Source organism: Ostrea edulis, chromosome 3 (genome assembly GCF_947568905.1).
Source record: "Ostrea edulis chromosome 3, xbOstEdul1.1, whole genome shotgun sequence".
NCBI classification, from domain to species: Eukaryota; Metazoa; Mollusca; class Bivalvia; order Ostreida; family Ostreidae; genus Ostrea; species Ostrea edulis.
This window is the reverse complement of record NC_079166.1, coordinates 33,331,725-33,392,672: the sequence shown is the minus strand read 5'-3', so window position 1 is coordinate 33,392,672 and position 60,948 is coordinate 33,331,725. Positions and strand designations below refer to the sequence as shown.

The 60,948-nt window shown below is 35.4% G+C and overlaps 1 protein-coding gene and 1 long non-coding RNA gene across 2 annotated transcripts; both read left to right on the top strand.

Annotated features, from left to right (window-relative positions):
- The first annotated feature begins 20,945 nt into the window (after nt 1–20,945).
- Nucleotides 20,946–33,419, top strand: LOC125676536 (serine protease inhibitor dipetalogastin-like). The gene is made up of 11 exons (XM_048914390.2): nt 20,946–21,012; nt 21,241–21,318; nt 22,399–22,512; nt 22,700–22,797; nt 23,892–23,989; nt 24,916–25,077; nt 26,662–26,784; nt 28,679–28,792; nt 29,029–29,154; nt 29,424–29,552; nt 33,278–33,419. Exons 1-11 carry the CDS (start codon nt 20,946–20,948, stop codon nt 33,417–33,419), a joined length of 1,251 nt encoding a protein of 416 aa, XP_048770347.2.
- Nucleotides 33,420–46,888: 13,469 nt separating this feature from the next.
- LOC130053373 (uncharacterized) lies at nt 46,889–47,501 on the top strand. Its single transcript, XR_008801934.1, has 2 exons — nt 46,889–47,125; nt 47,335–47,501. It is a non-coding gene; the product is annotated as an uncharacterized LOC130053373 (long non-coding RNA).
- Nucleotides 47,502–60,948: the final 13,447 nt, after the last annotated feature.

Here is a 60,948-nt window from a genome sequence, read left to right as displayed (position 1 = left end):
TCAAAAAACAACAAACATCGCTTGTCAACGACTTGTGCGAGCCGTGTGGTGCTAAGAAGTGTGTTTTATGTCAATACGTCATTAAAACTAACCATTTTTTTTAGGACTATAACGGTAAAAATATCATATTAAGAATTCAATTAAAAATCCAGTAATGTAGTTTATGAAGTTTCTTTTTAAAACATGCAACAAAAATGTATATGTGGGGGAAACTGGTGTAACTTTATATCAAAGGCATGTTGTGAATTTGCCATTGATCAGAAGAGAAACGGATGACCCTGTAGCTATTTATCTGCACAGAATATCACAGTATAGATGGCTATTCTATTGTAGGTGTTGGAAAACTTTACAAAGATGATATTTATCTTCGTATTAGGGAAAACTTACGGAAGATAAATATTGAATACTTATGTATCCTTCGTAATAAAGAAAAGGGAACATTTTTGTCTTTAATAATGAATGTGTTGTATCAAAGGTGAAGATAACGAACAGTGATAAATCTCATAACTCGTATAAGGAATACTGAACAGAACGTTGGGCAAAAACCAACTTTGATACTGGACACACCAGAGGTGGGATCAGGTGCCTAGGAGGAGTAAGCATCCCCTGTCGACCGGATACACGGAGTAACCCGTAGTCAAAATCAGATCGCCAAGAACGGCCTAACAATCGGTATGAAACACGTCAGACAGCATTTGACTAAATGATAGGTTATATTGGCAAACTAGATCATTATATCGACCATACAATTTGCGAACAGCTGACTTTAAACGAGACTGTTAAACTTTTGTAGCATCAACTTGTTCGTCAGTAGCCTGCCTAGATTTAAAGATTGATCATACGCAGGACAATCCCTTGCGTATCGAATCACTGATCCCCCCCCCCCCCACACACACACACACAATTCATATAAAGTATGTGAGAGCTTGTATTACCCTTTCCTAATATTAAAAAGAATATTCAATTCATTTTATGTTCATGCTATGATACATGTAAGCAATCAAATATCCGAAATGTTATTTACTAACGTGCCCCGCTCAATTCTCTTGAAATGATTCTCTTAGATGAAAAAAAAAAAACCCTCTTTTTATTAGAAATATTGTAAAGGTGACAAGACACATATACCTATATTGTCCTGCAGATAAAATACGCAATTCTCCAAACAGCGTTTGAGGAATTATTGATGTGAAGATCAAATTAAATTTTAAGATGTGTGGTTGGTACTTATCATTAGTAAGTGCAAGGTTAAACATGATCTTGATTCATTTGAGAAATATAGAATGAGAAACGGTTTATCACATCTCATTCATTCTACTTGCAGAAATATCATACCATGTGTTAGCCAAACAAAATACCACATCATATAAAACACACCCTTCTTTTTTTAACCAACCCAGAACCACAATTACGACAAGATCAATAAATAAACCAAACATTATATTTTTCTCTCACAGAATTCATCATTTCAACAGTAAATAACAAATAATCTAATCGCCGTGTCCCTCTCGTGCCTTGCGTGCGGTTGACTTCTTTGGCAGACTTTTTTGATATTGCATTAATAACTATCGATATGTCATATATCAGATCACAAATACTACTTTTCGAGACTTTCGGACATGCGTATGGAGGTCAAATGGATAACAGACCACTGTAGTAGGTTAAAATGGAGACGGACTACGTCTGGCGGGCCCAGCTGTCGATATAAAGACGTCGTTGGCAGGCAGGGGGCACCTCGTGAAATACTTAGTTCAATTTGAAGCATTTAAAATTTGACTACTCTAATCCTATCCACTGAATTTCTTTTGCTCACAAAGAGAAATTAACACTGTAACCCCATACTCACAAAACGCGTAAATGCTCCATCATGCACAGGATGCTAACCTAAAAGGATTTGTTAATGATAGAAATATACTATTGATACTGTTATCAAAACGTCCTACACCGACAACACTTATTTTCTTCATTATACATTCTGCTATAGTGCAGAGTTAACCGATATTTCCCAACACGCTCATCAACACGTGCACAAACAGAATCAAAAGCATCAACTCTATCGACATTAACACATTCAAAAACAAGACCAGAAACATGAAACTTATCGACACGCACACCAACACATGCACAAACAGGACCAACAGCATCAACTTTATCGACATACACATTATTCTCTCGGAGCAACACATATACAAAGTTTTGTAACTGTCAAGCAAAGGTTTCTTTGGATAAAGTTGACATTCTTTATGTAGAACCAGTGAACTAAGTGTCTGTCAGGGAAAGTGTTCTCAACATATTGAGCAGACAATATCTTATTGATATACCCTGTTTCACCTTTGATCTTGTGACCTCAAAATCAATAAGGATCCTCTACGTCTTTACAGAAGTCAGTGTGCCATGTTTTATTTCTGTCAAGCAAATAGTGATCAAGATATTGAGTGGCCAATATTTTATAATGTCCAGTTTGACCATTGGCTTTCAATCTTGTGATCTCAAGGTTGATATGGGTCATCTACATATTGGGTAGAACCAGTATACCAAGTTTGAAGTCTGTCGAGCAAAGCATTTTCAAGATTTTGATAATACAATATCTTACTATGTCCAGTTTGACCTTTGACCTTGTGACTTGAAAACCAATAGAAATCATCTACTCTTTAGGGACAACCACTGTACCAAGTTTGGTAACTGTCAAGCAAAGGATTCTTTATATATTGAGCGGACAGGACTTGGTCTACTGACCAACGGTGCAAAATAATATACAATTTACTCCCTCTTTTCAAACGGGGACATAAAAATTCCTGGCAATAGAAGTTGATTGATTGATTGCAGGGCCGTAAATTACATGGAGGCGGAGGAGGCAGCTGCCTCCTCCAACTTTTGAGCCAAAAAAATTAAAATTTAAAGTTCATTAGAATTTATGTTGTTTCCAATAACTAAGAACATGATACCTCCCTTAAAAAGCATTCCAAATCTTTCTTTTAGAATGAGTTAGTCAAGTAACATCTTAGAAGGCCCTAGAATCAAGGATTTTGCACGAAACGTGTTCAGTGTGCACAAAATGTGCTCAGCGTCTGGGGGCCTGGGCGGCCCCCAGACCCCCGCCTAATTTCCTGCCTCCTCCAAATTGAAGGTTAATTTACGGCCCTGGATTGATTGAATATTGTTTAACATCCCTCTCGAGAATCTTTCATTCATATGGAGACGTCACCATTGCCGGTGAAGGGCTGCAAAATATAGGCCTATGTTCGGCGCTTACGGCCTTTGAGCAGGGAGGGACCTTTATCGTGCCACACCTGATGTGACACGGAACCTCGGTTTTTGCGGTCTCATCCGAAGGACCGCCCCATTTAGTCGCCTCTTACGACAAGCAACAGGTACTGAGGACTTATTCTAACCCGGATCCCAATCGCTTGGTAAATTGGTAAATTGTTATTCCGGGGAATATGATAAATATCAAAAAGTAATAAACCACACAGTGGCTAAGATTATATATCATGACAAAACACAGTGACATAAAATTTATTGGGTAGTTTAAGAAAATTACTGGAACCAAAGGATCCGATTCCTAATTCAGCCTTATATTTATTTCAATTTCTCCCTTTCAGTTTGCTCTCTACAGATATTCTCAAAATGAATGAACTGTTTGACTTCCTACAATCTCCTGGTCTGAGTGATATGCAAATTAATTATTACTATGCGAGAACAACAAATTTATTCCCATCAAAACTACAACATTTTTATTACCCGTTGACATGTTATGCCTATGCATTTCTTTGCGACCCGTCGCTAGACTGTTAATGACTTTTTTTGTCCTGACAATGGAAAATATAACTACCGGCTATTTATATTTGCAATACATATGACGAGTTCACCTCTAAACACAGATAGGTTTTGTGTTCTATGGAAGTGGTCAGTTCCCAGTTCATTTGGTAAAGCCAGCTAGCTGTTTGGGACAGAGTGGCTGGTCAAGTTTTATTCCGAAGAGTGAGCAGAAGAAGATATTTTAGAATACAATCAATGGTTGATTGTTTATTTCGGGGGATATGAATTGGATCAAATTAATATCATATTGTTTCGTTATAATAGGTAAGGTATTCAAAATTTCATTCATTCTAGAAGAAATCTAGGTATACGCATTTGATATTAACTTATAAAGTTATGATTAATGAAAAAATTATAGTAGTAAAAGACCATGTCAATTTACTAAAATGTTTCAAATGTGAAATATTATATATGTTTAAAATCGTACTGTAATATTTCGACATCACTTGCATATCTTCTCTGTCATTTATTATACAATGAACATTTAATTAATGAGATACGAAATTAATGACAAACTATTCTGTGTTGGTTTGAATTAGTTCGGGTAGTTTATGCTTCAGAAATCTTGGTGTGGTTTTCTAAGGAACAGTCGAAAAAATATCATCACAAACAGAATATACATGTATTGTGCCTTGAGAAAAGTAGATATCCAAAGGAATTCATTGAAGTTGATAAAGAATGTTTTAAATTCTTGATAATCATCATGCTTTTATTGAAAGGTGGATCTCGCTGAACACAATTAAGTACATGAAGAAAATTTAATATCGTTTGTAAATAATCCATCTCCATCACTGTAACACTTGTTCTTTCAGAAACAGACACCTTATTGAATAATGTGAAATGTTGTGATAACTTACTATTTCTACTAATGGCTATTAAATATTGATTTTCTGCTATAAAATCATGTTATGATCAATTCAAATATTTGCAATGGAATGTCTACAAATCTTTCTCGCATAACATTAACACAAAAAAAACCATGTATGATTTTATCTGGAGGCTTAGTGTCAAAGCGAACAGAATGTTAATCACCGGCACACTATACCATGTGTCTGGTTGCATCAAACACACTATAGGCTTTTGTATTTTAAGTTGTGTTTTTGACCTTGTGTTTTTTGTTTGTTTTTTTTTTGTTTTTTTTTTTGTTTGTTGTTTTTTTTTGGGGGGGGGGGGGTGGCTTAACTTGGTTGGACAATGCGATTTAAACGGTAATTTTGAAATGTGACTTCTTTTAATTAACATATTTCTAGTGAGATATCAGAGATTGAAAAGAAAGATCAGTTTCCTAATTCCGTTGTTTTAAAAAAAATAACTGCTGAGCAAACTAGATTTGATGGTTAAAAATTTTATTGTCTGCATTTTGCGCTTTCCAAACTGACATTTTTGCAACCCCTAAATTAGAAAATAAATCATCAAAAGGAAAGATTAAAATCCTTGAAGAAAAGCAAATCTCTCAAAAAATTAAAATTTTCAAAGGAAGAAAAATCATATCTAAAGATTTTGTTAGATCCTCCCAGGGGCCAGAGAAAAATAATATTCCACCAAGGTTGGTTTTTTTTTAAGGTTTCTCATTTATCAGGTGAGAATCACCTTTGGCAAATGTGGATCTACAGTTTGTAGATGATGGTCATGTGACATCTTATATTTCCTTCAGAAATTAATACCTAGTGGGAGTTTCAAGTTTGACAAATTGGATTGACAAAATTAATTGAGAATGCAATAAAAATGATTTCAGTATAATGCTCTTGGAAGTAATACCGTATTATGAATGAAAATCCTTTTAACTCTAGTAACAGGGTCCTTGAATGTTCAAATGTTGACAACGACAATGCTTTAGAATGTATGCAGATGGAATGAAAAAACATGGTGTAGAAAGGAAACCGATTTTCAAATCAATGCAATATATTTTAGTTCGTGAAATAGAAATGTCAGCCCTATTTCGAGTTTTGTGACATAAGTACTTAATTGACGAAATAAAACTCTTGCATGAGTTCATCCATTTTTCTTTCAGGTATCGGAGTACAAGCACTTCCGGGATCTGCGCCAGAAAATGGTTCGAAAACTCCAATAAGAATTACAGACGGCAACAAGAAGATTAACGTAGGAACAAAAACTGACGAAAAAAATGGAGTGGGTTCAGGATCTCCTGTTGGCATGAAAATTCCAGCAGGTAGCGGGAAATGGTCTTTTAAGAACGGAAAATCCCTGCCTTCAGCACCTGGGAAAGTTTCTACCAATGTAATGAGATCTAGACTTGCTAAATTAATGAAGTCAATTGGACTACTAAAGGGTGGCACTTCTTCATCTAGAAGTGACGTCAAAGATAGTCGAAATAATAAATCTACTACATTTACTAAAACAACAAGAACACGGACTAGCTCTAGCACATCATCTTCTGCCTCAAAGCTGGACGAAAAAAATAAACCAATTGGACCAGGAAAGAAATTGTCTGTGTATACTGGTAAAACAGGATTGAAAAATGGCTTGAAATATACAAAAATAACTAAAATAACGGAAATACACGGAAGATCCAAAGGATCGAAAATGTCTGCAGCGTCGTCTTACGATGAGAAAAAATCACCAAAAGGACCTGGAGTCAAAGTTGCAACCTATAGATTTGCTTCTGTATCGTCTGGACCCGACGAGAAAGATGGAGCTAAATTCTCTAAGACTAGTTTCTCGAAATCATCACAATCGTCATACAGAAAGAATGCAAATGGAGCTGTCTCTGGACAACGTCCAACTAAAGGCTTTTCTGGACCAGACGAGAAAGACGGGAAATTAACATTAAAATCTCGGTCTTTTTCTTCCAATGGCAAACGTAAAATTTCCTCTGATAAACACCTATCTTCAAAGATCAATATCAATAATTTCAATGGCCAGTCCACTGCAAGCCTTGTAAAGAAAGGGGTTTCTAAATTATCTGGACCAGATGAAAAAGATGGAAAGAAAACGGCCTCAAAAACTACATTTGTTTCCAGAAGCAACTACCGTAAAACTAAAACCTTTTCCGGACCAGATGAGAAAGATGGGAAGAAAACATTATCCAAATCTATGTTGGGATCTCTGAAATCATCAGCTGGTATAAAAGCGAAGTCTCCTCTCTCACTTTCATCATCTTCATCATTGACAAGAACAAAAGTTACAAAACTCTCTGGACCTGATGAAAAAGACGGAAAGAAAACTTCAAGTTCCACCACGAAAAGCAATTCAAATACTGGCCCTAGATCTAAAGCAAATGCCTTTAAAGCTTTAAAAGCAAAATTACAGCAGTTTAAAGATAAACAGTTACAGACGTATAAGTATAGTAACCTAAAAAGTAACACATTCAAGAAAAAGAGTTCGTCAAATGGTGTGTCAAAACGAAAGCAAGTGGCTACAAAAACTGTAGTTGTACCACAAGGAAGTCCTTTGATTGGCAAGGATATGCCAAAAATAAGCAATGTTCAAATGCGCCAGATGCTTCAGAACATCAGAGGAATAAACAGTGCCAAAAAGTCGTCCACTACTTCTACATCTTCAGCAAATACCGTGAAAAGCAAGACGAGTGGCGGAACGTTGCTTCCTATTAAAAAATCTAAAATTAAATACAAAGGCCCCAATCTCAGTAAAATGAATACACAACAACGCCAATCCTTTTTAAAAGCACTAGGACTGATAAAAAACAAGAATACTATAACGTCATCAAATTCCCTCAGCTCTAGTCAAAAATCCACAATTTCTAATTCATCTAAAGGAAAGTTCTCACTCAGTAGCGAGCGTTCGTCAAAGAATTCAGCTAGTGCAACAAAACCCACAGAAAAAGATACACCAGAAACCCCTGAAAATAATTCAAAGGCCTCAAGTAAAAGCACAAAAAAGACAAAACCACATTACACTGTGCAATATTCAAAATTGGATCTTGAAGGTAATCCTCAAGAGCAATTGAGTGAAAAGGAGGTCAAGCTTACAGAACCATCTCATGTTTCAGCACTACCTGCTGAAGTACAAAAACAAGGGAAACCTAAATCTACTTCAACCACGAAAACATATTACTCATCCTACACACAAGAAAATGCTAAACAAGGATATGATTCATCAAAATCCACAGCTTCATCTTACACGAAACCTTCTCAAACGACGTCACAGCGAATGAGTGTTAATAAGTCATATAATGGAAATATGGGAAGTCAAACCTCGTCTGGTATATCTCCCCTCCAGAAAATCGCATTTGGTTCTTCTGGATCTGATACCAGAAATGGCATTAGTAAGACCAGAAAAGGCAGGACATATGACTCAGGACCGGGGAATGATATTCAAAAAGGTAATAATGCCAACCGTTATAACATCGGTTCAAGAAACTATATTTCAAAGGGTAGTATACCTAGAAGATTTGACTCGGGACCAGGAAACGATGTAGGGAAGGGCAACACTGTTGGGACATTTGATTCCGGACCAGAAAATGATGTCGGAAGAGGAAACACGTATACATCACAATTGAAACCAAAATCAAGGGTACCTTTAATGGGAAAACGTTATGAAGTTGACTCCATAGACTCTAGAAACACAGGAGTAAAGTACACTTCTCAAACATCTAGCAGTTCCAGACGATATGATTCAGGTCCTGGAAATGACGTAGGAAGGGGCAATAGATATGACGCTGGACCCGGAAATGATGTTGGACGAGGTAATAAAGCTAGAAGTTACGACTCTGGACCAGGAAATGATGTAGGGAAAGGCAACAATGCTAAAAAATTTGATTCCGGATCAGGGAATGACGTCGGAAAAGCAAACACGTTTAAATCACAGTTAAAATCAAACTCAGGGGTAACATCAGTAGGCAAACGTTACGAAGTTGACTCCATAGACTCTAGAAGCAAAGGACTAAAATCTTCTGTTGGAAAAACTATCAGTTTCAAACGATATGACTCAGGTCCAGGAAATGACGTAGGAAGACGTAATAGATATGACGCTGGACCCGGAAATGATGTTGGTCGAGGTAATAAAGCTAGAAGCTACGACTCTGGACCAGGAAATGACGTCGGAAGAGGAAACACATTTACATCTCAATTGAAATCAACCTCAAAAGTAACTCTAGTTGGTAAACGTTATGAAGTGGACTCCGTTGACTCTAGAAGCAAAGGACTAAAATCTTCCACTCGAAAATCTAGTAGTTCAACACGATATGATTCAGGTCCAGGAAATGACGTAGGAAGAGGCAATAGATATGACGCTGGACCCGGAAATGATGTTGGACGAGGTAATCAAGGAAGACGTTACGATTCTGGACCAGGAAACGATGTAGGAAAAGGCAACAAAGCCAGAAGATTTGATTCCGGTCCAGGAAATGACGTCGGAAAAGCAAACATGTTAAGATCAAAGTTGATGTCAAACGCAAAGGTAACATCAGTAGGCAAACGTTATGAAGTGGACTCCGTAGACTCTAGAAGCAAAGGACTAAAATCTTCCGCTCGAAAATCTAGTAGTTCAACACGATATGACTCAGGTCCAGGAAATGACGTAGGAAGAGGCAATAGATTTGACTCTGGACCCGGAAATGATGTTGGACGAGGTACCAAAGCTAGAACTTATGACTCTGGGCCAGGAAATGACGTCGGAAGAGGAAACAAATTTACATCTCAATTGAAGTCAACTTCAAAGGTAACCCTAGTAGGAAAACGCTATGAAGTGGACTCCGTAGACCCTAGAAGTAAAGGACTAAAATTTTCCGCTCGAAAATCTAGTAGTACAACACGATATGATTCAGGTCCAGGAAATGACGTAGGAAGAGGCAATAGATATGACACTGGACCTGGAAATGATGTTGGACGAGGTAACAACGGAAGGACCTACGACTCTGGACCCGGGAATGATGTAGGGAAAGGCAATAGTGCCAAGACATTTGATTCAGGACCAGGAAATGACGTCGGAAGAGGAAATTCGAAGGTAACTCTTGTAGGCCGACGTTATGAAGTGGACTCCGTAGATTCTAGAAACAAAGGTTTAAAATCTTCTGTTCGAAAATCTAGCAGTTCCAAACGTTTTGATTCAGGTCCAGGAAATGACGTAGGAAGAGGCAATAGATATGACACTGGACCTGGAAATGATGTTGGACGACGTAACAATGGAAGGACCTACGACTCTGGACCCGGGAATGATGTAGGGAAAGGCAATAGTGCCAAGACATTTGATTCAGGACCAGGAAATGACGTCGGAAGAGGAAATTCGAAGGTAACTCTTGTAGGCCGACGTTATGAAGTGGACTCCGTAGATTCTAGAAACAAAGGTTTAAAATCTACTGTTCGAAAATCTAGCAGTTCCAAACGTTTTGATTCAGGTCCAGGAAATGACGTAGGAAGAGGCAATAGATTTGACGCTGGACCTGGAAATGATGTTGGACGAGGTAACAACGGAAGGACCTACGACTCTGGACCCGGGAATGATGTAGGGAAAGGCAATAGTGCCAAGACATTTGATTCAGGACCAGGAAATGACGTCGGAAGAGGAAATTCGAAGGTAACTCTTGTAGGCCGACGTTATGAAGTGGACTCCGTAGATTCTAGAAACAAAGGTTTAAAATCTTCTGTTCGAAAATCTAGCAGTTCCAAACGGTTTGATTCAGGACCGGGAAATGACGTCGGAAGAGGAAATTCGAAGATAACTCTTGTAGGCCGACGTTATGAAGTGGACTCCATAGATTCTAGAAACAAAGGTTTAAAATCTTCTGTTCGAAAATCTAGCAGTTCAAAACGATATGATTCAGGTCCAGGAAATGACGTAGGAAGAGGCAATAAATTTGACTCCGGACCAGGAAATGACGTTGGAAGAGGAAACACATTTACATCGCAAATGAAGTCAACCTCAAAGGTAGCTCTAGTTGGAAAACGCTATGAAGTGGACTCCGTGGACTCTAGAAGTAAAGGACTAAAACCTTCCGCTCGAAAATCTAGTAGTACAACACGATATGATTCAGGTCCAGGAAATGACGTAGGAAGAGGCAATAAATTTGACTCTGGACCTGGAAATGATGTCGGACGAGGTAATAAAGCAAGGAGCTACGACTCTGGACCAGGAAATGATGTCGGAAGAGGAAACGCATTTACATCGCAAATGAAGTCAACCTCAAAGGTAGCTCTAGTTGGAAAACGCTATGAAGTGGACTCCGTGGACTCTAGAAGCAAAGGACTAAAATCTTCCACTCGAAAATCTAGCAGTTCAAAACGATATGATTCAGGTCCAGGAAATGACGTAGGAAGAGGCAATAAATTTGACTCCGGACCAGGAAATGACGTTGGAAGAGGAAACACATTTACATCGCAAATGAAGTCAACCTCAAAGGTAGCTCTAGTAGGAAAACGCTATGAAGTGGACTCCGTGGACTCTAAAAGCAAAGGACTAAAACCTTCCGCTCGAAAATCTAGTAGTTCAACACGATATGATTCAGGTCCAGGAAATGACGTAGGAAGGGGCAATAGATATGACGCTGGACCCGGAAATGATGTAGGAAAAGGTAAAAATGCTAAAACATTTGATTCAGGACCAGGAAATGACGTCGGAAAAGCAAACTCGTTTAAATCAAAATTGAAATCAAACGCAAAGGTAACATCAGTAGGCAAACGTTATGAAGTGGACTCTGTAGACTCTAGAAGCAAAGGACTAAAATCTTCCACTCGAAAATCTAGTAGTTCAAAACGATATGATTCAGGTCCAGGAAATGACGTAGGAAGAGGCAATAGATATGACGCTGGACCCGGAAATGATGTAGGAAAAGGCAGCAGTGCTAAGAGATTTGACTCGGGGCCAGGAAATGATGTTGGAAAAGGCAATAATTTAAATACCAATTCATTACCCAGGAATGAAGGCGTTCCTCTCCAGAGCTCTGGAAATAAAAGTGGGACAGGAAAGGTGAACTCTCTACGTTCTACTTCAAGTCAAGGGAATTCTGCACTAGGCAAAAATGGCAGACAAAGCAGTTTGCGAACTTCGAATGCTAAATCGTCCACATCTGGTGCAGTAAATGTACTTGGAACTAGTATTGCTAGCGCAATAAATAGTGTGTCTACAGCACAAGATGTAAAATCTTCCCAAATCACAGGTGTTGGTGCGAGAAACTGTAAACAGGGAAGATTCTGTGGCTCAAATGGTGTAGTTTATAGCAACGAGTGTGACATCCAACCGTAAGTATATCACGCACACTAATGACTGTACTTGAAACGGTTTTATTTTCAATATACCCAAGGTAAATGGAAAATATTGATGTTCAGTTGTTAGAGTTCACATAGCGTTCCATTGTTAATAAAGTATTAAACAGTAAGAAGGTAATGACGTTTTCTAAAATATACACGAACAGTTAATGCTATTGAATTACAATTTCATTAATTGCAAAATTTGAAACCATCATCTCGGACTTCCATAATACACTATATCATACATGTAGTTGTCAAATACAATTTATACAGTAACAAGACTTACACTGTTAATAGAAATGCTTCAAAGAGGGTTGAGATGTAAACTACCCATGCGATGCATCGAGTGCATAATTCACTGCACGTAGTATAAATCAAGATTTTTGTCATATAATAGACACAAAGAGCACATCCGAAGCTCAAACATGTTAAAAGGAAATACACGTTATGGTACATCATAAAAGCGTCAATCATGCTCGCGCGCTTGATGGAATATAGTGTTAAAGTCGCGTTCCCTGTAGTCACGAAGCGATTATCCGACAAATGTTATTGGCAAATGCCTTATTACAGACAATTGTCATTATGATGTCTTCTTAAAGTAAACCGGTAGGGAAAAAAACTTCTCGAAACACAGCAACACACTAGATAATCTCAGTTGTTTAATTTCGGCAGCTGCAGTTTCCTTTTATAGCAGAAAATAAAACACCACAAATTATGTTCGTAAATAATCAAGATCGAGTCTAGAAATTCATTTCAGCAAATGTAGAATACTAGATATAAATTTACAACTTGTTTCATAAGAGTAATTATAGGATATTTCATTCATTCTTATGATGGACACACAACTGAATTTTTTTTTCGACCAATCATTTGTTTAATCTTCCATTTATTTTTTCTGTTCTAATTTTAGATGCATCCGATGCATTTGTGACAACAAATAGATAAAAAATAAATCATTTCCCTTGATACTTAACACGATTATTCTAAACCGAATTTTACGAAAGTGTCCGTGATGACAGGAAGCGGTTTATTGGTGAAGAAGGATTGGAACTTCTCAAAGACATCGTGTAGCATTGTCTGTCAATTTACCCATAAAATGTCAATAATTATGACTTATATAAAGTGCAAATGGTTGTACGTAATGCTGACAATAACTGACATTTCCGATATAAGCAATATTACAACTCTCTAACAGACTTCATGTCAAGATCTCTTGAAGTTATTTCCGTCGCCATAAACCAGGGAACCTTATGTTGACCGCAAACCGTTTCCCACCATTTCCATTTCACGACTTGGTCAGTTTTCGTTTTTTATTTTAGAGCTATGCAGTAAAATATTTATATGATGATGACTTTTATCTATGAATTAAAATGTCTTTAACCACCCGCTAACGAATGAAATTTTCTCTTTTAAAATGTGTCGTTGGGATCTTTCAATATAAGGACATAGAGGTATTTAGCAAACTTTAACAATACTAAATGTATTGCAATGTCAGTCTAAGAAAGTCGACCCACTTAAACCTCAAAATCCACTATTATCAAATAAATTAATCAAAGAAGTTGCCTCCTCGGCTTTTGAGCATAACTGCGCAGGATAATTTATCTGTTTAGGTACTGATTCACGATTTATTTCATTGGTCGAAACATATTATGCATTTATTATTTAAACCTTCCAGTTGAAAATGTACATTTCAATTCAAATTTTGAAAGGGGTTTGAAAGATCTACATTTTGTAACGGAAGAATTCTTTGACCAAAAATCTCTAGCTCTGCACGTTTTGTATTATCCAATACATCGTCATTGCTTATACCCCTTGGAGTGTATTTCAATATTGTACTTTGTGATACAGGAAGTAGAAACTTGAAACTAATCCAAATGTTGTCAATTCTATTCGTTACTTTGGTTAATAAATATTTCCGAAAGAAAAACCGATTCTTAAAAAACATCTAAATCAATTTACTCGAAATTTTGTATGAAAATTTAGCATTGTGGCCAATGATTAAGAATTTTATTTATAACCACCACTTTTCTAAACTCCATCTTCAATTTTGTGGTAAGAGTTTGTAACTTTTTTGTAATGAAAAAATAGCACTGCTCCTAGTATGTTCTTTTGAACTCTTTGATCCATGCATGGTGCTTACAGGCGTAGCATTGAGGATTATCGTTCCAACTTAAGTTCTATATGATGACAATTTTCCCGCATTTTAAGTGTGAAAATGTTATTATTTATTCATTCTACTGCCATTACACTTCAGGTAGCTCAGTCGTAGAGAGCTTGTTTCGTAACCGGGAGGTCTCGAGTTCGAGTCCCGCTCGTGATATGGCCACGTCAAATCGAAGACGTTAATTTAGGTAGTGATTGTTTTTTAGCCAAACGCTCAGCATTTGGAAGAGAAACTCACGGGTCTCTCGGATATGACGTTAGAAGGGGAGTTCCCGTGTCGTGACAGGCGTTGGCACGTCACAGAACCCTCACTGCTACAGTCGTAAGCCCTATGCATAGATCTAAATTTATGTTACTACACCTACAGCTTGTGACGTCTTGATACGAGTGAAAAACTCTCGATGGGACGTAAAACAAATAAGAATCAATCAATATATCCAATCTGTTAGAGGACATGACTATGTATTAATATGATGTAATATTTATGTTGCGTTGACCTTACAGATAAAACTTATTTATCCTAGTGTAAGTAAATTTTAAGTGCAAAAAGGTCAAATTAATAACACACTAGCTCAAACTATGACTCCACTTTTTCATTTTACTTTTATAATCCTTTTCCATGTACATGTAGAAATTAAAATCAAAATAATTGCAAGTGCGTAACGTTATCAAAGTTTGCAAAAAGGTAACGTTAACATTTTTTGTTTTCTTACAGACCGGTGTATAAAGACTGTGACGGCGATTGCCCGTGTACCTCTTCTATCAGTAAGTGAACATGTCTCTATCAGTAAGTGAACATGTCTCTATCAGTAAATATGTCTCTATCAGTAAGTGAATATGTCTCTATCAGTAAGTGAACATGTCTCTATCAGTAAGTGAGCATGTCTCTATCAGTAAGTAAACAAGTTTCTATCAGTAAATATGTCTCTATCAGTAAGTGAATATGTCTCTATCAGTAAGTGAACATGTCTCTATCAGTAAGTGAATATGTCTCTATCAGTAAGTGAAGATGTCTCTATCAGTAAGTGAACATGTCTCTATCAGCAAGTGAACATGTTTCTATCAGTAAATATGTCTCTATCAGTAAGTGAACATGTCTCTATCCGTAAGTGAATATGTCTCTATCAGTAAGTGAACATGTCTCTATCAGTAAGTGAACATGTCTCTATCAGTAAATATGTCTCTATCATTAAGTGAACATGTCTCTATCAGTAAGTAAATATGTCTCTATCAGTAAGTGAATATGTCTCTATCAGTAAGTGAACATGTCTCTATCAGTAAGTGAACATGTTTCTATCAGTAAATATGTCTCTATCAGTAAGTGAACATGTCTCTATCCGTAAGTGAATATGTCTCTATCAGTAAATATGTCTCTATCAGTAAGTGAACATGTCTCTATCAGTAAGTGAACATGTCTCTATCAGTAAGTGAATATGTCTCTATCAGTAAGTGAACATGTCTCTATCCGTAAGTGAACATGTCTCTATCAGTAAGTGAACATGTCTCTATCCGTAAGTGAACATGTCTCTATCCGTAAGTGAATATGTCTCTATCAGTAAGTGAATATGTCTCTGTCAGTAAGTGAACATGTAGAGATCAGTAAATGAACATGTTTCTATCAGTAAATATGTCTCTATCAGTAAGTGAATATGTCTCTATCAGTAAGTAAACATGTTTCTCTCAGTAAGTAAACAAGTTTCTGTCAGTAAGTAGACAGGTTTCTGTCAGTAAGTAGACATGTTTCTGTCAGTAAGTAAAGAAGTTTCTGTCAGGAAGTGAACACGTTTCTGTCAACAAGTAAATATGTCTCTATCAGTAAGTGAATATGTCTCTATCAGTAAGTGAATATGTCTCTATCAGTAAGTAGACATGTTTCTGTCAGGAAGTGAACACGTTTCTGTCAAAAGTAAATATGTTTCTGTCAGTAAGTAGACATGTTTCTGTCAGTAAGTAGACAAGTTTCTGTCAGTAAGTAGACATGTTTCTGTCAGTAAGTAGACAGGTTTCTGTCAGTAAGTAGACATGTTTCTGTCAGTAAGTAAAGAAGTTTCTGTCAGTAAGTAGACAGGTTTCTGTCAGTAAGTAGACATGTTTCTGTCAGTAAGTAAAGAAGTTTCTGTCAGGAAGTGAACACGTTTCTGTCAAAAGTAAATATGTTTCTGTCAGTAAGTAGACATGTTTCTGTCAGTAAGTGTACTGGTCTGTCAGTGAACATGTCTTTGTTAGTAAAGGAACAAGTGGACATGTATATCGTGAATTTATGCTTTGTACTGAACACACATTCAGATATAAATATATACACACTTTTATGGATATATGAATTCTTTAATCAGATGCTGTTGGTACAGTTTCATCCTTCACACCTACCGATTTCCCGTTAGTTAATGGTGCCCCTACCACAATGCAAGATCTATGTCCAATGTGCCCGTTGGTGTATGTTCCTGTTTGTGGAGTAGACGGAATGACTTACTACAGTGACTGTGAAAGAGATTGCAGGTAATTAGCTGTTCCGCTCTACTTACCTACCTTCAGCTGGATTTTTAAAAGTGTCTTCAAAGCGAACTGGTGTATGAATGTTTGAATTTGATCTATAGCTTGAATTTCGTTACAAGACATTTGATTACAAAGCATATTGTGATAATTAGAATTAATTTACTCTCAATTGTTACTTTTTCTTGGTCAATCCATGATTTAATTCATAAAAGAATATTTTACATTTTAGAGGAACTATCGCTAAGGATTGTGATGGCGAATGTCCTTGCCAGAGGAATCAAGTTCCCATCGTAGCAGGACTTATCACACCAACAGAACAATATCCTGCCGCCACCGAGGCACCATTTTGTTCCTGTCCCGGAAACTTTTTCAGTCCAGTTTGCGGAGTAGATGGCCAGGTCTACGATAACCCATGCCTCCTTAATTGCGAGTACGTCCCTAAATATGTATACTGTAACCCATGCCTCCTTAATCTAAATATGTATACTTTTCACTTTATCTAAATTTATTCATTGGTTTTGAAATAACTCATTCATTGTATTGCAAGTTGGATGAAGTTCTTTAATTCAATTCTACCTTTTACGTTATGACTAAGATCCCAGCATTAGTTACCTACTCTGTATCTCGGATATATGTGCATCAATGGTCAAAGCTGTCTTCTGAAACGAGGCATATTTTCTTTTGAACAGAGGAGTCTTTAAGGCCTGTGATGGCGTTTGCCCTTGTAACCAGGGAGTCAATCCAGTCAGCAACCCCACAGATATGTTCGTACCAGCTTTCGTTTTAGCGTACTCTCAGACAGAATGCAGCAAGTGTTTAAGCTTGGATGATGAACCCGTATGTGGGTCTGACGACACAACATATAGGAATGAATGTTTCGCCAAGTGCAAGTAAGCAATCTTCATGAAATGTCTTTTCTGTTGCATATCTAGGGTCTAGAAAACTTTTAAAAATTCATATTTGTTTTGGGAAAACACATTAAACTAAGAACTCAACTTTATAAAAACAGGATGACTTTAGCTTCTCCATCGTTAACTTCCCATGTTCATGTATCAATATGCCATTGTCACCTGCATATGATGTTTAATTCTCTCAACTGATTAGATAAGCAAGAGCATGTTTTGCGGATGATCAGTTTTTAAATTAAGGCAGACTACTGACAAATAATTTGATGTTACATGGGTTTCAACGGTCTCGTTTAAAGTCAGCATTTCGCTAATTCTATGGTCGTTATAACGATCTAATCTTCAAATACAAACTGCCATTAGGTCGAATGCTATCTGACCTGTTTTATACCGATTGTTAGGCCGTTCTTTACACACTAATTTTGACTACGGGTTACTCCCTTTACCTGATCAAGATATAGGGCTAACGGCGGGTGTGACCGGTCAACGGGGATACTTACTCCTCCTAGGCACCTGATCCCACCTCTAATGTATCCAGGGGTCCATGTTTGCCCTCCTCTTGAATTTGTATTCTTCATAAGAATTATGAGATTGATCACTATTCGTTATCTTAACTTTTTCAATGTGCATGAATTGATTTTTATGAAGGATAGTAACATGCAAATAAAGGTTGAAGTAAATGGAAACGATCCAAGAGAACATCACTGTTGTGTGGTCTCAAGTGTAAATGAACTTGGCGCTCTATAAATAAACGCATTTTATGAAAACAAAATGCAATGATATGCTCATTCATCCGGTTTATTATCCTTAAAAACCAAAAACATGCGTAATTAATCTTCATAAAAATAATTGTTGCTGTGTAACATTGTTTTTGTTTTGACAATTCCAACACTCTTCTGTTTCAGTGGTTCTGAGAAAAAGTGCTCGTCGGCTTGCCCGTGTAACAGCTGATGATGTTCCTGCCAAAGTTTTTGTTATCAAAAACGGTCCCGACCGGCGCTTGGCTCCGGCTAAAATATTTGTCTCTATCTGTCGACAGAAACAGTTTGACGATCGTACAGAGAAATGCATTATACTATTTATGGTCAATTAAAAGTAAGAGTTCTTAAATGTAACAAGGACCAAGGTCCATAAACATGTTTATCAAAACGTATGCGAAGGCACGACAAAGGTTAATAACAAAGGATGTTGATGATGAAACACTTTTAAAGTGAAAACCAATCTCATCGGTAAGACTTTGTATTTTTACAAGATACCTATTTATAGGTTTTCTTTCTTTCTTTTTTTTTTTTTTTTTTTGGAAATCATGCTTCCCATTGTATTTGATTTTTAATTGTACCAATAAAAAACATCTGTCAATATTGTGTGATGATATGCAAATATTTGATACTACCTATGTACTAAAAATGACATGCTGAATAAAATCAACATCCGATGTCTTATCTTATCATTTTCCCCTTTAAAACAGGTGTTTGTATTCTGAGATATATCGTACTTCTTCATACTTGCATCATCCAAGGGGAAAAAAGTCAGACTTCAGTAGTTTCTCTGTAGTCAAACGCTCCCCCACAGTATTGCATGTGTCATGGAATCTTCTAAAGCATAACAAACACTAAGACATTTTCGTCAGTGTTACCTCCGATACTCCATGACAAACACTGTATCACAATGTATCTTTTAAAAATTACGTCTGTTTTCTTATAAAATCCCAGAGCGTAATTCAAAAAGTACAAATACACAAGTAATTTTCGATAATTTAACAGTGTTTAAAAATCTAATTATAAGCTTGGTTAAAATCTTGTTTGACATTGACATGGTGAATATTGGAACGAGTTGGAATTACAGCTGCGCAATCCTAGATGTATATTTCCAGATGACCTATTCTTCTTAACCTAGGCCAAACAAATTATCATTTCTATGTTCATCTCTTTATGATAAACACAATAAATTTTATGCTATCTCTCTTGAAAAACCATTACAAGTCAGACAATATTTTTAATCCCAGTAACTGGTATAGACCGATGCGAACATAGTATATAGAAGAAATGCACATACTTAATGTATAAAAGGAGCGATCCTAACTCAGTAATTGACGTGGAGTGACAGAAAATACACACAGTATGATAGAAGAATTCTACCACGGTTATTATTGCAAAGATCAAAAGAATGCCGCAGTCATTATTCTACAATATACCTTCATACGTATTAACTGATTATGAGAAAATTGATGCACATCTCGCTTGCACTTCGAGTTTTGCTAATGCAACAATAAAGTCGATGACTGGTAATTCAATTTCACAATCATAACAATCAAATGTGTAAAACATAAATGACTGAATAACATTTGTCGTTCAGTATAAACCAATCGTCTCATTCCGAGAGCGATACACGTGTAAACATGGCGGTGCACAGAAAAGTTTTTCTTGAGCTGTACTCAAAGCAATTGATAAATCCGTTAACTAACATTAAACTAAATACTTGAAATATTTTTCAAAATAGATTTAAAATGCCCTTACTATCTCACCTTTTCGTCTGCAAAAACAATGTAGACCACCGTCATGACGTCACAGTGACCTAATTAGTAGCTATAAAGGAAAACGATCGGCTGTATATTTCTGAGTCGTAGTAGAATAGAAATAAAGTTCTTGTTTTCGTATATGTTGCAGGATAATCTCCTTAGTCTCGAAATGTTGTTTGAAATCCAAAAGCTTCGGGTAAAGCCTCGGTTTTTACATTTCAAAACAGCATTTCTCGACCTTGGAGGTTATCCTGCAATATACACGAAATCGCTATCATTATTTCTTGAATTATTAATATGTATATGTAGCGATAGGAAATACACATGATATATACAAGACATTATCCTAACTCGTTCAGTAATATACATGGAGCGATAGAAAATGCGCACGGTATACAGAAGAAACTATCCTACATGTAACTCAGTAATTGTTGCGGTAGGAAATTCAGACGGTATGTACGAGAAGTGATTATAAAGGTCATGAGTGGTATTCCGTATTGACGCGTCGTTGTATTTTTTTTCTTCGTGCATATGGCGCCATAAAATCCTCTTCAAAGAAAACGGACATATCAAAAGCTGCTCATACCCTTTTGTTACCTAATGAGGCAAACTCTAACACGGGCTTTTAATATTTCCTTATCACTAAGAAGTGTTCTTCAAATCCACGCTCTCACCTAAATTATGAATGAAAACATCTTTAATTTAACATTTTCTTCTTCGGTGAATTCTTTCTGTCTATCCCTTGCATATTTTAGTCTTCATAGAAATTTTGAGACCATGCAAATGTGTTACCAATTTGTATTGTTTAAAGATGCAACATGTTGTAAAATTATATTAACTTTCTCCAAGCTCTGACTCACTCGCATTTACTGCGAAGGTACGAATATGGATATATCAGTAATTACTCAAGTTCTGTTTATTTTGATGTCTCTACTTTTACACTGCAAATCAAGTAAGTGACTTTTTCTTCTTCTTTTATATAAATATATATTTTTTTTAAATTACTGGATGAGATGAGCTTTTGTGTGAAATAAGATACCGTAGATTTAAAGATTCAATCGTTAGCGTTAAAAATGTACATGTACTCAGCTACCTTAACAAACTACAGGGATGTGAAATTTTGCAATGAGTTGAATTAAATTTGGACTAATTTTATATTGTTGAACGTATGGATTTTCAGATAACGTTCGATGGAAACAAAACAAGGTCTTCCTTAAATGTTTAGAGCAAACTATTGAAAAAGACTGCAAACCCTTATGTAAGTACAGTCCACTCCACTTATATTGAAGTCGGTTATATTGAACTATATGTTATATTGAAGTCAAAATAAATCCCCCAGTAGCAATATTTATGTAGTTCAGCATTGGTTATATTGAACTTTGGATAGTTTATGTAAGTAATACCAATTCATTTTACACCAATATCAAGATGTTCTAATTCTTTTTATCATAGGTGGCATTTACTTTTTATCAAAATATATAATGATTAACAACACTCAAAATACATTTTGCAAAATGTTTTCAATGCATTTATCTTACAAAGGAAATTTTCTTTTGATTGTATCAATGCATAAAAATTGAGGCAAAATCGTGTTTTGTTTAAAATAAACGTTTTCTTCCGAATATGTTTCTCCCAAATATTGAGAAGAAAAATGTTCAAAACGTTTAAAATTCAAGAGGAAAAAACTTGATTATTTGTCAGTGTACAAACTTTTCTCGGATAATCTCACCTTCGCTTCTTAATGAATACTCGCCTTGTACTGCAGTTAACGGTGTTCACGGTTGGCATAACCTGTTGATTAGCAATGCTCTGTTATATTATATTTTCTACATAGTTATTAAAATGTACATCTTCCAAGGATTTTGTCCCCTGAAATAATTAAAATGAGTGAAATTCACCTGCAATTTTTAAATTACAAACGTTACAAACAATATAAAACAGTATTTTATCACCTGAATTTTTTCTCTCATTGCCATACCTTTAGGAATGTTCTTTGAACTTTGAAGGTTTGAGTGCACATGAGAAAATCCATTAAAGACAAAAAAAAATGATTTGTTCAGTTTCAACATATTAGGGATAGTGATTCATATCATATGGTCATACATTGTAACACAAGAATTCATAGGAGTATGACGTCATGATAAGAAACGTGCAGTCGATTGAATTATGGGCCCTTCAAACATAATCAATGATTGCGAAATTTTGGAACAAAACCGAAACATGCATTTCGTGAACATGTATATTTATGAAACTTGTGAAACTCGTTTTCTTCGCATGAGGAAAACGTGTATTGTATTGGACATCTGCTATAAAATGCTTACAGATTGCTCTTTCATAGCATACTTAGATCTGGTATTCAACGATGTGCGAGACCTGTGGAATAAAAGATCATATTTCCAGCTACTAAATCAGAAATGGAATCGCAAGTGGAGACAAACTGTACATAAAAAATGTATGAAATCTTTTTTCAGAATGTATGAAAAAATTCAAATTTAAAATTTTCTATAGTTTTATCTTTGTAACCTGTCAGTGAGTGCCTCTCTTTATGTCAGATGCCGACTGTCTACTTCCTGTAGAGGATATATAAAATCAATAAGCATACAGGTATTGTTTGTGTAAGTTTCTTTCTGTCTTTGTAGATATGAAAAATAGGAAATTTTATAGGAAGTTTTCGAAGAGCTTAGCATGTCTTTGGAGAAGTGCGCGGACATGTGGTATGTTGACAAACACCGGTCTTGCATTGTGATTTTTATGAACTGTACATAAAGCAGGATTTTCGCTGTTGGTATTTTGGTAACAATCGGCAAATATTAATTTGGCAGCTATTTTTTCGCTTACAAATACATGTTAAAGTACAGTTTTGTCTTTGTAGGTATGAAAAACAAAAAAATATTCAGGAAAGTTTGGAAGAGATTTGCATGTCTTTGGAGAAATTCACGATACTGCGGTACTTACATGGCGATATAAAGCAATATTTGTGTAAATCATGATATCGAAAATCATACTTTGTTTTCCTAGAGAATTTTTTTTAAATACGTATAACAATTTGTAAGCTAATAAAAAGGAAGCAGGAAAATGAAGCTTCATTAGACTACGGTATTTGCTCATTTGTTAAATCTATTCTGATTCGTCCGAATTCAGACGAAAATCTTTGCTCATTTGTTAAATCTATTCTGATTCGTTCGAATTCAGACGAAAATCCTTGCTCATTTGTTAAATATATTCTGATTCGTCCGAATTCAGACGAAAATCCTTGCTCATTTGTTAAATCTATTCTGATTCGTCCGAATTCAGACGAAAATCCTTGCTCATTTGTTAAATCTATTCTGATTCGTCCGAATTCAGACAAAAATCCTTGCTCATTTGTTAAATATATTCTGATTCGTCCGAATTCAGACGAAGATCCTTCCTAAGTTAACATGGTATTAAGAATATTGTGATTGTTCCCCCACTCAGGATCAGATAACGGTATCCACGGCGTTAGTCTAAAATTTCCAGCATCAATGGAGTACATGTATATTCATATACAATGAATAAAATGACGTATTTACGACTTTCTTACATGTAGAACATTGTTATTTTTATATAACTGTACATGTCAGGAGCGGATCTAAACAATTTTCAAAGGGGGTAGGGTTGCGACCCAAATGAGTGTGTACCTTTTCCGCCCATAAAGGGGAAAGGGGTATAAAGAACCCAAAATTGCATAAATGCCCTTTTTGTTAAACATTGTTTAAACAAAGGGGGAGGTGAAAACTCCGTTACCCCACCCTTCTAGATCTGCAAATGCATTATCATTTATTCTTGCTAGGTTCTATACGAAAAACCAAGAGAAAGCTTCAAAACAGGCTTGACTGTCTATGGAGAAGTGGGCGTGTCTGTGGTGCTGATGGAAAAACATACAAGAACGCTTGCCATGCTGCAAGACTGTAAGCTTCAGTCACATAATATTTAATGTGACATTATTTTGAAATTAGTCTGTGTGCATGTTGTGAAATTCCGATTGAATTGTACATAGAAATGTACATTGGTATTACATATGTATATTAATGTTGCTGTATGTAACAAATGATGAGTTACATGTATGCAGTTGAGTAAAAAACTTATGATATTATACTGCCATTATTATGTTGTACATCTCAAGAAATAAGGTATTTCGTAGATATTGAACGTGCTTATGCATTGTACAAACGTATTTACAAATGTACATACAAATGTTTATTTTGTTGGTAGTCTAATGTCTATTTTGTTGGAAGTCTAGTGGTTAGGGCCCGGGTTCGATCCCAAGGCCGCCTCAAACCTAAGACGTGATTATTTCTCCTTCGCTAAACGCTCAGCATTAGAAGTGAAAGTTACGGGTCTTTACGATATGACCTTGAAAGGTCCCGTGTCGCGGTAGTGTTGGTACGATAAAGAACACTCACTGCTACGGTCCTGAGCGCCATGCTTAGGTCAAAAATCACCTGCTGTGACATGGGGCCTCCGATTTTACGGTCTCATCCGAAGGACCGCCCCATTTAGTCGCCTCTTACGACAAGCAAGGGGTACTGAGGACCTACTCTAACCCGGGTCCCCTCGAGATCTACATGGGTGAAAAACCTCCAATGGGACCTAAAACAATAAACAAACCATCCAGATTTCAATCGTCAAATTATTTTTCATGAATGGTTAAGAATGGAGTTTACTAAACATTTATATCCAACAGCTAGTTGCCCTTTTTTGGCTAAAAATTTCAGTCCTCATGAATATCAATTCATGATTTATCATAATTTTTCGTTTCATTCACGATTATGGTAACCTACAATCTACTGAAATCTTATGGGAAAAAATCACTAAAATTGTTTATATTTCACAGTGGTGTAAATGTACAATACAGAGGAAAGTGCTCTTCCGAGTGGATGCTTGGTGAGAGAGTTCCCCTCTGCTACGACTTACCATGTCTATGTAAAATCACGAGAGAACCCGATGCCTGTTGTTTCAAGAACGTTAAAAGAAAAGAGTGCGAAGATATACTTTCGTGAGTGCGATATCCTAATCCTTTGTTACTATTTAGTCATGTACACGTATATACTTATTTTACCAGGCTGATATATACATCAAACATAAGTTAGCTCCAATTTTTATTAGGTTGATTTTAAGGAGAATTCGGCTTTTGCAGCTATTACTGATTTTATATACATGTACCTGAACGTCAATATTTAAACACCTGTCCACTATCACAGTTTCCTCAATGATCAACTACTGTGCTATACCTGTATCTACTTGAAACACGTGTGTATGTAATACTTACTTGCACATGTACGTGTAAATGAAACATCATATGCATGTACTATAAAATTCCGATACAGAATCTAGTTTTTGATTTGAAGTACCTGATGACATGATACTCTCTTGGATGGGCATAGTTTTGAAAATGAAAATCAGATAAATATCATTTCACGTGTGTTACTACTACTTGAACTCACAAATTGTTTTTATATATTGTCCTTGTCGACGCACGCTACGTAACCCATACTATAATTCTAAAATGATTTTAAGTACATGTATTAACATATGTAAAATAGTTGCACCCACATGTGACGTCATAAGATTTTGAAAAATCAATGATTTACTAAAATGTATGCGTGATAGGAACATACATGTTGTTGGAGTCTTTTTCGATAATTATTGTAAAAAAATCTTGTTAAAAAATAGAATATTTCAAAAGTCTAAGTTATATATGAATAATTAATTATATGTTTCAAAATATTGAATCAAAGGGCAATAACTCTGTGTTCATTGAATTCTTTCTCAAGTCCATTGTGCGATAGATTATTTTTCACAGGCGTATTGTATATTAATTTGTAGAGAAACAATTTCATGAAGTTATTATGAATACTATATCGTTATAACAGTTTTTGTGAGATTGTGGTGACGATGTTTAATGAACATTGCAATTTCCTAACGTTGATATATGATTCTGTTTATGTATGCCTCGAATCTTAAAAAGCACAATTGCCTATATATCTTATTTGATAATTCATTAGTTTTAATTCTAATAAATTGGAATAAATACACTTTCTATACTTTTATAAGAAAATAATGCGAGTATGGAGTTAACCTGAGCATCAAATGACTGTTCGTTTACACTAGTGCATATACATGTACTAGTACTAGCTATATAGATGTTGCTCAAATGGTTGATATACAATTCTAGAATGAATTCGATTCCTTACATGACTTTTAGTATTAGACCTGGTATGTTAATGAAATTCGAAGAAGAAAAAAAAAGCCATTGTACACACGCAAAGGTATAGGTGTGTACAAATGGCAAAAACTATCCAATCAAAATTAAATGAATAAGAAAGGTGGAAAGCCAGTGATCTTATCCTTTGCTTTGCGAATAGATCACCATTAACTTTATTAACCTTCGCTGTGTCACGATTAATAGGAACACAGAGATATCAAGCACAGCGTTTATATTCATAATCGATAAAAATACAAATTTAATACATCAGACATCAATCAAGATGTCCACAATAAATGCTGGTCTTTGAATATCCCTGTGTTTAAATTCACATAATGTATTTCCATGTTAATAAGATTGCCTTCTCTTTAACAGGAAATGGGAATCGTTTTGCAATGGAACGTCTAATTGTCGTTGTGATTTTTGCGACAATAACTACTCCCCAGTTTGCTCCGTAAAAGGAAATACCTTTGACAATCTTTGTAAAATGGGATGTATGTGAGTATAATTGTAAAAAAAAGAAACCAGCCATGATTTAGGATGTCGCAAACTCGGAGAACGATCGTCCATGATGACCTGTAACGGTTAATTCATTTTATGTATTAATTTTAACATATTTTTGTTTTGATTATTGTGGGAAACACCATCGCCACGATGGTAGTAAATTTGCATCACGCTTATTAGATAGGGCAGGCAGTACTATCGGTTATTTATTTGACTGGACTAAACACTCATTATTTTTACATACTAGTAATTGCTTGCTCCACTAGACGGGAGAAAATATTAACCAGTCATTATTTTTACATATTTGCTTACTAGACCAGAACGAATTACCTGTCATTATTTTTACCCGCTGGATTGCTTTCAGCTACTGTTGGGACATCAGCACCTTACGACCCTCGGTGTCATTGTCAGCGTTTCAGTGACGATACTGTCACGTCTTCGAAGCCCCCCCCCCCCCCCCCCCCCCCCCCCCAGTTTTCTATAACTTCACCTTGGGACTGATATTCGAAGCATCTACTCAAAACATCAGCATGTTCATTTTATTTCTGGGCAACCAATATTTCTAAGCAACCACTTACTCAATTGTACTGACCCCTTCATTTTGACATATTTATGTATAACATCCATACAATGTCATGAACTTCTCTACTATTGAAAAACCTTTCTCAAAACTTTTGTAAGAATAAAGTCTTCTAACAAAATATTGAACAGTAAAACAGGAAACACAAAACGCCCGCATGATCTCGTCCTCACTAATCCAGTGCAGAGCTAAGTATGTGTATTTTCTTTGACCATCATAAATTTCAAATCCAAAAACGCCTTTATCAAATATTTCTATATGAACTCTCTGAAAACCACATCATGAATGGCATTTGTTTATATCCATAAAAATTATATTATGTTTACTGAATACGGGGTTATTTTTGTCCCGTATTATTTTCGCCTTTCTACACTTGCTGACGGTTTCGCTCCGTTTTAAATTCGCCCAGACACAGTTGTATTAAAACAGATATAAAAGAAAAATCAATTTGACCAGTCTTAAATTCGCCCACTGACAACAAAGGCGAAAATAAAACGGGGCGAATATTTTCCTGTATACAGTATTTAAATACTTCAGTTTGGCTGTGAGCGATGTATGGTTCTATTTTTTTTTTTTTAAATAAAAAGAGATAATTATAAAGATGGAAAATCTACCTATCTATATGACGTCATAGTCAATACCATAGAGCAGATTCGACTAGATACTTACATGTACGTATTGAAATTGTTTCTTGGGCACTCTGCAGTAAAACAGTATATGTACTACATTTTCATTTCTATGAACCTTTGAAAATAATGTAAAAAAAAAAACCAACAACAAAAAACCAAATAATAGCAAAAGTGTACATTGTACCTGTTTCTTATTTCATTACAATTCAACGATGAAACTCATACGGAAATATAATGAACTATTAGCAATTTTGATGAGGATAGTGTAATCATTTCATCATGATTAACAATAGCTTAATAATTAAGTTAGACCTTTCTCTACACATTGGTTTTGACTGCGGATTACTCCATTTACCCGACCGAGATAAATGACTCACGGCGGGTGTCGCCGGTCGACAGGAATGCTTATTCCTCCTAGGCACCTGATCCCACATCTGCTATGTTCAGGGGTCCGTGTTTGCTCAACTCTTAATTTTGTATTCTTTATAGGAGTTATGAAATTGATCATTGTTCGTTATCTTCACCTTTTCCAAGCATCAATTATTATAACATACATGAATCAATAAATGCATATGAAAGTATTTTCTGTATGAAATATGACTTAGGGATCTGTGGCTTACATAATTCGAGGACACTTAATTAAGACTGTAAGCCGATATAATGAGTGATTTTATTTAAGTGATGGTGAAGAGTTCGCTTGCAATGGTACTTGTCCATGCCCTTCCAGCCCCGGGCCCACCGTGTGTGGAACTGATGGTTTGACATACTCTTCACCGAACGAGGCCCTTAAAAGGTATTCTGTTACACGACTATGTTCAAAGCTGAACTAAATAATATGCTCTTGTTTTCTTCTAGTATATACTACCTGTATGTCATTTGCCAATTTAGAACCACAGTCAAGCTTTAATGTACCGGAAGAGTTGTAGTTATCGATGGAAGATGACGTAGATTAGACAGAATGATATATCAGTACATTTGGTTTAATTATTCTAAAACTATACTACATTCAATTTTACATATTTTCATTAGAAATGTAGGTATCTCATGTGATGCTCCATGTCCTTGTTCGAGCGATTGCACCTGCGACGATACCCTTGATCCAGTTTGTGGAGAGGATGACGTCACGTATGATAATGCTTGCAAAGCTAAATGCTCGTGAGTCTATTGAGTGTGTAATACCGATCTAACTATTTACGACTGAATTACATTAAAGTCATAGCAATAAACTTCATCAACATTAATTTGTTAGGTACTACGTGTATGACGCTGACCCCAAAATATTCCATTGTACTAAACATACATATACATAACACTAGATCTGTTATAACAATCCGAACACCCGTTTAAAATTGTACTTTTTATTCTCATGTGTATCAACCTTGAAATAGTGTACAAAATGCACACTATTTTTCTTACGCTTCCAGTGATGTAAGCATTGCCTGCAATATCTCTTGTCCGTGTCCGATGACCCCGTGTCAGTGTGATAACGAGGCTGATCCAGTATGCGGAAGTGACGCTAAAACCTATCTTAACAGATGTCGAGCTGAGTGCGCGTAAGTACATGGAAATCATTTTATAAAAAATGAATGTATTGTTGAGAAGAAGCGTCACATATTTTTTTTTGGATTTAGGTTTCCTTCCACATATCACACAACTGACAACTTCGCTTTAAAAGGTGAATCGCTACACCGAAATTTTATCAAAAAGATTTTAAAATGAAATGGCCGAAATTCAGATCTAGAAATATTGCAATTTTTTAGATTTGAACCAAGCCCGATCAAAACTGAATTGATCATAATATCATAAAGTAGTAATGTATACATTTTAATCCGAAAGTTGTAAAATGATTTACAAATTAAATGACGTTATATAGCAATCTAATTTCTTGATGACAAGCACAACAAATAAGCAGTAATTTGATTACTGGATAATTTATCACTTTCTGTCAATTATTATCGAGGTGTACTTTTCAACGGGTTTGGGCCAAATTTAGAATATTGCACTATTGGAATTTTGTCATTTCATATCAACATCTTTTTTAAAATCTGTTTTTCTAATATATTTTCCTCCAATCGCTATGTTTCTTAAAGATTTTATCCGTTAATTGATTTTTTTTTTTTTTTTTTTTTTTTTTTTTTTTACAAAATAACTGATCTCATACTGTCATCTGATTTCATTTAATTGTGTTTTATTGTTGCATTCCTCTTCTTACCCTTGTAAAGCGCCTTAGAGTAATTTGTTTTATACATCTGTATAAGGCGCTACATGTATGTAAATTTTATTATCATTATTATTATCATTTTAAAAATATTAGAACCTCTACGTGAGTCTTCTAGGTATGTTCTATTAAATATTTATATCACGCATCAAATCTCTTATCTGGAATTAGCTGCTTTTTTTATTATTCACACACACACACACACACACACACCAATCATATATGAAAATAAATGAGTACATGTATCACTCTTACGATGATGAAATCATACTTTAAATGAAATGCTTTAACGAGCCACTGAATAAACTTTAGGCGTTCTATTTTAAAACAAAGCAACCCACCGTCTCTTATATACGGTATATATATCCTTATAAAATATTAGTATTCATAATCCAAAAGACATCACATTAGTGAAATTATGTTAGAAGTAAAAACAGTTTTATTGTAGACAGACATTTGAGGTCAAAATGCGAGAAAAGTACTCAAAATATATGTAATTTTTATACTGTACAATATTAAAAGAAATCAATCTATCTTGGGGGTTATTTCGAAATTCCTAAAACTAATAAATAACCAATGCGCATGAATAAAGCTGATGTCTACATATTTCAGCTTAATGGGTACTTTACTTATTTTAACCACCTCTGACCTGAAAAAAAAATACTCAAAAGCATATTGGCGGAACTGTCATGGCTTTATTATTTGAAACAACATTCACCGTTAACATGCCACTCGCATGTTCATACCCCATGCACCGATCTTGCCACCTGTAAGCTTTTGGCAGCATAGCATTCACAAATATTCAATAAACCATATCAGAGCTGGGGGACCTGGAGACAACAGTATCCCTCAGCAAATGGTTTTCTGTCAAAATTGCACCAACACGTTAGAAAGATTGACAAAGGCAAGTCCATAGATTTCTTCACCAGTTTCTAACTGCCATGACGATTTCTGAAATTGAAAGAAAACTCACAGCAGAAAATGAGTTTATAAAATTATACAGTAGAATTATACCTTTAAACCAACCATAATATTTAATGGTGGAGGGGAATTCGTCTGCACTTGCACAAGAATGGAATGAAAAGGCTGAGAGCGCATGCTTCTGTTAGGACTATTCATTGACTAAATCTGGGGTCAAGAAAGGACAGCATTGTTCCCAAAAAAATGAATTGCACTGCGGAATATACAAGTATGTCAAAATAGTCATTCTCAATAGCTGTATTCATCTTAAAGGGATAAATTTGATTGTCTACAGACACGTAGAAGCCTATACGCAAGTACGCAACTGCGTGCACATCATTTGCGAGAGAGCAAGCAAAAAAGAGAAAGAGATCTTTGTCGTTTAAACATCTGTGCCTAAAATAACTGCATTATATAGTGCCGGTTTATGATTTAATTAGCATAATGATGTCCATTCAATGAAATTTAAATTCATTTTTGAATTTCAAACCATTAACATCATGTCGAATATAACTTTAATGTGCATGTACATCATATATTTACATGTAGCACACGGATTAGGACATTCTTTGTTATCAGTAACATTTACCATACATGTATATACCAGTCGAAAATAACTAAATAAATTTGTAGAACGAATGTAAAAATCAATACTAGTACACAGGGTTGACACAATAAAACAATTTAGAAAATAATTTTGTGAATTCTAATTGACAAGAAATTCTATTTCTATGCACATAAATAGGTGAACCCATTAGCTTCTTGTGGCCCCCTACAGGGCTTTGAAGAAATCAAAGTTTTCATTTCTCCTTGCAGGCAGCGAATAAACACTGTGAACGTGAAATAGTCGATGACATTTTGACCCCAAATGTTCAAATTCCGTACAATTTTTTTTTTCATTTAAAGGGGCATTAGCTGTGAAAGTGATGGCAACCTTTGACATAGAAATATACGTAAATGACAAATACATGTAAAACATTTATTTTATACAAAAGAAGAGAATAACCAATTTTAGTGTAAAGAAATATAGGCTATAAGGAAGACAGTAATTAATCAATCACCAAAATCACATATTCATGTGCCTGTTTTGAGGGTAAACAGTATTTGAAATCATTAAATACTGATGTTATTACTGAAATATGTAAAATGAGGCAGTTTTCATCGAATCAAATTTTTGGTGAATCATATCTGGGTAAACCCACACAAACACAAACAAAAACGTCCAAAGTTGACCACTCTGGGTAACCGTGGACGATTACCTGTAGGCTACACGAGTTGTGATGAATTAAAATCAATTTCACAAGAGTTACAAAACCACAGTCATTGTCACATTACACAGAACAATTACGCATTCCCTGTCAACACATCAGCACCGGGGTATACGTATGCCCTCAAATAGAGCAAAGGAAGTATGGTACCCAAAGAAAGGTTTTGTCACAAGGAATACACATGTGAAATCACCAACCATTCATAACAGCCCAAACAAATTATGATTTAGTCAACCTCGATTGTAATTTTTTGTAAGACCAACGACGATTTTCTGCATGCAGCATTACATTTGCGACTCAATGCTAAAAAAATCGTTTGGGTTCGAACTTGTAAATTCGCCAAACTATCAAATGAGGATGAACCTTATTGATTTTGAGGTCAAAAGTCAAGGTCATTACAGGACTTAATAGAAAAAAGTTTGTAGACACTCTACGGACTACATTTTTTGTCCCATTGAATTCATACTTCACGTGTAGCTTTATTATCAAGAGAGGAAAATCCTATTGATCTTGAGGTCAAAAGGTCAAGGTCACTTCGGGTCTTCATAGGAAAAACTTGTAGACACCCCACAGGCCATATTGTTGTGGCGTTGTAGTTTTGTAGGTTTTTTTGGGGGGGGGGGGGTCCCTCTCATTATTATTCTATTTTATTTGCTCCATTGATTTCAAACTTCACATGTAGCTTTATTATCAAGAGAGGAAAATTCTTGGGGTCAAAAGGTCAAGATCACTACGAGACTTCGTAGAAAAAGCATGTAGACACTCATTGCATGGGGAAATGTCCCGCCTTGGAGAACTCTTGTTTATAATTTTATTATAATTTTTATTATAGAGATGTAGAGATTGCATGTGAGACTTGCTGTCCGTGTCCAGAAATACAAGCTTACTGTACCTACTGTAATTATGAGTTTAATTTTGTCTGTGGACACGACAATGTGACCTATGCAAACGAATGCTGTGCAGATTGTGCGTAAGTAAACATCTTGTCTGTCTGGAAAAAAAATTAACATGATAATATTTTGTCTTTATGAAATTTGTAAAATGTTTATTTTCATATAACGTCCTAATTTTTAATAGCGGTCCACCTAAGAATCGCATAATGCAAAAAAAAAAAAAAAAAAAAAAAAAAAAAAAAAAAAAACGATCACGCGATTTATACAGGAAAAAAGAAACATATTTTCATCTTTCATGAAAAAAATATTAAAAGGATATATTCAGACACGCCACGCTCATCATTCATTGATACCTTTATGTTGTAATGTCGTATGGGATATATACAGAGTGGCACAAGACTATCGTGATGGGATACGCGATTTCTATATGCTTTGAGAAAGTTTGTTGAACTTGTATATATTGCATCGTATGCAGCGCTACATTATACTATAGTAGTTAATAGTATACTATGTAGTGCTACATCATACTATATTAGTTAATAGTATACTATGTAGCGCTACATCATACTATATTAGTTAATAGTATACTATGTAGCGCTACATCATACTATATTAGTTAATAGTATACTATGTAGTGCTACATCATACTATATTAGTTAATAGTATACTATGTAGCGCTACATCATACTATATTAGTTAATAGTATACTATGTAGCGCTACATTATACTATATTAGTTAATAGTATACTATGTAGAGCTACATCATACTATATTAGTTAATAGTATACTATGTAGAGCTACATCATACTATATTAGTTAATAGTATACTATGTAGCGCTACATTATACTATATTAGTTAATAGTATACTATGTAGTGCTACATCATACTATATTAGCTAATAGTATACTATGTAGTGCTACATCATACTATATTAGTTAATAGTATACTATGTAGCGCTACATCATACTATATTAGCTAATAGTATACTATGTAGAGCTACATCATACTATATTAGTTAATAGTATACTATGTAGTGCTACATCATACTATATTAGCTAATAGTATACTATGTAGCGCTACATCATACTATATTAGTTAATAGTATACTATGCAGGAGCAGAACCAGGTAATTTTTAAAAGCGTCCCAAATTTTAACCTTTTCCGGGTTGAAGACACCCGAAATGGCAATAAAAATGACCACTTTTGCTTTTAAAAAATTAAAGGGGCGGGGTTGCAACCACTGTAACACCTCCTCTAGATCCGCCACCGTTTTAAGAGAAATGCATTTCGTTCTAAACTCGGTCCTCTAATTAATCAGTCAGACAATTTAGTCCACATTGTATTTATTAATTTCTATTTATTTATCTATTTCATTTCAGTGGAGTTCCCGTGGAAATGGTGCAGCCTTGTTTATGTCGGAATTATAGTCATTTATAAATAAAAGAACTCAGTTTATCGTAACATAATTAGTGTGAGTTTCTTACAAATTACTGTGTTAAATTCACGTCGAGAAATAAAGCATACTTTTTTGTAGAATTTAACTACATATATGGCCAAATTGTGCATTTTTATGTAATGAATTGGCATGATTGAGAATTACTGTGTTAAATTCACGTCGAGAAATAAAGCATACTTTTTTGGAGAATTTAACTACATATATGTCCAAATTGTGCATTTTTATGTAATGAGTTGGCATGATTGAGAATTGACATTGATGACGACTTTCATGGATAGACAGGAGATCGACATGACAAAATCGTTTGCCTTTGGAATTTTTTTCTGTACATGGTTAATTAAGGGGGAAATCCATACAAATGCATGCATGTCCAAATAATGTAGGGGTTCTTATCATTGTTGATAGTTATAGGCGTGGAAGATTTGCCCCTATGAAAATCAGTGAAAACATATTAACCTTGCATTATAGTCCCATTAACATAGAATAATATCAGTTTGTAATTGACAATAGCAAAATAAAACAATGATGATATTTATTAGCAATACATGCATGATTGCTTTAGAGTCCAGCGGATTTTGTAGAAGAGATATAATTCTACAAAAGTACGTGCTTTGCTACAATAATATGTAGGACTGCAAAATCCATACCAGTTAGAAAATTGTATCAATTCTTAAAATATCAAGCTTGTCAGAGATTTTATACACATGTGACGCAATCGCGCTATGATAGACTTTCGCGTTTCTATGGGAGTTAAGATTTTGATTGACTGTCGAACCTTCATTTCTCTTCCGAATTTTACACACGCCTCCAATTCAGTCTTATGAATTTCCAGTTTCTTGCAAAGTCTTTCTAAGCGAAAGAAAATTAAAAACAGGACTGATTTTTACATATTTGATGTACCAGAGCTCAAACAATATTTCCAAAAGAAGGTGTTGCATGCAATTCCGTTCGCAAAGTAGAGCTGGTCACAGTACCCGCAACATTATTCTTGACATGATAAACGATAGAACACGATACACCTCACGATAAAACACGACACATCTCACGATAGGATATGATACACGCACGATAGGATAGGATACACGCACGATACGATAGGATACACGCACGGTACGATAGGATAAACGATAGACCTGGCAAACGTAAAACACGATAAACGGGAAGTTGATGTAAATGTTGTGAATTTAGAAGCAATTTGGACAGAATGAAAGTTTCATAGCTACAACAAATATCCTCTCCTATCGTGCGTGTATATCGTCTTATCTTGTTCATCGTGTCAAGAATAACGTTACGGGCACTGCACAGTGTAGATTATGTGAACTTACAATTTGGAACAGTTTCTCGAAATAATAGCCGATGACCGAGTGTTTTAGATAGAGAAAACAATTATTAAACTGACATCAAAATCCATATTGAAATGTACATAAAATTCGAGTCTGCGTAGTATAACTGGGGGAAATGTTAATAGGAAAAATGTAACTCAATTTCTTTTTAATGTTATGGTGTAAATTCCCAGTAGTAATTTATAAACGCTATATCAAACCTTTTAAAGATAGGTTATCATGTGTATACATGATCAATATAAAAGTGCATTCAATATAGATCACTGTAAATGAGTAACCAAATGCACCTTAGATATGTCTCAGAAAAATGTTTGCACGAAGTACATATCGATATTACGGTAAAGTTCAAATTAAAGCAACACATCGATGGATAAAACATGCTTTGCTGAAGACCTCCCACACGCGAAAATCAACATTATGAATAATTCTCAAGAAGTTCACACCCACTAAATACGTCAGTTACTTCGATAAAATAGAGGAATGCAATTTAGAATACTTTGTCCAAAAGCCCACAAGACAATTAGGTTTAATTTTGACACTGGTCATAAAAACTGGTATACACGTATTCGATTTAAAACTGGCCCTTACTTTGATGTCTTTACGATTAAAAAGAATTTGTAATTCCGTTCACCCAAAGGCAGTAGCAATTCTATTGTTATACTGGCGTCCGATGGACGTATACAGTTTAATGGTCAATTTTGTGTGATCCCCGATCATATTTAACCTTGTGGACTCGGTTACATGTAGTCATTTTTCTGTGGACCCCACATGATAAAAAAGTAAAAGATGATGTGGCGTTTAACAAGGCTCTTACTTTGCCTGGGCTTTGCTTGCACTATAAGCGCATTTCCCACGCAAAGTTCTGCAAACAGACAGAATGCAACAAGCACGGAAGCACAATTTGTCAGTCCCAGCATTCCAAAGAATGAGACACTTGCCGAGAAACTGATGAGATTGTCGCAATGCACGCTGACACCTGTTTCATCTACCTTAAGTTCAAACATCAAAGATAAATTGGACAACGAAGCGAGATTGATTCACATGTATTTAACTATTATTAATCATACCGGACCATTTCCCGGAGAAATGCATTCTGATGTGTATAAACCCCTCCGCTGGACCCGAAGCACTGGGAAGTTGGGACGAGGCCTGATGATGCTGAAAAATACGTACGATATTCTGTCTTTAAACACGCTGAACTATGAAGTGGAGTATATGTACAACTTTACTTTGGTCCAGAGTCCACCAGAGTGTTTTTCAGAAATGAACATCTATGATGTCCAGGAATATTTACGGCGTTTTCTTCTTAACAACGCGAAAGGTATTATTTTGAATGGTACAGAAAAGTTTGTGGGTGATTCCACCCAGGAAATTTGTAATTTTCACCTTAATGTTAATGAATTCGATTTTGGCTACTTTCATTATGAATGTTGCCATTTGAACAATGAAATGGAATTCGTATGCGAAAGACTTATCCCAAATGTATGGATTGCGGCTATCATCGTTTGTGTATTTGTTTTAAATATTCTAGTTATCTTCTTCTGTCCGTATTTTGTACCAAAGGCGTTCTATGAAGCTCGTACAGAACCAAGGATTTACGAACATCAACTCCAAACTCCCAAATCAATACTGGTTAAAAAGACAATTCAGAAAGCACACTTAGACAATCAAATGAAATTTGAGGAGATTTCATCTATGGACATGCCAAAGTTTAAAGATGTTCTCAAATCCAATCGTATGGACATGGATGCTGTTTATTCTCTGACTATTTCCAAAGTAAAATTTCACGTTCCATCTGCAAAACTTCTATCCTTCTCTAGTTCCCCGGTTGGAATATTGAGTACAATCTACAACAGACTATTCCTGTGTAAAGTAACAGAGAACGAAGAAATTTATGATTGCTGCATTTCCAAGATGAAACCAAACAAGACATACACGTGGCAGTTTTGTCTATCTCGTATGATGCAAACTTTTTTGCTTCTTTTGGCAATCGTTCCTTGGATAATTCGTGTGTTCCTGTATTACACATACGAGGATAAGGAATTGTCCGATATGAGAAATGCTGCAACCTCAAGGGGAATACACACGTATTATGTTCAAGCCAGCTTCGCCGTCCGTTATTTGACACCGATTCATATTGTGTTCATCCTGTGTTACTTAATCATAGTCTTGGATTCGTTTGTTTTAGGACTCGTTTTCAAAGCGTATCTTCTAAAATTCAAACGGATTCTAACTCGGTGTCTCGATGACATGGACGCTTACGTTCGCTACACAACTTTTGAATGGATGCTCACAATTCTGATTTGGCCTCTTAAAAAAATAGGTTTGTACGCATTGCCTTTCATAGTTTTCTATTGGGCGATAATGCTTATTGCCCTATCTCCCATGATGTTGTACTATTTCGTGCCCACCATTAATATTTGGATCAGGCTTTTACAACACTGGTTTGCTTATCTTTGCCCATCGTTTCCCTTTCCCCAGAAACTTTTAAAGAAAGGTTTAAGAGATGGCGATCAACTTCCGAAAAATCTTCCTTGGAGAACACGATTATTTGAATTTTTCATTGTCAACATGTGTCTGTTAACTATGTCTTCCTTTCTCTTCCTGGCCGTAGAATGTGTTACATTTTTCGTAGAGATTCTAGTTTACACTTTGGTTGGCGTTATATTGAATGCAGAAATTACTTTGAAATATGTTTCTCTTTTTGTGATGCTCGCTGTATACACAAGAGATAGTTTGGGAGGTGTTACCCGCATCTATACAACGTACACAGAATCGCTGATTAATGCATTAAGACATATTGAAAAAAAGCAAATTGATGACATCGGAATTTGTAACACAGATGTGGCTCTCACAGCTAAAGGTATGGGCGTTATGGATGAAATCCCACCTCAGCTGTGGATTGATGAAACCAAATTAAAATGGAAACTTAATAAAGTATTCATCTTTATCGATAAAGAAAGGAATGCTTTTCGAATTTCTAAGAACTTCTACTTTAACACAATTCAGATGAATTTCGATGGATGCCCAGGGAATCTGTTTTCAAACTTTATAAAAGCCCTCCGTCAACTTCTTCTGATCATGCTCTTCCTGATGTTTGTTTTTCTGGTCGTTGGTGCATTTGGAAACCAATACGAAGTGTCCGGAGTCAGTCAGATGTTGGCCACACTTGTCGGCGGATTCTTGCCGTGGATATTTAGTAATATCCTTTTCCGTGAAAGTACTCACTCAGATGTCATTCACACAGATTCTGCGACGTTTTCAACTTTTCAACATTTCCTTCAAAAAGAAGTGAGACAATTTGAGCAATCATGGGAAATAGATGATTTTGACGTCAAACCTGAAGATCTGACGAAATGTGAGGACAAGAGCAACAGTGACTGCGACCTTATTGTTGTATGCAAATCTTCTTTGCTAAATTCCGTCGATTCTTCGGAAACAGATATGTGATGCCCACCTGTTTCATAACCATAGACAATAGTCAACTATAGATATGGGACTTTTCTGATATGCATCTTTGACTTTCATCTAACACGTACTTGTAGTTTTCATACAATTTGCACTTAATGTGACTGCATTTTTACTATTATGATTTTGATGGAATAAAAACGTGTGATGTCTTGTTTATCGTCTGTTGTTTGGGCAATCAAAATTATCATTTTCCTGAAAATTACAAACACATGCGTAACTTAGTGATTAGAGTAGATAGCGGGAATTGTTTTCCTATTCGTTCTCTAGTAGTTACCGCATAAGCAAATTAATCATGATGAAAGGTGAAGATAACGAACAGTGACCTATCTCATAACTCTTATAAGGAATTCAAAATAAAATATTGGGAACACACGGACCCCTGGATATACCGTATATGGGGTTTTTCCGCGGGGTGATAAATTTGGCTTATTTCAGCGGTAAGATAGCTTTCCGCCAAACTTTCAGTCGCCAAATATGCATCCAATTCCGACTTCAGTTTTGCAAGAGAGATAACTCTTCCCTCTCCGCCAAAATTTATTATGCTAAAATTATTAGTATACCTTTGAGCCAACAATTCACCAAATTTTAGACCCGCAGAAAAAGCCCGCTATACGGTATCAGAGGTGGGATCAGGTGCCTAGGAGTATGCATTCCCCGTCGACCGTTCACACCCACCGTGAGCCCTATGTCTTGATCAGGTAAACGAAGTAATCCGTAGTCAAAATTAGTGCGCCAAAAACAGCTAATACTAGGTATAAAACACGTCAGACAGCATTTGTTCCAATGATTGGTTGTATTGGAAAACTAGATCATTATAACGACCATAGAATTTGCAAAATGCTGACCTTAAACGAGACTGCTGAAACCCCTGTAATAGCAATTCGTTTGTCAGTAGCCTGTCTCGATTAAAAAAAACTGATATATGTAGAACAAGCTCTCCTGTGTATCGAATCAGTTGAGAGATATAAACACCATATGCAGGCGATAATGAGTTATTGCTACATCAATATGGGAAGTAGAAGCTGAAATCATTCTGTTTGTCATAAAGTTGAATTGTTAGTTTGCCGTTAATATCCATTTGCAATCAAATATCACGTGGGGATCCGGGTTAGAATAGGTCCTCGGTACCCCTTGCTTGTCGTAAGAGGCGACTAAATGGGGCGGTCCTTCGGATGAGACCGCAAAAACCGAGGCCCCGTGTCACAGCAGGTGTGGCACGATAAAGATCCCTCTCTGCTCAAAGGCCGTAAGCGCACAGGCCTAAATTTTGCAGCCCTTCACCGACAATGGTGATGTCTCCATATGAGTGAAAAATTCTTGAGAGAGACGTTAAACAATATTCAATCAATCAAATTCATTAAAAGTTCTTTTTTCGAGAATCCACGTCTGGCATGTGTTGTGGCACAGTACGTTTGAAGTTTCTCCTTCTCAGCTATTAATATCGTCGTGAGGAGCAAAGATAGGGACTCGGTAGAACACTTACTGAATCCAGCAATGTATCTTTGTTTGTAAGGGTTTTTATGAAGTTCAGGAATCCAGTAGAGGTATATACAATGTAGGTACGGTAACTCATATTCTTCCATCTCATTGACTGGGATATTAAATGTGTCTAAAACTGAAGCGCGTGATTTTGAAGAATTTCGTATTTTGAAAGGACAGTTGGAGTATAAGTACGTAGGGTCATGATATTTGCTTGAGAACAGAACACACAAATTTCCAATTCAATAACTGCAGGGATAATTTTTAAAAAGTCCAGAAACTGTCAAATCTTTGGCATTTGACAAGTTCAAGGTCCATAAGTCTTTAAAATAGTCAAGAAAGCGCATACTTGATCAATTCAATGGCTGCAGGGATGACCAAAATTTCCGGAAACTGTCAATGGTGGCGATAAGGTTCCCGCCTATAGTAGCATCCTATTTTTTTCCGTAAATTGTATTCTTCGGGACATGAAACCTGGTAATTGGTTATATTTAGGTATCAAGCGAATTGGACAACATACAGTTCATACAGAGTTGCTGTGGTAGAGACCATCCATCCAGAGCTCGCTCCAATGATTACGCAATTGAGTCACATGATTTGCTCTTCATCAGCTGAAAAATGATGGGGACGACCCATGATGCTTCCGGAAAAAGGTTGCCGTCACTGCGGAGCTCTCACGATTTCCTCACCTAAATTTATTTTAAGGATATTCCGTGATTAATATAATGTTCTCCTGCTTTGAAAATAAATATATTGAATCACGGATGGTGTATTGCAAAGAGTTATCGTTCATTTAATTGTCATTATTCACCCCGAGTTATCGTTCGTACCTCAAATACACCTCCGTTAACTTCTCAATTCAGGCCCATAATTCCGTTCACTTATGATGACAGATAGATTTCTCCACGGCAGTGTTCTATAAACTTAATTTGACAGTGTTTACACACAGAAAAATTCATTCCCAATATCTTTGTTCAATAGTTAATTTTTGTTTAATGATGATGCGAAATAATCCCCTTGGAAACAATCAGTCCAGCATAACTCAAGTAGTGTACTCAGCACTAAGCATGGTATTTTACAACTAATCAAGGGATGTATTAATTAAAAAGAGTGTTCAAAATGAAATGCAAGTGAGAGCAAGGAACGACAACTCCAGGTAGAGATGTACGTCGAAACGACCCCAGAACTTATCAAAATGCATATGCATATACTTGTCTACGATGTGCATTACGTATTATATGTACGGAGTCATACTGCTGTCTTTTGTTTAATTTTTTTTAAGGTGCTATAAAAATGGGAAAGAATACATTAGAAAGTTGGAACATGTGCAATGAATTCCGTTTCAAAATATTATTTTCCTATATAAATTAACTTCATGTATTGTGCAAAATTTAGAGAAAAACATGTGCTAAAGTTATTGACTACATTTAGTCATATCTTGTGCTAAAAAATCCCTGGACAAATAGGACATTATCAAATATTCAGCTGGCTAAACTACAATGTATATTGTATTTCAAACATTACCCCTTTGTCGGCAACCTTTTAAGTGTGACTTTAATCTGACAAAAAAAAATTATTAATCAATTTGTTTAACAAAATACCAAAAACTTTGTAAAATAAATGCTTTGATATTCGTATTCAAGATACTGATGAAAGGCGATCCAATGAATAAAGTCTCCTCTAAAATTCAGATAAAAGAATGAAAGGCTTTCTCAAAGTCTATCAAAATAAATTTATTCTTTATATGATATTAATTGATCGATAAATCTAATAACTTCCCTAATATACAGTGTATCTACCTTTTATAAAGCCTGATTGTTTGTTTGAAATTATAAATTAAAGTTTTTTTCTATAGCTTAGACATCCAGATATAAGTATTTATAAGGAATTCAATAACGTAATTGGACACCAATTTTTGGTACATTTTTACCTATGATCGAGTGCACGTGAAATGTTTCGACTTGGTGAAATAGACAGCCGTTTCTTTATGAAAATACAATGAATTTCTCGTCAAATACAATTGAAGGTCAATAATGTCTAACCTTAAATCCCATTTCAATATTAATCTTGTATATTTCCTTTTAATTTTATTTACCCTATGCTGTATTGCCTTTGTCCTCTTCAGTTGTCCACATGTAACTTGTCATTAGTTTCCCCTTACTGGCTTGGATTTCTCGAGAGAGAAAATCTCAAACTTCAGATTGAGCTTTAAAAAAAAAAATTTTCATCAGTCAAAATCTGAGTAAAACCTCATATCTAAGTCCAATTTTCTGCTTAATATACAGCTTCATTTCGAGAAATCCGGGCCAAGTTATCCGTTATAAGAATTGTGACCCACCACCACCAATAAAAATGGTATAATGTTAGTATGGGTCTATCATTTATTTCTTTATTTCGAGAAACCCGGGCCTGGACCTTTTATTTGTAACAATCAAAGTGACGATGGAACGTGCTAATCACATTATTCGCTGCTGTGTTGAAATGCCGGCTTTCATTCACCATACAGAATATTTGTGAGACTGAAAGGCAAAATTATTTCCTACAACCTATTTGGAATCCGGTACTTTCATATCAGTTACTGTCTCATGACAGATTGTCATTTATCTAAAATGACGAAAAAATGTAAGTCTTAAAAATACAGAAGTTCTCTCAGCCACAATAGTGTTATAAAAACAAATGCGAGAATGCGATAAAATACAACACGAATCGTTACTGGAAACAAAAGTGGTGCATAAAAATAGAATTGAAAACGACCAAAAACCCGAGGTTTGAACCTTGTTTAATGATCTCTTTCATTGAATTGATGCTCTCTTTAAAAGAATTGATGAGCGCATAAACTCATTTTACAAAATCGGTGTAAATAATTACAGATTTCTTCATTTAAACTCTTTGCCTATCACGTTGCCTATGACTTAAAAGTGGTTTCGCTTTCCCCACTGAATGATGACGTTACCCCTTTCCCCACAGCGCTTTAGGGTTGATATTCGAAAGTCAAGATATAAATATTGTATGTAGTTGAGAGTAACGGTGAAAATTTTCACTTCGAGAAAACCATTGTCAAACGAGGCGTAGTCTACCTTTGGTATGTCCAGGGCTGCATGTTTGTCCACTGAATTTGTTATAGGATTTATAAAATTGATCACTGCTCATTATCTTTACTTGTTCATATACAACATTATATTCAAAATTGTATCTCTCAAAGTTACCAGAAGTGTGATCCTCCGCTTTGTAATGTTAACCATTACCGGATCAATACCACTGAGATTTGAAACCTTAAATAGCTTTTAAAAGTTAAACTGGCTCGAAGTGCCAAACTCATTTGAGGCAGTTTGTTGTTCTTCAATATCTTGAGTGATAGATAGATAGATACATGTATAGATAGATAGATAGATAGATACATGTATAGATAGATAGATACATAGATACATGTATAGATAGATAGATAGATAGATACATGTAGATAGATAGATAGATAGATAGATAGATAGATAGATAGATACATGTATAGATAGATAGATAGATAGATAGATAGATAGATAGATACATGTATAGATAGATAGATAGATAGATAGATAGATAGATAGATAGATACATGTATAGATAGATAGATAGATAGATAGATAGAGATAGATAGATAGATAAATAGATAGATAGATAGATACATGTATAGATAGATAGATAGATAGAGATAGATAGATAGATAAATAGATACATAGATAGATAGATAGATACATGTATAGATAGATAGATAGATAGATAGATACATGTATAGATAGATAGATAGATAGATAGATACATGTATAGATAGATAGATAGATAGATAGATAGATAGATACATGTATAGATAGATAGATAGATAGATAGATAGATAGATAGATAGATACATGTATAGATAGATAGATAGATAGATAGATAGATAGATAGATAGATAGATACATGTATAGATAGATAGATAGATAGATAGATAGATAGATAGATAGATACATGTATAGATAGATAGATAGATAGATAGATAGAGATAGATAGATAGATAAATAGATGGATAGATGCATAGATAGATGGATAGATAGATAGATAGATAGATACATGTATAGATAGATAGATAGGTAGATAGATAGATAGATAGATAGATAGATAGATAGATAGATAGATAGATAGATAGATATAGATACATGTATAGATAGATAGATAGATAGATAGATAGATAGATAGATAGATAGATAGATACATGTATAGATAGATAGATAGATAGATAGATACATGTATAGATAGATAGATAGATACATAGATACATAGATAGATAGATAGATAGATAGATAGATAGATAGATAGATAGATAGATAGATAGATAGTTAGATAGATAGTTAGATAGATAGATAGATAGATAGATAGATAGATAGATAGATACATGTATAGATAGATAGATAGATACATGTAGATAGGTAGATAGATAGATAGATAGATACATAGATACATAGATAGATAGATAGATAGATAGATAGTTAGATAGATAGATAGATAGATACATAGATAGATAGATACATAGATAGATACATAGATAGATAGATAGATAGATACATAGATAGATAGATAGATAGATAGATAGATACATGTATAGATAGATAGATAGATAGATAGATAGATAGATACATGTATAGATAGATAGATAGATACATAGATAGATAGATAGATAGATAGATAGATAGATACATGTATAGATAGATAGATAGATACATGTATAGATAGATAGATAGATAGATAGATAGATAGATAGATAGATAGATACATGTATAGATAGATAGATAGATAGATAGATAGAGACATAGATAGATATTATCTTTTCATCTTCTTACGCCCATCTACCACGCGACCTTGCACTTTTTTTCTTTTCTTGAATTCTTAAGGAATACCCTTTTTCGTAGAATTTACCTTACCATCACCTTGTTTCAGTGTTTTGGTTTCCTCAAAATATGACGTTTGTAGTTTTTCCTTGTCATTTTCTTTTCTACGAAGAATATGAAATAGTGATTCCATTTCTTTCAGGAATATCTATGATATAAAGTCATCAAACTATATAGGCAGATTTAGTGACTGAGCTGTTCGTTCACCGTCAGCTCAGCAGATAAAGAGATCTTATGGATTAAACACCGAGGTCCTTTACTATATCATATACCTAGTAGTGTATCAGCCCTGATACACCTATCTTGGCTAGGGTGAGACAGCTGCAAGTAGGTAGGGCTGTCTCGCCCTAAGGGCCGAGATATCTCTGTCTCGGCCCGTTGTCAAGGGGCTGTCTCGCCCTCAAATTTCAAATGGCTATTTCTTCTTTAATCTTTTGAAACCTAACATAATTACATTAAAAACTGATGTTAGACACAATTTTTTTCAAATATAATACTTACTTCCACGACAAAATTTAAATTTAAGCAGAAAAATTAAATAAAAACGTTTTCAAAAACAGCGCTAAATTGTAGCGAGTATCTAAGCAAAGGGGGGTAACCCAAGTAACAATTGTTTATTTAGAACAATAATTATAGGTTATAGACTTTGTATGGGAAAATATGACGACCGAGTTTTTTGGCGCGTAGATGGACCGAGCTTGCGAGGTCCGTTCGCGACAAAAAACGAGGTCGTCATATTTCCCATACAAAGTCTATAACCTTTTTATTATATACTTTCAATTTCATTTAGAAACTAACAATAATTTTATTTTTAACTTTATCGGTTTAACTGAGTAAAAGATGAAAAACACGAAAAATTTGAAAAATAACGGCGTAGAAATTTGATTGTGACGTAAAGTCTCAATATACCTGGCGAATTGCCAATACGAAGCTAAAGTGACCAGGTTAAAATGTAAATATGTTAAAAGAGTATTTTATAGAATTTAAATAGTTTCATTGTTATTGATATCTGTATTAATATAGGGAGGTGACCATTCTACATTGATCCAGTGCCTTTTTATGGGATTCGAAACTGTGACTGTGAGATGTATGAGAGTTTGACTTCTAGGCGGGCAATTCTACTTTCACTTTAAACGGTAAGTTGAAAAGAGCATGCTGCATCTTTGATGTAAAATATCTCGAAAAGGAATCAAGGACCCTATTGCAAATTTGGCCTTGTTGGAAAGGTTAGGAATTTTGCTGAAAGTTGATATCTGTCATTATACTGGGAAAATTTTTGTTTTTGAATTAGGATGGGTTGAAAATGGGTATATTTCCCTCATTTTTGTTGCTTTTTTACTTCCAGGATGGCAGGTGCCTGAGTGTATCTCGACCCATTTCCAGGCTAGCATCAGATGTCATGATGGACCTTTAAAATCTTTCACATGTGTACTTTCAAGAACCATATACATTATTTTTGAAAATTGGTTGCCATGGTAATAAAATCTGAAAATTAAAACATGGGCTTCTGAAGGCGAATTTTCCTCCATTTCCTGGTAGTTTGTGACCTAATGTTTGCGGGCCGGAATGTTTCCGGGCATATATCGTGTGATATATGCCCGCAAACTTTTAAAGAAAAAAGATGAGATGAAATTGAAAGTATATAATAACACGTTTAACTTCATTTCAAAACAATCAACGTTCTAGGCAACAGATAACAGTAGGAGGATTATGGAGGGTGATACTGAAGCATTTTCAGAAATCCCCGGTCCTAATGGAGATAAAATGTTAATTTACAGCAATTTTGATGTAGAAAACTGTTTTAAAACGATTTCTGAAATCTAAAATCCCGAGGAATTGACAATAAAACGAGAAAAGCAGAACCAATATCTTCCGACGTTTTTCAGCGACTTATAGATGCTAAACAGATGGGAAGCGGTAAAAAAAAACTTACTTCAGTATAAGGTAACATTCCCTAAGCAAATAAATAGCAGCATCAGATCTGTAAACATTCCCGTTCATACGATGACGCCACGTAAACAAAGTTCTACAACTCTTACAAATTATATGAAATAATGAAAACGGGCGAGAAGGGTAAATCCGAAAAAAGAAATAAAAATAATTCACTTATTTCCAATTTTAGTATTCATTAGCAAGCCCCTAGGAGCTGCTTAATAGTATATACATGTACATGAACAGCACAGCGATAGATATGACGAGTTTCTCAGCCAAGCAGTTCAGTTAATTGAAACGTCCAGATTTTTGACCACATGAGGGGATGTCCATGATTAATCATCCAATTATTGTGACCAGCAATGGAATAAAGCTACAAAACCCAGACTTTAGCATGTTTCACAATGCCAATAGTACTGGAAGCATAACCATTAAAGTAAACTCACTGAAGGAATGAAATAGTCAAATATCGTTGTACAGTACACCATGTATTTATGTTTGGGTCAATACCCCCCCCCCCCCCCCCCATTTAAAAAAAAAAATGTTTATCAACTTGTGTTTTAGGTATATGATATAAACAATATCACACTCTAATGTTGATCTCGGACCTGGGATTGCCCCTCGAGTGATCTCGGGGCCAATCCCAGGTCCGAGATCAACATTAGAGTGTGATATTCTATATGTCACGGTCCAGAGTGTCATGCATTCTAGGTCTATGATGAGGTCAAAGGATACGCAATATTTTGGACGTACATATAAGACTTTTGTTGGGTTTATTTGGGATTTTCTATCAACAATGTAAATCGATCATAAATACATGAAATGCACCAATAAAAAGACGTTTTTGAAGAATTTCAATTTTTGGGTAATGTTTCTTCTATTAATTGTAAGTAGAGATTCGTAAATATAAATGCAAAAATAATGGTGGTTTTAATGGGGAAATTTTGTAGTAAATATGGGTTTATACCAATATTGAAACCTTGATAAATAGGTTTACAAAAATCTCTTTAATTAATTAACATAAGTGACAAAATTTATTTCTGGATCTTCTTATTTGATTCAGCGACTTAAAAAAATTGATACGAACATTGACGTATGATTTCATTGGAATAATATTTAAATGATTAAATTTAGTTTATACATGGTTGAGATTCAGTTGAAACAGGGAATTATCTAATCTATTCACATAATAAAAAGATCCGTACTTTAAAAAAACAAATATTGTAATATCGGGCAGCGGATCATCCTAGTCTATATGATAGATAAAGAAAGGTAACTGCCAAAAAAAATCTAATTAAAATCAGATCCTAAAATACGCTCACAACTTAATACGCAGAGTATACGGCGCGGATAGAAGAAGTCTGATTTTAATTAGACTGACTGCCAAAAGTGATTTATATTCTTACATTGTAATTTCTTATCGTATCCTATTCATCCTTATACATTGTTGATTTACGTTAAAACATAGATGAAAAGATGGAGGGCATTCATCCCAATGTCTATTTTTTTATTTCGTCTGAGTTCGTATCAAAGTTTAAAGGTCACTGAGTCCATTCAAGTTGTGTTCTGCGTTAGTGAGTAAAGGCCGTTCTCGGTCTCGTTACCAAAACTCGGTCTTCTTCCCAGTCCAAGGTTATTTTATACGATAAGAACAAGAATATATTAGAATCTCATTAATTAGATATGACAAGTCCATCCGTATATTGTGTATAGCATGCCAAATGGTGCAATATTTGATCTTTCCCATTTGTATTGTATAATTTTCCTTTTGTATTGTATAATTTTCCATTTGTATTCTATATTTTCCATTTGCATTGTATAATTTTTCATTTGCATTCTATAATTTCCATTTGCATTGCCAATTTTTTTAAAATTTGTATTCTATATTTTCTATTCATATTGTATCATATACCATTTGTATTCTATATTTTCCATTTGTGTTATATAATTTTTTCGTTTGCATTATATAATTTCCATTTGCATTGCAAATTTTTTCATTTGTATTGTATCCGAGGGATTGTTTATTTTGATTTGTTACGAAGGATTTCATTCGTTTAGGTCCCACTTATATTTAGCCGTCACCAGCTGTAGGCAATCTCTCACCAGAGGGCGTTACGTTACGCTCCACAACAGAAGCTTGCGTAGCACGCCCTCTGGTGAGAGAATGCAGCTGTAGGCCGGTGGCGTACACAAATAGACCTACTATGCTCAGCGCACAGTGGCGTAGCAATGGGGGTTCTTTAACGTGCCAACGCCAGTCGCAACACGGGGTGTCTGCTTTTAAGGTCACATGGGTGATTCTCATGCAGCCATGACACGAGTAGAACTCGAACATGCGACCTCACGGTTACGTACTGGTCAATATATACAATGTATCACTGAACGACCGCGACCGGTTCCATATAGGACTAGTTGAACATACATGTATGTAGCTAGCAATGACGAATCTTGCGAATCTTGACCCCCCCCCCCCCTCCCTTCACAAATATGATATTTTGTTTATTTTGTATAGGAAAAAGCATGAATGTACCTTTTATTTTGTCAGAACCCACTTGTTTCAGGGGGACTTCGCCCTCCCCCCACCTACTAGGCTTTGCCTTGGACTCACTAGGTGTCTTAAGACAGTTCCTAGACATCCAACAGTTTACTGCATCCTTTCGTTCAGAATTATCTAGATCAGCCAGGGACTAGTTTGAATGTGCTAATCACAATAGGCGCATAAAGGCAATTAATTGTTGTTGGGGGGGGGGGGGGGGGGGCTCACGCCATTACATTTAGCAAATACGGTACATTCCTGTGAAACGTGGCTCCTGAACATGACCTCTTCAACATCTCGCGCATTACCAAATTCGATAAACGATAACTCAAGATTAATCCAATGAATAGTTGTAACAAATCAAACTCGATGTTAAACCCAAGGGTCCAAGTCCCCTGCATCTACTGAATTCTGACTAAATAAGATGTGCATGCTTTTCTGGACAGTTCTATAAAAAATAGATCATGGTGGGGGAGGGGGGGGGGGGCTGGATTCGCCATTGCTAGCTACGATTTTTAAAAATAACTAGTCCTGCATGGACCTGGTTGCTGTAGCTCAGTGATCTATCGCTTGGTTTGTGGGCGGGAGGTCGTGAGTTCGAGCCCCGCTCCTGTCATTGCCGCACCAAACCTAAGACATAAATAGGTAGTGATTGCTCCTTTGCCAGACAGTGAGAATCACGGGTCTCTCCGATATGACCTTAGGTATTGGCACGTTAAAAAACCCTCATTGTTACGTCTACATCAGTAAACAATTCTCAAAGCAACGTTAACTAATGAAATCCATGGTAACAAATCAAAATAAACAATCCCTGGGATACAATACATATGAAAAACTAGTTTTAATTGTAACGGGGACCGTTACAGATGTTCCCCAAACCTCCCCCAATTAAAAAGTGATGTCCTTGTGAATCTATAGGAAAAAATCATTTTATTTTAGCCTTTAATTACATGTAGTACGTTCAATATGGTCATTTCAGTACCAAAAAATGAAAGAAAGCGTTGCACGTGCATACACGCGCACGCGTGTATGATTCCGAATTTTTGTTGATGTCGTTCAACAGGCATTTGTATCATATACCCACAGTATGAATTTCATAACGTTTCCACCAAATATAAGGAAGTTATAGTGATTTTAAAATCGTCCAATCAGAATTCAGCACACGTGCATGCACGTGCTGAGCAGTAATTCTAACCACAGCAATTTGTAAGGAGTACCAAGATACATCTAAACCCCTAATATGAATAGAATTTGATGAAAAACAAAAACGTTATCGTCCTTTAAAAATTTAATATTTAAAAACCGTTGCACGCGCATGCGCGTGTGCGTTGGCATTTTTTGTTACACCAACATATAGATACCCATATTGTCTACGTATGCTGTGAATATCATCTCATTCGCTTCATAAATAAGATAGTTACAAACGTTTTAGCATTATCCAATCAAAATGAAGCGCACGTGCATGCGCGTGCAAATTGGTAATTTTGACCATCGAAATCAGTTAAGGGTCTCAATATCTACCTATGATATGAATTTCAAGCCATTTCAATGAACAACAAAAAAGTTAGACTGATTCCAAAGTTAGCGTACAAATTTTGTAATGTGCGTGCACGCGCATGCGTGCGCGTGCTGACAAAATAACTATTATTTTTCATATGTACAAATGATATACTATCATCCTATTTAGGTTTTATATCGCTTCCTTCAATATTCTGATTTTCCATTTTTTGTACCAAAATTGCAATGCACGTGCGCGCGCGTGCATGCACGTGCAAACAAAATGACTATCACTATGCACATCTACAAACGCTATACTATCATCCTGGAAAGTTTCATATCGATCCCTTTTGTAGTTCCTGAGAACACTACCGGACAAAAAAGTACCGGAGAAAAAGAATAACTAGTTCTAATTGTAACGGGGACCGTTACATATGTTCCCCAAACCTCCCCCAATTAAAAAATGATGTTCTTGTGAATCTCTAGCAAAAAATCATTTTATTTTAGTCTTTAATTACATGTAGTACGTTCAATATGGTCATTTCAGTACCAAAAAATGAAAGAAAGCGTTGCACGCGCATACACGCGCACGCGTGTATGATTCCGAATTTTTGTTGATGTCGTTCAACAGGCATGCGTATCATATACCCACAGTGTGAATTTCATAACGTTTCCATCAAATATAAGGAAGTTATAGCGATTTTAAAATCGTCCAATCAGAATTCAGCACACGTGCATGCACGTGCTGAGCAGTAATTCTAACCTCAGCAATTTGTAAGGAGTACCAAGACACATCTAAACCATTAATATCAATAGAATTTGATGAAAAACAAAAACGTTATCGTCCTTTAAAAATTGAACATTTGAAAAACGTTGCACGCGCATGCGCGTGTGCGTTGGCATTTTTTTGTTACACCAATATATAGATACTCATATTGTCTACGTATGCTGTGAATATCATCTCATTCGCTTCATAAATAAGATAGTTACAAACGTTTTAGTATTATCCAATCAAAATGAAGCGCACGTGCATGCGCGTGCAAATTGGTAATTTTGACCATGCAAATCAGTTGAGGGTCTCAATATCTACCTATGATATGAATTTCAAGCCATTTCAATGAACAACAAAAAAGTTAGACTGATTCCAAAGTTAGTGTACATATTTTGTAATGTGCGTGCACGCGCATGCGTGCGCGTGCTGGCAAAATAATTATTATTTTTCATATGTACAAATGATATACTATCATCCTATATAGGTTTTTTATCGCTTCCTTTAATATTCTGATTTTCCATTTTTTGTACCAAAATTGCAATGCACGTGCACGCGCGTGCATGCACGTGCAGACAAAATGACTATCACTATGCACATCTACAAACGCTATACTATCATCCTGGAAAGTTTCATATCGATCCCTTTTGTAGTTTCTGAGAACACTACCGGACAAAAAAGTACCGGAGAAAAAGAATAATAACTAGACACTCACTACTAGTAATGAGTAGGTCTTCCGTTAGACCACTTCTGGTTAAGAGCTTTCTATTCCTACAAAAACCATTTAAATGTATCAGAAAATGTGCCTTAACAATGAATGAGAAATGTAATATCGAAATTTTTACTCCTTTCTCGTAACTTCCGGTGACGACCGGAAGTACTATTCAGATGCGTTTTCCTATAAATGAGAGCGACTCTTTACTGTTGATATTCCCTGATAATTTCACGTCTCTACCGACAGAGTCAATATTCTTTTGACACTTTGAAAGAGAGTTAATAAACTAGTATAGGTTTCAATTTAAAGGAAAAAGTTTGAAATTTGCGATTCTTTCCCTCACTTCCGGTGACGACAGGAAGTGAGGGTCGACATGTTCAACCCCCTACTGCACTCTTACAAACGGAGATTGATCATCCCTGAATATTTGATGAACCTATATTTTACCTTTTCGAAGTAAAATGCTGGACAAAATTCCTTTTGAGAAACAGAAAATCGGCCATATTTTCCGACCGGAAGTGAATTTTGTAAAAACAAAAATAATTATAGCAAGGTCATTTCATCAGACATTATTCCTGAAAATATCAAGAAAATATATCCAGACTCGAAGAAATCGGAAAATCGACATTTTTTCAAATACTTCCGGTAGAGACCGGAAGTGACGGATGAAAAAATTGAATGTATGTGTACATTGGACTAATGTTAGTTGATCAACTCTAGAAGTTTCAAGTGTCTATCTATATTCATTATTGAGAAAGTGAAAAGACAAGGTTTGAATATGTCCACCCCATATCTCACGACCGGAAATGAATTTTACAAAAATATTTAAATATACTCTAGACATTTATAGTATCTATAACATATATCAAATTCAAATCATTAACTTGTTTCATGACCGAGATTTATGGCACTGAAAAATGAGAGAATGAATAGTCTTTCTTTGATATAACCGGAAGTTGGAAATTCAACTTCCGGTGGGGTCAACATTTTTTGAGAATTAGAACGAGACCTAGAAAACCGATATAGGTTTCAATTTGAAAGAAAAAAGTTTGAAATTTATGATTCATTAATCACTTCCAGTGACGACCGGAAGTGACGGCCGACATTCTTAACCCCCTACTGCACGCCTACAAAGTGAGATCTATTACCTCTGAAAATTTGGTGACTCTATCTTTTACCGTTTCTGAGAAAAACGCTGGACAATGAAAACAGCTAATAAGCCGTATTTGCCGACCGGAAGTGAATTTCACAAAAATATTTAACGTTTCTCTAGACATTTATATTGACTATAATATATGTGAAACTCAACTCATTAACTAGTTTCATGACCGAGATTTATGGCACTGAAAAATGAGAGAATGAATAGTCTTTCTTTGATATAACCGGAAGTTAGAGATTCAACTTCCGGTGGGGTCAATATTTTTTGAGAATTAGAACGAGATATAGTAAACCGAAATAGGTTTCAATTTGAAAGAAAAAAGTTTGAAATTGATGATTCATTTAATCACTTCCGGTGACCACCGGAAGTGACGGCGACAAAAAATATTACGTGCATGCACCATAGAGAAAATAGATCTATCATCCCTGAAAGTTTCATTCGATTATCTTTAGTGGTTTTCAAGTTTACCCCTGGACAAAGTTGCTGTCAAAAACCGGAAAATCGGACGAATCTCACAAACGGAAGTGAATTTTGAAAAAATGAAAAAACTGCCTCGAGGTACACTCGTTCTCTTCAATCTGTGAAAGTTTCAGGAAAATCCATCCAACGGTCTCGGAGACGAAAGGGAAAAAAAATAATAATAAACAGTAGAATCACTAGAAGGTCTTCCGTTGGTAACAGAAGACCTTAATAATAACTAGACACGATCTCGTTGCGAGCAACAAGTAGGTCTTCCGTCCGATTTGTTGATGCACTCGGATTAAAAAAAAAAAAAAAAAGACAAATGAGTCCCAATTTAGTTTCCGACTTTAAGACACTTTAGATATAATCAATTTTTCATATCATAAGCTTCTGAAGCAAAGTTGCGGTGAAATTCGTTTGAAATTCGACTCTCCAGGCGAGCCATAAGGCCCGCGGGCCTATTTCTTGATGTCATTTGTTAGCCCTCTATAGACTCAACAACTTTAGTTCTATATGTCTTTACAAAATATTTAACAGTAAAAAGTTATTGAGATCGACCGATATCGACAAAAAATCGACTCTACAGGCGAGCCATTAGGACCATAGGCCTATTTCTTGATATCAATCGATAGATCTCGATAAACTGAACAACTTTTGTTCAATATGTCCTTACAAAATATTTACCAGTTACAAGTTTTTGAAATCGACTGATATCGACAAAAATCGACTCTACAGGCGAGCCATGAGGCCCACAGACCCATTTTTTGATATTGATCGATAGGTTATGACACATTGAACAACTTTTGTTCAATAATGCTTTTCAAAAAATAGGTCGTTTTAAAGATATGAGGCGTCAAATATTTACGATTTTGGCCCTTAAAATCTCTAATTACGTAACATATGACCTACTTTTTGATTTGATAAGATCAAGCTCGTTGAGATGAACATTTCCGCTTCTACAACTTATTATAAAATATTAATAGTTTCTGAGATATTCTCAAAAACATTTGGACCCTTCTGAACCCCTAATTTAAAGGGCCAGCCCGTTTTGCTTGATATCGTAAGAAAGGCCTTGTCATTTTAAACATTTTTTGCTCAACAAGTATTTAGAAATTCTTTACCGTTCTCGAGTTATCTCTACAAGAAATATTTAGGGGCCAAACTGTAGCTCCCTAACGGGGCCACATAGGGAAAAAACGAAATGTACATATTGTTTAGATTATCATTCTGAACAACTTTTGTTCAATAATGCTTTTCAAAATATTTGTCGTTTTCAAGATATGAGGCGTCAATTATTTATGATTTTGGCCCTTAAAATCCCTTATTACGTAACATATGACCTACTTTTTCATTTGATAAGAACAAGCTCGTTTAGATGAACATTTCCGCTTCAATGACTTATTACAAAATATTACTAGTTTCTGAGATATTCTCCTAAACCTTTGGACCCTTCTGGGCCCCTAATTTAAAGGGTCAGCCCCTTTTGCTTGATATCGTAAGAAAGGTCATGACATTTCAAACATTTTTTGTTCAACAAGTATTTAGAAATTCTTTACCGTTCTCGAGTTATTTCTAGAAGTAATTTTTAGGGCCCATACTGTAGCTCCCTAACGGGGCCACATAGGGTAAAAACGAAATATGCATATTGTTCAGATCATCATTCTGAACAACTTTTGTTCTTTATTGCTTTTCAAAATATTTGTCGTTTTCGAGATACAAGGGGTAAAAAATTTATGGTTTTGGCCTTTAAAATCCCTTATTACGTAACATATGACCTCAATTTTTATATGAGTAGATTTGGATTGTTGAGATGAACATTTTTTGTTCTTTGACTTATACCAAAATATTAACGATTTTTGAGATATTTGATCTAGACTTTGAGCTCTTCTAGATCCCTAATTGAAGGGGCTAGCCCCTAAATCTTGATATTTGCGAAAAGATCTCGTAAATGTGCACAACTTTTGTTCTACATGTCTTAACAAAATATTTGCAAGAAAAAAGATATTGGAGATCAAAAATCGGCGAAAATTTTTGGCATCCATTTTATCAGGTCCAGGCGAGCGTTTAGGCAAATCGCCTCCGGTAAAATCGAATCCCCCACAAATCCCCAACAAATCTTCTAAAATATTTACTCTATCTTGTGCAGAAATTTCAAGACTCTAGCTTCAAAACTGACGGAGGAGATGTGTGGACAACAAGGCCCTTCAAAAAGTCACTGAAAGAGAGATAACTCCTGACCGGAAGTGACGTCAAGCACGAAATTTTGCAAGCAAAGTCTCGTCACCAAAAGACATCTTTCCTGAAAATTTCGTGAAAATCGATCGAGAAATGGCTGAGAAAAACGCGTGTACTACCAAGAAAAATAATAATAATAATAATAATAATAATAATGATAATGAAGAAGAAGAACGCGAACAATAATAGTAAGGTCTTCCACAGGAGATGGAAGACCTTAATAATGAAGAAGAAGAACGCGAACAATAATAGTAAGGTCTTCCGCAGGAGACGGAAGACCTTAATAATAACTAGAAACTCATTACTAGTAATGAGTAGGTCTTCCGTTAGATCACTTCCGGTAAAGAGCTTTCTGTTCCTACGAAAACCATTTAAATATATCAGAAAATAAGCCTTAACAATGAATGAGAAATGTATTATCGAACCTTTTACTCATTTCTCGTAACTTCCGGTGATGACCGGAAGTACGTTTATGATGCGTTTTCCTATAAATGACAGCGACTCTTTACTGTCTATATTCCCTGAAAATTTCACGTCTCTATCTGAAAGAGTTCTCAACAAAAAGAAGTAGACTAAAGAAAGAAAAAGTAGTAGGTTACTACCGACCGGAAGTCAATTTTGAAAAACAAAATTATCAAAACTTTAGAAGTTGATTCTTTTATTATGACATGTGAAAATGATATGAAAGACTTCAAATATAAGCGAGATTTATGGGGACAAAGAGATAAAAAGTAAAAAGGTATTTTATCAAGAAACCGGAAGTAGTTGTTTTGACTACCAACGGAGTCAATATTCTTTTGACACTTTCAAAGAGACTTAATAAACTAGTATAGGTTTCAATTTACAAGAAAAAGTTTGAAATTTGCGATTCTTTCCATCACTTCCGGTGACGACAGGAAGTGACGGTCGACATGTTCAACCCTCTACTGCACGACTGCAAACGGAGATTTATAATTCCTGAATAATTGATAAAGGTATATTTTACATTTTCCAAGATAATTGCTGGACAAAATTCCTTTTGAGAAACAGAAAATCGGCCATATTTTCCGACCGGAAGTGAATTTTGTAAAAAGAAAAATAGTTATAGCAAGGTCCTTTCATAAGACATTATTCCTGAAAATTTCAAGAAAATCTATCCACCATCTCTGAGAAATCACTGGAAGAAATCGGATAATCGACATTTTTCAAATACTTCCGGTATAGACCGGAAGTGACGGACAAAAAATTGAATGTATGTGTACAATGGACTAATGTTAGTTGATGAATTCTACAAGTTTCAAACGTGTATCTATATTCATTATTGAGAAACTGAAAAAACAAGGTTTGAATATGTCCACCCCATATCTCACGACCGGAAGTGAATTTTACAAAAATATTTAAATTTACTCTACACATTTATAGTGTCTATAACATATGTAAAATTCAAATCATTAACTTGTTTTATGACCGAGATTTATGACAGTGAAAAATGAGAGAATGAACAGGCTTTCTTTGATATAACCGGAAGTTGGAGATTCAACTTCCGGTGGGGTCAATAGTTTTTGAGAATTAGAACGAGACCTAATAAACCGATATAGGTTTCAATTGCAAAGAAGAAAGTTTTAAATTTATGATTTATTAATCACTTCCGGTGACGACCGGAAGTGACGGCCGACATTCTTACCCCCCTACTACACGCCTACAATGTGAGATCTATTAAATCTGAAAATTTGGTGACTCTATCTTTTACCGTTTCTGAGAAAAACGCTTGACAACGAAAACAGCTCATAAGCCGTATTTGCCGACCGGAAGTAAATTTTACAAAAATATTTGACGTTACTCTAGACATTTATAGTGACTATAACATATGTAAAACTCAACTCATTAACTAGTTTCATGACCGAGATTTATGGCACTGAAAAATGAGAGAATGAATAGTCTTTCTTTGATATAACCGGAAGTTGGAGATTCAACTTTCGGTGGGGTCAACAATTTTTGAGAATTAGAACGAGATATAGTAAACCAAAGTAGGATTCAATTTGAAAGAAAAAAGTTTGAAATTGATGATTTATTTAATCACTTCCGGTGACGACCGGAAGTGACGGCTACAAAAAATATTACGTGCATGCACCATAGAGAATATAGATCTATCATCCCTGAAAGTTTCATTCGATTATCTTTAGTGGTTTTCAAGTTTACCCCCGGACAAAGTTTCTTTCAAAAACCGGAAAATCGGACGTATCTGACGAACGGAAGTGAATTTTGAAAAAATGAAAAAAATGTCTCGAGGTACCATCGTTCCCTATAACTTGTGAAAGTTTCAGGAAAATCCATCCAACGGTCTCGGAGACGAAAGGGAAAAAAAAAAATAATAATAATAATAACTAGATGCGATCTCGTTGCGAGCAACGAGTGGGTCTTCCGTCCAATTTTAGATGTGATGAGATAAGAATTTGACTGAGATTTTCGTTCATAAATAATGATACAAATATATTGTCTAAACGTACAATTTAGCTTCAGTAATGTTTTACAAATATTTTAAATCATTTAAGTGTTATAAATTAAAGACTCTCTGCCCCTCTCGGCCACTAATTAAAGAGGTCAGCCTTTTTTCGAGAAAAAAGTTAATAATGTTACTTACTGCGATACAAATTCGACTGATCAGGCAAGTCATGTCGCCCGGAGTCCTATTTTTTTTTTTTATATATATCATTCTAGATATATCTTGCAAAACTGAACAAATTTTGCTCTACATGTCCTATCAAAATTTTCTTGAGAAAAAAGTTATTGATTGCGACATTTATCAGATTGTTAAGGTGAGTCATAAGGCCCGTGGGCCTTTTTCTTGATGACTCATTAAAAGTTTCTTGACTAAAATGTTATAGATTGCAACAATAACCCAACTGTTCAGGTGAGCCATGAGACCCGCAGGCCTATTTCTTAACATCGTTAGTTAATGCTTGCGAAACTGAACAACTTTTGTTCTACATGTCTTGTCAAAAGTTTGTCGAGAAAAAAGTTATTAATGTTATTAATTGCGATACAAATTCCACTGTTCAGGCGAGCCATGACGCACGGAGGCTTTTTTTTTATATCATTAGATAGAACTTGCAAAACTGAACAACTTTTATTCTACATGTTTTATCAAAGTTTCGTGAGGAAAAAGTTAATCATTGTAACAGAAATTCAATGGTTCAGGCGAGCCATGAGGCCCATTGGCCCATTTCTAGATACGGCACGAAAGACCTCAATAAACTGTACAACTTTTGTTATATATCTCTAAACAAAATATTTACGAGTATAAAGTTATGCGACATTTATCAGACTGTTAAGGCGAGTCATAAGGCCCGTGGACCTTTTTCTTGATATCGTTTGAAAGATCTTGCAAAACTGAACAACTTTTGTTCTACATGTCTTATCAAAAGATTCTCGAGAAAAAAGTTAGTAATTGTGACGTTAACAAACTGTTCAGTCGAGCCATGAGGTCCATTGGCCTTTTCCATGATGTTGTTGGAAAGATCTTGCAAAACTGAACAACTTTTGTTCTAGATGTCTTATTAAAAGTTTCTTGACAAAAATGTTATAGATTGCAACAATAACCCAACTGTTCAGGTGAGCCATGATACCCGCAGGCCTATTTCTTAACATCGCTAGTTAACGCTTGCGAAACTGAAC

Excerpts from the sequence above, each read along its gene's own strand:
- LOC125676536 (XM_048914390.2), top strand. The coding sequence starts at position 20,946 with ATGGATATATCAGTAATTACTCAAGTTCTGTTTATTTTGATGTCTCTA. Across the intron at positions 21,013-21,240 it reads ACTTTTACACTGCAAATCAA|ATAACGTTCGATGGAAACAA; the intron begins GTAAGTGACTTT and ends ATGGATTTTCAG. Across the intron at positions 29,553-33,277 it reads AGATGTCGAGCTGAGTGCGC|AGATGTAGAGATTGCATGTG; the intron begins GTAAGTACATGG and ends TTTTTATTATAG.